General features: G+C 41.1%; 1 protein-coding gene and 1 long non-coding RNA gene across 3 annotated transcripts; both read left to right on the forward strand.

The window, feature by feature from the left end:
- The first annotated feature begins 20,620 nt into the window (after window positions 1-20,620).
- LOC143527680 (galactose-specific lectin nattectin-like) lies at window positions 20,621-22,569 on the forward strand. The gene is made up of 8 exons (XM_077022974.1): window positions 20,621-20,691; window positions 20,851-20,915; window positions 21,255-21,275; window positions 21,377-21,397; window positions 21,665-21,753; window positions 21,867-22,001; window positions 22,110-22,221; window positions 22,393-22,569. The coding sequence occupies exons 2-8, from the start codon at window positions 20,867-20,869 to the stop codon at window positions 22,470-22,472; spliced, it is 507 nt and encodes a 168-aa protein (XP_076879089.1). The 5' UTR covers window positions 20,621-20,691; window positions 20,851-20,866; the 3' UTR covers window positions 22,473-22,569.
- Window positions 22,570-33,791: 11,222 nt separating this feature from the next.
- LOC143527681 (uncharacterized) lies at window positions 33,792-38,760 on the forward strand. 2 transcript variants are annotated; one of them, XR_013134223.1, is made up of 4 exons: window positions 33,792-34,235; window positions 36,189-36,288; window positions 37,480-37,558; window positions 38,134-38,760. It is a non-coding gene; the product is annotated as an uncharacterized LOC143527681 (long non-coding RNA). The 2 variants fall into 2 exon arrangements; XR_013134224.1 differs by having other exon boundaries at window positions 38,181-38,760.
- The last annotated feature ends 33,329 nt before the right edge of the window (window positions 38,761-72,089 follow it).

Below are 72,089 nucleotides of genomic sequence, written 5' to 3' on the forward strand. Positions count from 1 at the left end.
TCAAGAAAAAGGCCCAACATAGGCACACTTTTTTTAACCCAGCAAAAAATGTCAATGTTTCTATAACTTGGCATGTGCCCTTGAACATCATTTACAGCTTGACAACAACTTCTCATGCTGTTCACAAGTTGACTTTTTGTCTGCTAAGGCATGGCACCCCACTCTTCTTGAACCTCAGGTCATTGAAGTTCTGGGGTACAGAATAAATTCTGCTCCATGTGTTCAGATGATGTCTTGTCCTGATGATAAAGGAGGTGTCTCAGGCCTCAGGAGATACTGACACAGGTACAAGACGCATGTTTCTCAACTTCATTTTGTACAAACAGATTTATAGAGATAAGCATAAGTACATAATCTTGCTTCAGGCATAATCTTGCTTAAGTCATGCATAGTCAAGCTTTGAGGGGTCAAGGGTATGAGCTGATGCTATCAAAGTATAAGATTTCACAAGCAGAAAACTCTTATGCCTCTATTCAGCCCTCCCAAGTCTAACAATCATCCATCCATCCATCCAACCATTTTCATCCGCTTTATCCAGGTTCGGGTTGCGGGGGCAGTTGCCTAAGCAAAGAGGCCTAGGTTTCCCTCTTTGCTTAGGAGAAATAATCTCTCCAGCATGTCCAGGGTCTTCCCCAGGGTCTCCTCCCAGTTGGACATGCCTGGGGTGCCTCCCTAGGGAGGCGCCCAGGTGGCATCTGGACCAGATGCCTGAACCACCTCAACTGGCTCCTCTCTACATGGAGGAGCAGCAACTCTACTCCGAGCCTCTCCTGGATGACCGTGCTCCATACCTTATCTCTAAGGGAGAGCCCGGACACCCTGCGGAGAAAACTCATTTCGGCCGCTTGTATTCGCAATCTCATTCTTTTGGTCATTACCCAGACAATAGGTAAGAGTCGGAATGTAGATTGACCAATAAATCGAGAGCTTTGCCTTTTGGCTCAGCTCTCTCTTCACCAGAACGGTCCAGTACAGCATCCCCAATACGGTAGCTGCAGCTCCGATCCACTTGTCAATCTCTTGTTCCATCCTTCCCTCACTTGTGAGCAAGAACCCGAGATACTTGAACTCCTCCACTTGAGGCAAGGATTCATACCCAACCCAGAGAGGGCACACCATCCTTGTCTCTGTTTTAGAGGTGCTGATTATCATCCCGGCTGTCTCGCACTCGGCTGCAAACTGATCCAGTGAGACCTGTAGGTCCTGGCCTGATCAATCAATCAATCATTCAAATTTTATTTATATAGCACTTTTTACAACAGTTGTTGTCACAAAGCAGCTTTACAAGTGCCGAGTCCTAGCCCCCAGTGAGCAAGCCAAAGGCGACAGTGGCAAGGAAAAACTCCCTAGTTTTTTGCATGAGGAAGAAACCTTGAGAGGAACCAAGACTCAGGGGGGGGAAAATCACAATTGACAAATATGGCATGTTTCTTTTTTTTTTTAAGTTGGTCTGTGGTTTTCATTAAGGCACTAGGAAAGACGTTGAACAGTTATGAGTGTGTCTCTTGTAGTTACTAACTCCTTCATGCTCATCATAATGATTCTGCAACTGTGTGTGTGTGTGTGTGTGTTGCCTGGCCTCTTTTGTTGTTGACAGAGTAGAGTTTGTAATAGGTCATGTTCTGTTGGAAAAGCATAAATGTGATACTATTTAAGAATTCCTTCATATTGAAATGTGTTTTCCTATGAACAGGTGTGCATCACTATCATTTTAGCTAGAAAATAAGTTCATCCTCACAATCACTATGTATTTACCAATGTTACTAAGAAAGGAAGCTTGGCATCACATCCTGTTTTTATAGTGTATAAGACAACCAGGCATGAATGTTTACAGAGCTACCCAACCACATCGATCTCTCCAGCTAAGACGGTTGAGAAAACACAGCTGCCAACAGGTAGCATCATAATTTCATCTTAAAACATAATAAAACATGGTTGTATGCAAATTAAACATACTCACAGTGGGAAAGGGGCGAAGAAAAGGAGGACAATTATCTTTATATATTAGATTAGTCTATTTATTAGTATTTGCTTTTTCATTTCAGCCTTTGGTCCACAGTAATGGCGATCTGGAAGCTGTGCCTGCTCCTCTGTCTTGTATTTACGGGTAAGATGAATACAAAATAAAATACATTTTTAGTTTTCCTAGTAGATTTATTAGTCTAATGTAATAAACTCCTGTATAAAGAACTTTGAAAAGATTATTGATTATTAGTATTATATATAAATATAATATATTTATTAATGTTATTGTTTAACTAGTAGGATAGCAGTGTTCTTTTGTCTCCTTTTGGCTTAATAATACTTGTAGTGTACTTTGCCTTATCTCTCCATTTGGCGTAACAAGCCAAATAAATAAATGAAAATGTACATTTAAATGTATTTGCATATTTGCAGGAGGAACAAAAATATAGTAAATACATTTGGATGGTGACAATATAGTTAAATATAGTTCAGTATATATAAAATTATAATTATTATTTATTTTGCATAATAAGGTCTATAGATCTATTTTTAAATTGAGAGCTCAGAATGTAATAAACTCATGTATAAAGAACGTTGAAAAGAATATTGATTATTATTATTAAAAGATACAGTATTTATTATTGTTATTAGTAGGATAGGAGCGTTCTTTTGTCACATACCATTTTAAAAAGCATAATCAAAAGCTCTCTCATTTTCAGAGAGTCGTTCTTGTCCCTTACACTGGAGTTCATATGGAGAGAAATGTTACAGATTTTTTAGTTACTCACGAACATGGGATGATGCTGAGGTACAGTGCAAGTGACTCAGCTAGTTTGTCATGAAAACCCATTAACATTTTATTTTCAAAAATGTTTAACATGCAATTAATTTCACACTGTATCTTGTATTTCTTGTTTTGTCTGTCTGTGTCTTCCCCACTCCAGAGTACCTGTTTGACATATGGCAGCAATCTGGCTTCAGTGCACAGTGTTTCAGAGTACAGGTTTTTGCAATCTCTTATCAGTGCAAGGTCCGGCTCTTACGCTTTAACCTGGTTAGGTGGCGTTGATGCTGTGAAAGTAAGCCTTTTCAGATTATCATGTATTAATTTAATAACCAGATTATCACTTACTAATTTAAGTTCCCCAATTAGGGCCCCGGAATTTGAATGTTCTTCCTCTGTGCAGGAGGGACGATGGTTCTGGAGTGATGGATCAGAAGTGAACTTCTACTATTGGGCTTCTCATCAGCCTGATAACTATTGGAGTAATGAACACTGTATGGAAATGAACTATGGAGGTACTCGTGTTTCATTCGTTTTGGCTTATGACAATAGCTGTAATTTTTTTCCCAACAGAAAGTCCCACAAAAATCCACACAGGCTTAAATACCTTCAATAATTTTAGCATTTGTATTGTGCTGGATAATTGAAGTCTGCATTTCCTGACACCTAAATGTAATGAAATGCAGGAAAATTGTATTTAAGGCATTGAATGTTTTAGTGTATTGTTGATGCCAGGATGTCGTGGCACTATAGGTTATTCTTGGTGGTCTAGATAATCCTGAAAACATGTACTTGTGTGCATTTCAACCCTTGTTAATTCAGGACCAGGACTATCTATAGTACACACACTAAAGTTTGATTTCTTACTGCTCCCCATGAACTGTGAAGTGGATGAATTCAGAATGGTGCTAGGATTCAGTCAATTAAATCAAATCACCAAAACCTAAAACTTATTATAAAATAACTAATCTACCCATTTTAATGAAATAATTTCTTATATGTCTTAAGCATGTTCTATTTTTTTTTTTAGATGTAACAAGATTAATAGATGTGATATAGGTTTTAATTGGCTGAGAAGTTAGAGGTTAGGAAATACTAAACTAAACTCCATGCATTGACCCTGTGGGTCACACCAGTTCCCTGAACTGTATATGAATGAGGTTGCTCAGGAAATGCAGATTGATCTAATGCATTATTAATGATAATGATGATTTACAGTGATCTAATACTGATTTTTACATTTATTTCTTACCGCAGATGAACTGAGAATGAATGATAATGTTTGTTCCAGAGTAAGGTCATTTGTGTGTAAGAAGTGATGGGAATCAAGGGTCTAACCATCCCAATGATTGACGCCATCTAACTGCTGGGTTTCTTACATAAAACACATTGACTTATAAAACTGCAGAAATGCAACTGTTCTATGCAAAAGATATAATAAACAAGAACAAGCTGCTGGTGTCTTCTACTCATTTTGAACTTTGAGTCATATTAAAAACACTGTATTAAAAACAACAAACCGATGTGTGGCCAGGACCTCTAGGGGTGACGTCTACCTCCGGCCGCTCCAGGCTGCACATTCTGTGACGGGGGTATAGAGGCGGATGGAGGCACTGGTTGCATGTCAGGGTTTTTTTTACTGGACTGCACGACCTGTGGGAATAAGAAGGGGTGCACACTGATAACACACAGGTGTTAGTAATCAGGTGATGAGGACCTGGGTAGTGGTCTAGTGCTAGGGGGTGTGTGCAAGGTGCATGAGCGAGTGGGTGCACGCGCCCTCTAGTGGCCTCATGGCTGACACAAACCGATGTGTGGCCCAATGTACCCTCACATTCCTTCATATAGCTTAGAGTGCTACAATAACATGACGGGCACAGCCGCATGCCCACATGAAACAACCTATAAGCTTACCTACCTGTCACCACGTCTTGAAGGAGCGTTGCTCATACAAACAGAATTGCTATGAATAACATCAGAAGGGCTTGGGTTGTGGTCTGGAGGCTTCATGGACTGTGCTTCTATGCTGTGAGATCAAAAATTCACGAAAAACGCCCAACATAGGCACATGCACTAATGCTCTAGGTGTAAATTTGATGTTTTTTTTAATTGCTGTTTTTATACACTACTCATTAGGGATATTTGGCTTTCAGGTGAAATTTATGGAAAACATAAAAGTACATACTACAGTGATATTATATCACAAAACTAGGGAATTTAAGTAGAAGCATGCAACAGTGATTTTCTCATCTAAATTTGTTGAAACAAATGCCAACAATAGTGGTGGGTTTTACCCCAGCAAAATATGTCAATGTTTCCATAACTTGTAATGTGCCCTTGAGCATCATTTACAGCTTGACAACAAGGTCTCATGCTGTTCACAAGTTGACTTATTGTCTTCTGAGGCATGGCACCCCACACTTCTTGAACCTCAGGTCATTGAGGTTCTGGGGTACAGAGTAAATTCTGCCCCATGTGTTCAGATGATTTCTTGTCCTGATGATTAAGGAGGTGTCTGAGGCCTCAGGAGAAACTGACACAGACATAAGCCACAAGACACAGACAACAGATGTGGAGGGCATGTTTCTCAACTTCATTTTGTACAAACAGATTTAAAGAGATAAGCATAAGTATATAATCTTGCTTTAGGCAGAACTGTAAGTCATGCATAGTCAAGCTTTGAGGGGTCAAGGGTATAAGCTGATGCTATCAAAGTATAAGATTGCACAAGCAAAAAACTCTTCTGCCTCTACTCAGTCTTCCCTAGTCTAACAATCCTCAATCAATCAGAATTTATTTATATAACGCTTTTTACATCAGTTGTCACAAAGCAGCTTTACAAATGTTCAAGTCCAAGCCCCCAGTGAGCAAGCCAAGGGTGATGGGGGAAGGAAAAACTCCCAAAGAGCATGAGGAAGAAACCTTGAGAGGAACCAAGACTCAGGGGGCAGAGGGGAACCCAACCTCCTCAGGCCGACGCCAGTTACCATGAAAACAATAATTCGAGAGATACACAAACAAAGAAGTGATGGGAATGATAAATAGTTCTAATCTTTGTGTATATATATATATATATATATATATATATATATATGTTTTCTACATGTAATTCTTATTCTTAAGAGTCCTAGACTTCTTGATGGTCAGTATTAGTAGTTCAGGGCCATGGAGATACAGCAAAAGCAGGGGGAATTCGAGTTGTTGAGAGGGGCCAGGACAGTGGGTTGATCCTTCTTCCATACCTAGTTAGGCAGGAGGTGGCTGGCCCAGGGTGGATACTAGGAAAGGCTCGTCTCTCCACGTCTCAGTTTTTCTCGGGTAGGAGGGCAGCAATTTGGAAATGAAAGAGGGACAATTACCTCTGTATATATGTGGAACAGAGGAAATGTAAACATTTCTGTAGAGTGGCAGCAACTCTGGCAATAAATTATTACAGCCTAGCTGAAAGGGCAGAACCAGAAGATAACACAGACTTGGGAGCATCCTGAGACATTGGCATCCATCCACTACACTGTCAACCAACTTGAGTGATCACGTGCAGTGACAGGATGACAGCACCAGCGCCCCAGTTTACCATAAAACCCTTAACCCATGAACCCCTGGATCTGTAACCTTTATCTAAGGTTAATAGATAATTTAATAATATTAATTATTAAATAAGACTAATATTAATTACCAAATGCTAAACTAAATAATTAAGTTTTCAACCTACACTTAAAGATTGAGACTGTGTCAGAGTCCCAGACATAGAAGACAACATCCTGTGATCTCAATTCAGCATTTATTTTAACATTAATGATGGTACAATAAAAAAAGACAAGCACAGCTTGTATGGAAGGGTTGTGAGGAAAAGGCTTGCGCTTTCTACAAAGAATGTGGCAGCCAAGCTTATGTTTGCCAAACTGCGTCTGAACAAGTCACAGGACCACATTCACAGTGCCATGGTTGCCCAAAACCAAACCCAGCCAACCAGCACAAACTCCTTATACCAACTGTCAAACACGGTGGTGGAACAATGACTTTGATCCCTGGATCAAAGTCATTCCAGCGTCAAATGGGAGGCCGTCTATCCAGTAGCCTAAGCTTGGTTCAAAATGTGGTCAAGCAACAGGACGAGCACGCCCAAACACACCAGAAAATATACAACGGAATGACTGAAAACAATGATCAGTTGACCCAATCAGAATACTGGGTCAGGACCGTGAGGGCGCACACAAATGAACAAACCTGAATGAACTGAAGCTGTGTTGTAAAGAGTAGGCTGAATCTCCTCCAGAATGATAGGAGTGATTCAGAGGCCATCGTACAGAAAGTAATTACTTCAGGTTATTGCTGCTAATGGCAGTTCTACAAGCAGCTGATTCATGGGGTGCACTTGGTTTTTCCACCATATCTTCTCCATTTTGGCTTCATCACAATGACACAGTAGAAGCTGTTGTGTGTTGCTCATCTGAAGCTGAATCTGCTTAATTAGGGCCTGCTAAGGCCCAGATGATTTTTAATGATATGATAATATAAAGTCTGATTCTACACAGTATGAATTTATATATAATATATATATGTATATATATATATATATAATAATAATAATTCATTTTATTTCAAGGCGCCTTTCTAGACACTCAAGGACACCGTACACACAATAAAATACAAGTAAAATGTAGCACACACAAGAGAAAACAATACAATAACACTTTTTTTTTTTATCAGGTAATATAAGCTAATCTAAAAAAGTGCGTCTTAAGTCTGCTTTTAAAACGTGTGAGAGAATGAATGTTACGGATGTCGGGTGGGAGCGTGTTCCAGAGTTGAGGAGCAGAGCGACTGAAGGCCCTGCTCCCCATGGTACTAAGACGAGCAGTAGGAACAGTGAGATGAATGGAAGAGGAGGATCTAAGTGTACGGGAGTGTGAGGTAATGTGGAGAAGATCTGAGAGATAAGGGGGAGCCAAATTATGGATAGATTTAAAAGTGAGAAGCAAGATTTTAAACTGGATGCGGAAATGTATGGGAAACCAGTGGAGCTGCTGTAGGACCGGGGTGATGTGTCGTATTGAGGGAGTTTTGGTGATAACATGAGCAGCAGCATTTTGTACGAGTTGAAGTCTACGGATAGATTTTGAGGGAAGACCATACAGGAGGGAGTTACAATAATCTAGACGTGAAGTAACCAGACTATTGACAAGGATAGAAGCTGTGTGAGGGGTGAGGGAGGGACGAAGACGGTTAATGTTCCTGAGGTGAAAGTATGCAGTGCGTGTGATGTTATTGATGTGAGATTGAAATGACAGCGTGCCATCAAGGATAACACCCAAACTTTTTACCTTTACAGAGGGAGCAATAGCAGCATTGTCAATATTGATATTAAAGCTGTCAGTCTTGTTGAGTACATCTAGGATGCAGTCAGAGAGAGAGGGAGGGGGGAGAGTAGTGGATGGTTTAGATGAGATGTAAAGTTGGGTGTCGTCAGCGTAGCAGTGAAACTGAATGTTAAATTTCCTGAAAATATAACCCAGTGGAAGAAGATAGATGATAAATAAAAGGGGACCTAGTACTGAACCCTGAGGGACACCAGAGGTGATAGAGGAAAGTCTGGAAGAAAAGGAACCAAGTTTGACATATTGAAGACGATTAGAAAGATAGGAGACAAACCAGTGAAGGGGTGTGTGAGAAATGCCAATTGCAATTAATCTATTGATGAGGGTTGTGTGAGAGATAGTGTCAAAAGCCGCACTTAGGTCCAAAAGAATAAGAATGGATAAAAAATCATTGTCAGCTGCAAGTAAAAGATCATTCGTGATTTTGACTAGTGCTGTCTCTGTGCTGTGAAGGGGTCTAAATCCAGATTGAAATTGTTCGTATAGTTTATTATCAGAAAGATGTGAGTGCAGGTGGGAAGCAACAATTTTTTCAAGAATTTTCGAGATAAATGGAAGGTTGGATATAGGGCGAAGGTTATTGAAGTCAGTTGGATCTAAACCAGTTTTTTTGATGATATATATATATATATATATATATGTAACCCGTCCAAGCTGGACGGACTACTTTAACCCCGACTACGCCACCTAGGAGGAAGAGAGCCCTAGGAACTCTTAATAAAATAGTTGTATTTCACCCACAGGTTCCAGATCAGGTGGTGAGCAATCAAAACACTAAAGGATATATTCCACAAATTTATTACAATATAGCATAAAACACAATTGGATCTGCCCTCACAGAAGATGCCGCCAGACAACCTACCAAAAATAAAATCCACCAAAGTAAAACCCACACAGCAAACTAAAATAACCAAAAAGTACACAAACACGTTGCCACTAAAATATAATCCACCACAAATCACACACGGAGTCTACCGGCAACCACCGGAGGGGACGGTCCGCACAACACTATACGGCAGGGGTGCTCATTACGTCGATCGCGATCGACCGGTATCAAGACAGTTGACTACTTTCTTCGACTGGAAACATCTTCGACATTTCGACATCTTAACCGAAGCTAAGTATTTCATCATGTCTGAGTCCCTTGTTGCTTGTGTTGAGTGTGGCATGTATAGCTACTCTTCTTCCGTCAGTAGTGATAATAATAGTTATATTTGTGTGAAGTGTAGGTTAGTTATTAGTATGACGGAGAAGATTTCGCTTTTAGAGGAACGCATCCGGGCTTTAGAAAGTCCTAGAAAGTTTGTAGCAGCTAGCGCAGCTAGCGTAGCGGCTAGCGCAGCTAGCGTAGCAGGCCCGGGTTGCACAGCTGTAGCTAGCGAGCCCTCAGCTCCGGCATTAGAGCCCTCGCAGCGGGGCGAATGGGTGACGTCTCGGCGGCATAACCATAGGGCTGAGCACCATCTTTTTCAGGTTCCCGTGTCAAACAGGTTTGCCCCACTCAGTAATACACCGACTGAGTGACCTGTTAAAGGAGCTCTGGTGATAGGAGATTCACAGCTCAGACACGTGAACGTAGCGACTAGTTTAGAGACACCAGCGGCCATAGTCAAGTGTATTCCGGGGGCTAGAGCGCCTGACATCAGGGCTAATCTTAAGGTGCTGGCTAAACGTAAATATTCTAAGATAGTTATACACGTCGGCACCAATGATGTGGGATTGAGACAGTCTGAGATCACCAAGGATAATGTTAAAGAGGTGTGCGAGTTAGCGGGGACGATGTCAGATGCCGTAATATGCTCTGGTCCCATTCCAGTTCGGCGTGGCGCTGAAACCTACAGCAGGTTATGGGCGTTACACCGCTGGATGTCTAAATGGTGCTCAGATAACAAAGTGGGTTATATAGATAATTGGACACGTTTTGAGGGCAGGCCTGGCCTTTTGAAGCGAGACGGCATTCACCCCTCTTGGGAGGGTGCTGCTCTCATTTCTCGTAGCATATCTGCTAGGCTTAATAGTGGTAGTGTAGGTGTAGTTAATGGGGATTGACAAACCAGAGCCGAGGCCAGGCAGCAGACAAACAGGCTAAACCGACTGTCTGCGAGCTGCAAAGAGACGTCACCTAGGTCACACCAGATTGAAACTGTGTCTGTTCCTCGAGTACCAAAAAATAATTCTCGTAAAGTTAGTAGACAAAATTTAATCAATGTTAAATTCAACTATGCTCCCTCAGAGAGCAGTTTAAATCTGAAACTAGGACTACTAAATATTAGATCCCTGTCATCTAAAGCATTGCTTGTTAATGAAATGATTACCGATCATGATCTATGCATGCTTTGCTTGACGGAAACCTGGACCCGACCAGACAACTATATGGCCCTAAATGAAGCTTCTCCCTCTGGCTATAGATATGTCCATAACCCCCGTCCAAATGGTCAAGGAGGTGGAGTCGCCACAATATATGACTCTGATATAGGCATTTCTCAAAAATTTGGCTTCAAGTTTAATTCTTTTGAACACCTCATCCTCACTGTATCAAATGTTTCAAATTTAACAAGCAACAAAGTGTCACAGTCGTTTATGTTAATTACTATTTACCGCCCCCCTGGTTCATACTCTGAGTTCTTGCAGGAGTTTTCAGACTTCCTGTCTCATGTAGTGCTATCAGCCGATAAGGTGATTATAGTGGGTGATTTTAATATCCATTTTGAAAATCGGTGTGACTCTTTTAGCATTCATTTTCAAGCAATTCTTGATTCAATGGGTATCACTCAGAATGTGGTGGGTCCTACGCATAACTGTAGTCATACTTTAGACTTGGTCTTGTCATTTGGTATTGACATATCCAGTTTAGCAATTCTTCCTCAGAGTGAGGCTGTTTCTGACCACAGCCTCATAACATACGAGTTGTGTTTAACTGACTGTGTTCATCGGCCACCCCGCTATCAAATTAAACGAGCTATAACACCCAGCACCATAGCCGCGCTCACTGATATTTTACCGGGTCTGACAAACACTGATCCACTTGTAGCTCCGGAAGGACTAGAGCGTTTCACCGAGCACGTCGAGACTTCCCTTCGTACAGCTTTAGACAAAGTTGCACCACTACGATATAAGAGAGCCACGGAGAGAAGAATAGCGCCATGGTACAATGAGCACACGCGTAGCCTCAAACGAGCCGCGCAGATCCTGGAACGTAAATGGCGAAATTAGAAGTGTTAGTGTATAGAAGTTAGAAGTGTATAGACTATCATGGAAAAGCAGCCTTATTGAATATAAGCATGCCCTCCATATGGCAAAGTCCTTATACTTATCGGCCTTAATAGAAAAACATAAAAACAATTCAGGACTCCTTTTTAAAACTGTTTCCAGCCTTACGAGGAGTCAAGAACAAAACAATTCTCTTATTCCACTAGAGTGTAGCAGTAACAATTTTATGAAATTCTTTAATGATAAGATTGATAAAATTAGGGAAAACATTAGTAGTGCTATCTCAGAGCCTGTCAACATGCCAATGCACCTTGACAGCTGTCTGGTCAGCTCTGATGCCCTGTTAGAGTCCTTCCCCCCAATTGGTCGTGAGGAGCTTATTTCACTGGTGAAATCTGCTAAACCCTCCACATGCATACTAGATGCTGTACCAACCCATCTACTTAAAGAATTACTGCACAGCAATGTAGAACCGTTGCTTACTATAATAAATTATTCTCTGAGCCTGGGCTACGTTCCCAGTTCATTTAAACTTGCAGTAATCAAGCCGCTAATTAAAAAACCTGGTCTTAACCCCCAAGAACTGTCCAACTATAGGCCAATTTCTAATCTGTCATTCATATCCAAAATTTTAGAGAAAGTAGTTTCTTCACAACTCTCTTCCTTCTTACAGACAGAACATGTCTTAGAGTTATTTCAGTCTGGATTTAGAGCTCATCACAGCACTGAAACAGCACTAACTAAAGTACTGAATGATCTCTTAATATCCTCTGATAAAGGACACATTTCGTTTCTCATACTGCTAGACCTCAGTGCTGCTTTTGACACCATTGATCATAATATTCTACTTAATAGACTGGAGACACTCATTGGCATAAGAGGTCAAGCACTCTCCTGGTTCAGGTCCTACCTGACAGATCGTTACCAATTTGTGCTAGTAAATAACGAATGCTCTGAGCATTCTAAAGTAAAGTATGGTGTCCCACAAGGATCTGTACTGGGCCCCATATTATTCTCATTATATATGCTACCACTGGGCACTATCATTCGTAGGCATGGTATTAGCTTCCATTGCTACGCAGATGATACTCAGTTGTATATATCTTCTAATCCAGATGATACCACCACAACTCTCAAGATTGAGAACTGCGTCCAGGATATTAAAAACTGGATGGCGTCTAATTTTCTTAAACTAAATTCTGACAAGACTGAGGTACTGATTCTTGGGCCTAAAGCTGTTAGAAGCAATTGGGCTGATATTCCTCTTACCCTAGATGGTTTTTCAGTAACACCAAAATCTACTGCAAAAAGTTTAGGTGTCACTATTGATTCTGATCTTTCATTTGACACACATGTATGCAATGTCACTAAGGCTGCCTTTTTCCATTTACGTAATATTGCTGATGCAGAGAAGCTAGTTCATGCTTTTGTCTCGTCGAGATTGGACTACTGTAATAGTCTTCTAATTGGATGCTCTAAACAGTCCATAAAGAAGCTACAACTTGTACAAAATGCCGCAGCTAGAGTCCTAACCAAGGCTAGGAAATTCGATCATATTAGTCCCACTCTCGCCGCACTACACTGGCTGCCGATTAAATATCGCATTGAATTTAAAGTTCTCCTGTTAACCTATAAGGCGTTAAATGGTCTTGCCCCACAATATCTGAGTGAACTCATTGATTACTACAACCCATCTCGCCCTTTGCGCTCCCAAAATGCTGGATTTCTCGTAGTTCCAAAAATTAGTAAAACTACAGCCGGAGGCAGAGCTTTCTCTTTTAAAGCCCCTCAATTATGGAATAGCCTTCCAGCTCCAATCCGAGACTCTGACACAGTTCCAATCTTTAAATCTAGACTTAAGACTCACCTGTTTAGTCAAGCCTTCAGCTAAAATTCCCCTTGTAAGGTGTAGGGGCTGGGGGGCCCCCAGACGTTGAGATTTCTGGTGATCTGAGATGTTGATGCTGTCATCCAGCTGTGTCTTGGCATCACTATTTGTGACTATGACTTGACTGGAAAGCAATGTCTCAGTGAGCCCTCATGCCTGTGGTCACCTCTGAACCTCTCCCTTTAGTTATGCTGCTATAGATTAGTCTGCCGGAGCCACATGCTGATCACTGGCACGTGAGCTACGTACATTTAAATCAACGGTGGTTTAAATTCATGTCCACTCAGTCTGTATTATCTATCTTCTTGCATGGCTCTACCCAAGACGATTGGATACAGGCACCTGCAGGCACCTGGGGGATGGTCTGGCTGCCGGTGAATGTGCTGATACCGGGGTTCACCTGGGGAGTAACACTGCAGTCGGAGCCTACAATACCAGCATCACTGCTCTGACACGGAATGAAAGCCTGGCATTCATCAACAGACATTTACAGTGACAATATCAAAACCCAGAACTTTCAATTGTACCTTTTACCTAGTCTGATTGTGGAATTATGTGTGACTTGTGTATTTGTGTGTTAATGGGCCGCCCAATGGAGGATGAGTTCCCTTTTGAGTCTTGGTTCTCCCGAGGTTTCTTCCTATTCCCCACCATCATAGGGAGTTTTTCCTCGCCACTGTCGCCTTTGGCTTGCTCATTAGGGTTCTGGACCCATAGTATTGTTAACCTTGTAAACCCTGTAAAGCTGCTTTGCGACAACTTGAGTTGTTAAAAGCGCTATACAAATAAACTTTGATTGATTGATTGCAGGTGCACCTTCTGGGCTCGACACGCATGGCTTCAAAGCATTCCGATGTAAAACTTTTTCTTTCCCACCCTGCTCTGATCATGGTAGACCACCCCTGTCTCCCCCACTAAGCCTATAACCACATAGACTTCTGGATTCCAAACCCCCCCCCATCTTGCCTCTACCTTGTCTTCCCCGATCTCGAATCCACACCCTCTCTCCAGGCAGTAGTGGGGCAGCATCAGCTCTACGATCATACTGACGCTTACCCTGGGCAGCAGCCACACTGGCTCTCCGTCTGGCTAGCTGGAAAGCATATGACATTTTTCCATTATGCACCCGTACCCACTCTCCGTGGGTTAGCCTATCTACAGGGGAATCTATACCCAGTGTAATGTGGACAGGCAGACGACAGTGTCGTCCAAACATCAAGAAGGCAGGGGAGAAATTAGTAGCACCATGCACAGTATTATTATAGGCTAAAAGCAACTCTGGGAGGTATTCAGGCCAATGGTTCTGTTTTTCTTCCTCCAAGGTCCGCAACATGTTTAACAGAGTCTGATTCAACCTCTCTGTTCTACCATTTCCACTGGGATGATATGGGGTAGTCCGACTTTTGACTGTCCCATACAAAGTACACAGCTCCTTCATCAAGGCAGACTCGAAATTTGGACCTTGATCAGAATGGAACCGCATGGGGCACCCAAAAGTACTAATCACATGGGACCAAAGCACTTTCACAGTGGTGAGGGCTGTTTGATCTCGTGTTGGGATGGCCCATGCATAACGTGTGAACATATCTGTGATCACCAGAATGTTCTGATAAACATCGCTAGGTCTACTTAAAGAAAGGAAATCCAATGCTATAACCTCCATGGGAAAAGATACCTCTATTGGGTTCAAAGGGGCCTGAACCTCGGCTCTGTCTTTCTGCAGACTGCAGGTTGCACACCTCGGCTGAAAGCCACGCACCTCCTCTTCCATCCTTGGCCAGAAATAGTGCCTGCGAATATTTGGCAAAGTACACTCAAGCCCTGCATGCCCTGCAGCTTCATGATGTTTCCTCCATACCTCTTGGCACTTGGAGGCAGGGCAGACGACCTGCAAAAACAGCTCATGAGTATTAGGATCTATAGCCTTTCTCCACAGCACATGGTCTTGAATCAGTAACTTCCTCCTCTGCTGCAGAAGGCGGTTAGCACGAAGGGGCAATGCTCTACGCTCATCTCTACTGAGTACGTGCCCAGCCTTGATATAACCCTTAACCTTCTCAATATCAGGGTCACCCTCTTGATACGTTTGCCACTCCTTATATCCCACAGCCTCTTCCGAGTTGGTCTAGAGATGCCTCTACCACTTGCACATCAGCCTTATCTACAGAAACTGTGGGTCGGAATAATCTGGAAAGCGCATCTGCGCCGACATTTTCCTTACCAGGGCGGTACTTCACCTCAAAATCAAATGATGACAGTTGGGCCACCCACCGCTGCTCGGTTGCTCCCAGCCGGGCAGTCTGCAAATGGGCCACAGGGTTGTTATCTGTGAACACAGTAAACTTCGTACCCATTAAGTAATCTTTAAACTTCTCCGTAACCGCCCACTTCAGTGCCAACAGCTCCAACTTGAAGGAACTATAATTAGAGTCATTGCGTTCGGTAGGGTGAAGAGTTCGACTGGCATAAGCGATTACTCGCTCTCTACCATCCTGAACCTGAGCCAAGATGGCACCCAACCCTTGATTGCTTGCATCAGTATACACCATGAAGGGTAGGGAAAAATCTGCATAGGCTAAAATAGGGGCCTGCGTCAGCGCCACCTTCAACTGATCAAATGCATCTTGACATGCTGCCGTCCACTCAACCTTCTGTGGTCGCGAGCTAGCAGCCGAAGTACCAGAGAGGAGCCGTGTCAATGGCAAGGCCATCCGGGCAAACCCTGGAATGAAACGCCGATAATATCCAGCAAGGCCCAAAAAGGCTCGTACCTGCCTCACAGTAACTGGGGCAATACAATCCTGAACTGCTGTAACCTTCTCAGGATCGGGCCTCACCCCTCGGCTGTCCACCACATGTCCCAAGAACTTGACTTCCCTCTGTAACAGCTTACATTTATCAGGCCGCAACTTCAGCCCATGTTCCCACAACCGCATGAAAACCGCATCTAGGTGCTGCAAATGAGTTGAAAAATCAGAGGAATACACAATAATGTCATCCAAATAAACCAATGATGATTCAGTAAGCAACCCACTCAGACACTGCTGCATCAATCGCTGGAAGGTAGCCGGCGCATTGCACAATCCGAATGGCATCCGCTCAAATTCATATAGGCCTAGCGGAGTAACAAACGCTGTCTTTTCCCGATGTCGGGAGTCCATACCCACCTGCCAATATCCACTAGCCAAATCCAAGGTAGAAAACCACCTGGATTGAGTCAATGTTGTCAAAGTTTCCTCAATCCTAGGCAAAGGGAAAGCATCCTTATGTGTAACAACATTAAGCTTCCGATAGTCCACACAAAATCGCCAACTCCCATCTTTCTTCCTAACCATCACAATCGGTGCGGCCCACGGACTAACGCTCTCACGAATAATACCTTTATTCAGCATCTCAGCCAGCAAAACCTTCATCTCCTTATACATCTTAGGAGGTAAAGGGCGGTGCCTCTCTCGAATTGGCGCAGCGTCACCAGTCAAAATCTGATGCTGGACCACTTCAGTTCTTCCAAAATCCTCATCGCCGGTAGCAAACACCTTGTGCCATTTCTGCAAAAAAATCTGGAACTCACATTGTTGCTGTGAAGTTAGATCGGCATCCCCAACTAGGAGATCCATCATCTGACTTCTATCCTCAGGGACAGTGGTAGCAGCCTCGACAATCTGAACCTGTACAGCCCCATCAGGTTCAGAGATCAAATGAAGATCTCGTTCCCCACATACTTCAGCCTCATCTACTCTGAATAACCGGCCCAACTTCTGATATCGCCCAACCTACACAACGTAAGGATTGACATTACGTATTCGTACTGAAACTTGACCATGCCTTACTGTGGTGATTGTTCGAGCTACCTCAATTGGAAGGGGTCCTGGCATTGCCTCCACCAACCCACAATACTCTGCTCCATGAGGTCCAGTCCGCACACAGCCCAACACCACAACTTCACTCCTGGCAGGTATTTTAATCCCATGCCGACTGGCAGGCCACACATACCCCACAAACCCATCTTTTGATGCCGAACTGGACTGGCACAGGGCAAAAGCCTGAGTCCAACCCTGTTGAGAGCAGCCAGTTAAAGAAGCAGTCGGCTGCTTCTGAAAAAGGGCTTCCCAGCAGTCAGCAACAACGATCATACCAATAATAAAAGGGTCTAGACAAATACTCATCATGTACGATCACTACTCCACATGAGGGAATTTTCACTCCTTCTACCTCAAAATCCATTACTGCATATCCTGTGTATGGGATCTTAAGTCCATTAGCTGCTCTAAGGGTTAACACTGTCGGAACTTCCTGAAGGCCCATGCCTCCAAATGTTTCATCATACACACCTTGTCGCATTAGTGTCACTTGCGAACCTGTGTCCACAAGCCCAGTGAGTTGAACACCCCCTACATAAACTTGCACCCATGGACACTCCCCAATTATCCTATCAGTGGTCCCGATGTGCCCCCCTGATTTTATCTCTCTAAGTAACTCACGTGTCAATTCTTTCATCTGTCCATTCACTTCTCCCAGAATCTCACGCTTCAGTGTTTGTCTCCAATCCTCTTCCTGTGGATAAGACTTAACACTTGAACATGCCCCCCTAATATAATCCCCTGTACCTGGGAGCTCAGGTCCATGGTGTTCCCCATCCAATAATTCAGCCTCCCGGCACACTGCCGAAAAGGACTCCTCAGGGTTCCGCCGTACATATGTCTTAAGGGCTTGTCGCAGGCTTCCATTATGGAGACCCAATAATAATTGATCACGTAATTGAGAGTCGAAGGGGGCCTCAGCCTCATCACGTCCCCGTAGTCTAACAAACAACTCCCTTAAACGTAAAATAAAAGCTCTCAGTGGTTCACCATCTTTCTGCATACAACCAAAAAATCTGGAACGCAAAACTGCAAGGCTCATTTGATCCCCATATAGCCCATCTAAAAACTGCAAAATTTTGCCAGTTCTATCCCGCTCCCCTGGTTCTAAAACATTTACTTCCCGTTTAGCATCGCCAGTTAATGCGCCAATAATTAAACTAACTTGTTGAGCCTCCGTATATTGTGTAACAGCCAATACCCCTTGGATCTGCTCTTTCCATTCTGAATAATTAAGTTCCCCTTTTCCCCCATTGAATTTTGGAAGCCAAGGTGCACCTGCAAATATAGGCATCATCATTTTAAAAGAAAATGTATTAAATAATAAAAAAAATAAACCTACTAAGGTTGCTCACAATACCTGATCCTGCCGACTGCGCCAGAAAATGTAACCTGTCCAAGCTGGACGGACTACTTTAACCCCGACTACGCCACCTAGGAGGAAGAGAGCCCTAGGAACTCTTAATAAAATAGTTGTATTTCACCCACAGGTTCCAGATCAGGTGGTGAGCAATCAAAACACTAAAGGATATATTCCACAAATTTATTACAATATAGCATAAAACACAATTGGATCTGCCCTCACAGAAGATGCCGCCAGACAACCTACCAAAAATAAAACCCACCAAAGTAAAACCCACACAGCAAACTAAAATAACCAAAAAGTACACAAACACGTTGCCACTAAAATATAATCCACCACAAATCACACACGGAGTCTACCGGCAACCACCGGAGGGGACGGTCCACACAACACTATACGGAATTAAAATAATAGGATGATAAAAGTCCAGGGGAGGAGTCGACGAGGAGTCCACCACCAATCCAATTGGTCCCGCGTCACCGTTTCGGCCACGTTGCGCTGAAACACAGGAGAACTGGAGCAGTACTCGATCGCAAAAACCACAGCCCACAAGAGCTGTGGAAGCAGTAAATCTCTAATCGCGGCTTTAATTCGCAGCAACTATACTCACGCTTCGCCCGGGAGCAAGCAACGCCTACTTCCAGTGAAGCGGTACACAGCGCAGGTAGAACTCACTCCGGCAGTCTCAACCAGCGGCATCACCCACGGACTCCTCGCTCAGGCGATGTCACTATGGCGTAACCTGATGCCCGCTGTCTGCCGTTCCACAGTCAAACCGACGTGTGTTAGTAATCACTCTTGTCGCGGTTTTTCCAGTTAAAACAACCCCGGACGAAACTGCTCCATGTCCTTTAAAAAGCGCGCTCTTCTCCATTTATCTTCTGTCCCCATTTATAGGGACAACGTCCAGACTCCTCCCCTCCTAACAGTCCACACCAGGTAACAATCCAATCAATTACAACCAGAATTGCACTGATTAAAACATTGTCACTCCTCACATATATATATAATACTGGTCACCTCCGTCTAGCGGCAGTTGTGGTGTCATTGTGGTTGTTGTGTACGCGCCTCAGGTTGTGGCGGAGCCCGCGATCCGTCTCACCTGAGGATCGTTTGTTCGTCTATATATGTCTTGTCTTTGTACCAGTTGACCGCTGGTTATTATACCCTTAATTCGGATCAGTTCACGGGTTTTGGTTTGCGCACTTTACATATTAAAACATCCTTTTCCCCTGAGACTCGGCGTGATTGCTTCCATTTATTTTTGCTCACCCCGCCCGTCACACCTTCACCTGGTGTGATCTGTGGCACCACCTTACCATCTTTCTTTTATACTTGGTGCTAATGTGTTGTCATGTGTTACCAAGTGATTGTCTCTGGGAGGGCTGTAGTTTTGTTCATCTGTTCTTTTCAGTGATCTTACACTAAACAGAATAGCATGAATAAAGAGACCTACTGTAAATCAAACAAATGTTAATCTGAGATGATTAACAGACATGATATAAATTTGCTAAAATTCAAACAAACATTTTCATTTTGTCATTATGGTTTTATTGGGTGCAGAAGTTTGAGCGGAAAAATTAATTGAATCCATTTTGGAATAATGTGTAATGTATGTGTTTGTTAATATCACTAAAAAACTTTAGTTTCATGTGAAATTCAGGACCTAGTTCCATATTCCAGTGTTTTGCTTGACACAAACATTCTGTTTGTTTGATGAGTTTTAGAAATGTTTTCCGAATAGCTTTTAAACAATGAGATGACATTTTATCACAAATTTGTAGGCTACAGTTGCCCCTAAGAACACTATCTGCAAAACTGTAGCATCCTGATAGCTCCTTCATGCTCATCATAATGACTCTGCAACCATGTTTTTTTTGTGTGTGTGTGTGTGTTGATGTTGTCTGCCCTCTTTTGATGTTGACAGAGTAGAGTTTGTAATAGGTCATGTTCTGTTTATTATTTTGGGTGGAAAAGCATAAATGTGATACTATTTAAGAATTCCTTCATATTGAAATGTGTTTTCCTATGAACAGGTGTGCATCACTATCATTTTAGCTAGAAAATAAGTTCATGCACACAATCACTGTCATTACCAATGTTATTAATTACTAAGAAAGGAAGCTTGGCATCACATCCTGTTTTTATAGTGTATAAAACAAGCAGGCATGAATGTTTACAGAGCTACCCAACCACATCGATCTCTCCAGCTAAGACGGTTGAGAAAACACAGCTGCCAACAGGTAGCATCATAATTTCATCTTAAAACGTAATAAAACATGGTTGTATGCAAATTAAACATACTCACATTGGGAAAAGGACAAAGAAAAGAAGAAGAATTTTATCTTTTAAAATATTATATTAGTTTAGTTTATTTATTAGTATTTGCTTTTTCATTTCAGCCTTTGGTCCAGAGTAATGGCGATCTGGAAGGTGTGCCTGCTCCTTTCTCTTGTATTTAATACGGGTAAGATAAATACAAAATAAAATACATTTTTATTTTTCCTAGTAGTGTGACACCATCACATTGTTACAGTAGGTTTATCTAACTAGTCTGATAAATGGAAATGATAAAGCATGCTTTAGTATAGTGGTAGTGCATACATCTATTTACCATCTAAATATGCTAGTCAGTAAGTCAGTAGTCTATATTGGATTATGGTTTGATAGCAATTTCTCAAGCCTGCATGTTGTCAGACTGACACATTTGTAGTTTACACGACCACAGTTTCGTATAAAGGTAACTTTATTAATGCAAAGGTAACTTTAATAATGCATTTGTATGTATGTATTTGCATATTTGCAGGAGGAACAGAAGTTTTCCAAGGTAAAATTTATATCGTTCATAGTTCAGTGTGTGTGTGTGTGTGTGTATAATTGTATTATTTATATAATACAATTGTATTAAATGTATTTGCATATTTGCAGGAGGAACAAAAATATCCCAAGGTAAAATTTATACCATTCATAGTGTAGTGTGTGTGTATGTGTGTGTATATATGTGTATAATTGTATTAATATATATAATTGCATTATTATTATTTATTATTTATTTTCCATAACAAGGTCTATAGATCTAATTTTTAGTTATGAGATCTCCGGATGTAATAATCTCTTGTATACAGAACTTTGAAAAGATAATTAATTATTGTTATGAGGAGTGTAATTTTGTCACATACCTTTTTAAAAAACATAATCAAAAGTTCTCGTTTTCAGAGACTCATTCTTGTCCCTATCACTGGACTCTGTATGGACAGAGATGTTACAGGTTTTTTAGTTCCTATGTCACATGGGCTGAAGCTGAGGTACAGTGCAAGTGACACAGCTAGCCCATTAGCACTTTATTTTCAACATGCAATTAATCCAACGCTGTATCTTATATTTCTTGTATTGTATGTCTGTGTTTTCTCCACTCCAGAATGCCTGTTTGAGATATGGCGGCAATCTGGCCTCAGTGCACACTGTTTCAGAGTACAGGTTTTTACAAAATCTTATCAAAGAAATGTCTGGCTCTTTCCCTTTAACCTGGATAGGTGGCCATGATGGTGTGAAAGTAAGCCTTCTCAGATTTTCATGTATCAATTTAATAATCAGATTATCAATTATAAATTAAATTTCCCCTATCAAGGCCCCTGAATTTGAACGTCCTTCCTCTGTGCAGGAAGGACAATGGCTTTGGAGCGATGGAACCGAAGTGAACTTCTACTATTGGAGAACTAATCAGCCTGATAACTACTTGAATAATGAAGACTGCATGCAAATGAATGCTGGAGGTACTTGTGTTTGATACATTATGGCTTATGACAATAGCTGTAACGTTTTCTCTACAGAAAGTTCTTGAATGAGGTTTCTCAGGAAATGCTGACTGATCTAATGCATTATTAATGAGGATTAAGATTTACAGTGATTTAATAATGCTTTTTACATTTATTTCTTTACCTCAGATGAGCTGAAAATGAACGACAATATTTGTTACACAAGAAATCCATTTGTGTGTAAGAAGCGACGGTACACAAGGATCTAACCTAACTGCTGGGTTTCTTAAATAAAACATGTTGAACTATAGAACTGCAGAAATGCAACTGTTCTGTGCTAAAGATGCAATAAACAAGAGCAAACTACTGGTGTCTTCTACTCATTTTGAACTTTGAGTCATATTAAAAACATCAATAAAGCTGCATATTTCAACCTCAGGAACATTGCTAGGTCACAACCTGATCTTTATTATTCACAATTTATTACAGCATAAAGTCTCCTGCTCCAGTGCTATTTAAATGGTTCAAGTCCTGCTTTGCTCTGGGGCTGGTCAGTTAGTTTTCACAGATTGTAACAAATGGAACACGCGAGGAGAGATCCTGATGCGGAAGTGAGTGCTTTTTATTAAGATAATTATGTACAGCAGGCCACGTAGAGCACACAACGGTGTTATGCTGGTGTAGGGCTGTAGTGGAGTAGCGGTGGTCAGAACGGTCCGTGGTCGAGAAGCGAGAGCAGAGTCCGAGAGGTATCCAGGGGTCAGACGGGAGACGTGGTCTAGGGGGCAAGCAGAGTTCGGTACACAGGCAGACAGACCGGAAAAAAGGCTTGGTATGCGACAACATGGAGGCAATACTTCGCAACCAGGAAGTGTAGTTCTGGTGCTTAAGTATGCATGGAATGTGGGCGTGGTGGTGAAGCAGGTGAACTTTATTATGTCATCGGCTATTCCTGACACAGATCCACAGATTCCCAAGGTCCATAAATTCCATAGATCCATAGATTTTATGAAGCATCCATGCTTTATGGTAAATTGACTGTCAGGGCTGGCCCAGATGCCACGCCTTCTACTTCCACAAGAGGCACCCGAGTCAGTCCTAGAATCGCTGGGCGCAATCAGCAGTGATCCGTTTCAGCCGTTTCTAGGGCTTCTTAAGGAAGCTTGGTGAAACAGATCACTGCTGATTCGTTTTGGTCTCTTGCCGTTACATTCTCAGCCCTTTCTCTGGTCCCTCAGTCTATACGTTGCGTTCCCGTTGCCAAGGTGTCTCGCCACCTTGCCTTCTCTCTTTCTTCTCTGCCCTTTCACTCTTACTTATTCTAGGGTCTATCTCCTGCACTGCTTACTGGTCTCCCTCAAGTTTTCCTCCAGCTTTTTACTTCCTATCTGTTTATCTTTTATTTTGGGAAGGGTTTTGTTGTGTCGTGGCGTTTGCCTACTGTCAGTTACTTCCCCTGGCGTCCTTAGTTTCGTTTTTCCGCGTTCTTTTTGTTGCCTTTGTTATTTTCTTCCCCTGCCTAGATGGTTGAGTTTTGTTTTTCATGTGTTGAGTATTCCACGTTGTTCTCTGTTGGATTTTTCCCCGTGTGTTATGGTTGTGTTTTCTTTTTATGCGTTGAGTTTTCCGCGTCCTTTTAAGTTTCGTTTTGCTTCTGTGAGTGTGTGTTTTACGTGCATGCAGATTGGTTTCTCTGTTGCAGTTTATGCTTTCTCGTGTGTTATGCTCACACTGCGTTAGTGATGAGCATATTTTACCCTATTGTTTTCATACGGCATTTGGGTTCACTTCTCCCTTCATTCTGCACACCCTGTGTTACATTGACAGTACATGGGAGATCTGAATTCATACACTTCTGATTTACCCATCACAAAGAGGAACATTTGTGGAAATAGTGCATTATAATGTTATATCTGATGCTTTAATTAGGACTATGCACTTGGAATTTATGCAACAAAAGAGGATTTGAAGGATAACAAGTGATCACTTGTAGCTTCCACTCATTTGGTAGTTATCAAGAAAAATTAACATATTCATCATCACCTTTTGTATAAGATCTTCTTCTTCTTGTTTTAATGGCCGTCTAGTCATTGCATCTTATTTCACGCAGGGCTCTACTTATTTCATATCAACAGTACAACCCTGGCATGTTTGGAAACCTTTGAAGTTCAGGTGGAAAACTCTCTGTGATTCTCTCCTGAAAAAAATGTCAGGTGCAAGAAATCACCCTATGGACTCCAGGGTTAAGTACTGTACATCTCACCACACTCAGTGGTATTGTTGTCATGATAAAAGTTCCAAACCAGAGTGTTTCTGGGGAGACCTTCTGGTTTATTTAGCATATGAGATACAAAGCAGGAAGGACTGCTACAGCTCTTGCTGTGGAACCAGTAGATGAACGGCGGCGCGTTTCTGATGCTGCGGCCGCTCTGGGCCCGGGCCCAGAGGAATGTAATCTCGTTGTGTAATGTGTAATGACAATAAAGCATACCATACCATATGTAGTCAGATGAGAGGGGTTTTGATAGTGAGTGATCAACAACCATCACAGACAAAGGAGACTGTCTAGATACGACGACAGCGGAACGCCATTTTCACTGAGCCATTGTAGTAAGAACCATGGTGGCATTTTTGTACTGATTAAACATTTTTTCATTAAGGTCAGAGAGAGTTCCTTTTTCAGCCATTGGCTGCATTGTTTTGAGAGATCATTGAAATGTGTCATGGTAGAAGACCCAGTGTGAGACATCAGGCATTATTTTAATAACAAGTGTCAGTAGAGAGGTCAGCTCCAATAACAAACATGGTGCCAACACCATGAAGAGTGAGCACTGCTTATGCAAGTTGAGGGTGACAGACAGCAAATGTAAAGGCTGGAAACCTGATGGAATTTATTAAGAAGCTCCATACAATACAGAGCACTAGTGCCCCTTAGTGGCACAGCTGGAAAACAGCATGGGGTTGGAGTATTAGTCTAAGCCCTGAATGACCTCTGAGAGTGATTTATTTTGAAGGGTTCATGGACACTGCTACAGACATTAAATTGAATTGAGGCAGTTTTATTGACAAAGGGTTAATTGTTTATTGATAAACAATTTTACGTGATAATCTGATATACTGGCGCTGTTGCAATATGTTCATGACAATTTATTTTGTACTGAGTACCACCAGCAGGGGGCAATCGTCCAACTTCCACTCAAAAGTAGAACGGAAAGCAGAAGTCTGCTGTGTGGTGGTGTGACTGTCTACTACTAATAAATATGCCTGTTGTTTTGCCTGAAAAACAAAACGTGTTTACACATGGAAATGCAGAACACTATAGATTAGGAATAATTACATTAATGCTCATCATCTTTAATGTCATCATAAACAACAAACTTTACAAGCCAGCAAGTTAGAACATTAACATTTCTAGCAAACATTTCTCTCTCTCTGTGTCTCTCTCTATATATAGTATTTTTATGTTGCTGCTATAAAAGTCGTGACTCTTCTGTTAAGGCCTTTCAGAGGATTTGTAAAGTCAGGCCCTGATGTTGGACACGAGCTGGCACACAACCAATATTCTATTCCGAAGGAGTTTAGCTGGTTTGAGGTCAGGACACTGTGCAGGACGCTGGTGTTTCCATACTGGGGAACCCCACTGGGACATTAACCTTTGACCAGGGTAGATCTAGCAGGTCATTTCACAAACTGTTATAAGTGGCACACTCATTGAACGTTTCAACTAGATTTTAATGAACTCAACCATTAGGAGGGGTGTCCACATACTTTTGGGTATGTAGTGTACCTAGCTAAACCACTGCACTGATAGGCTCCTACACCATTTGGTAACTCATATCAGCTGAAGGGATTAGTTCATTGATTAGCAAAAATGCTGGCTAATGTTACAGATCCATGCATGCTACCAAATGGGCCTGTTATGATTAACCAATATCTGTGGTATTCCTAACTAACATTAACTAGACTGACATGTAACCAGGAAACATCCCAGCAGGCTATGCCCAAAACGGATTTTTACTCCAGTAGGTAATAAGAATGGTAGGTATAATGGTCAAAAAAATATGACCAAAACATGGACACAAACCAATGTGTAGCCCAAAATACCCTCACATCCCTTCATATAGCTTAAAGTGCTACAATAATACAACGGGCACAGCCGCAGGCCCACATGAAATGACCTATAAGCTGACCTGCCTATCTCTGCAGCTATCTATAAACAAGGTGTATGTAGGGTTCTTACCAACGAAGCAGATACATTAGGGTTGCCAGTTATGTTCAAAAGAAAACCTGGATAGACCACTGATGCTGAATGAATGAATGTTCAATTTATATAGCACCTTTCAGGATACCCAAGACGCTTTACAATTGTTAACACAGGTACAAGTCTCAGACAACCAATCACACACCGGCGAGAAGCGGCAGCCAACTGCGCACAGCGTACTCTCTACCGGGATCCACAGCCCCCTGGGGGACTGAATGGGGTGCAGGAAGGGGAGAAAGGACAGACCCTAGTGACAGAGCACCATCCACCACTGGACATACAAACACACACACATTCATGCACAGACACTCAGACAACTGCTTTTATTGAACATGAAGAGACACAGACACACTCAGGATGAGAATTTATCAGGGAATGCCAATTCACCTAACCTCCATGTTTTTAGACTGTGGGAGGAAACCGGAGACCCCGGAGGAAACCCACGCAGACACTGGGAGAACATGGAAACTCCACTCAGATAGGGACTTGAACCCAAGACCCCAGTGCTGAGAGGCAAACGTACTAACCACCAAGCCACTGTGTTGCCCTGAGCAAAAACAGGTCCTTTAGACTGATGCAGCATTATTAGAAAAGGCTTTGCACTTTCTGAAGCTCTGAATATGTTCAACACCTTCATGCAGCCCCGTCGACAGGGGGGGACTGTTGTCCCGGGCCCCAGGGGCCCATCAAAGAGCCCAGCAATTTATTTTTTATTTAAAGTCTATAATTTTAAATAATCTTGAAATCTTTCATTACTATAAAATTCTGTACTCAAAATAAGCTCAATGGCTAAAATATATCTGTCTTTTACATATCTGCATATTTTCCATTAAGTGCATACATCCCTGCCTCCCACTGAAAAATGGTTTGATCCAGCCATGTTTGATCCGACCGTAGCCGGCTGGTTCCCGCCCAACAGCGGGAAATACAGTGGTGGATAGTTAAAGTAAATACAGAAATCTGGAGCGCAGAAAAGAAAGGAAAAACATTTACCTAACGAATTTTAATGTTGCATTGTGTTCCAGGTTTGAATAGTGCTGGAATTTAGGCTAAAGTACTTGAAAATGGTTGAAATTGTAACTACTTCGTTTCACAACAAATATCTGTCTGACTGAACAGTTCTCTTGTATTACGTTACTCTTGTAATTCCAGGACGAAACATGAGAGAACGAAGACGTTAAGATTGGGCGTTTTGAAAATAAACAACCATTAAATAATTTGACAAAAAGCGAATTATTTCGAATAATTTCGAGTATATGTATAAATATTTAACTTAATTAAATTTAACGTGCTGGGAAATATTGAAATGGACCTTTTAAAGTGACGTACAAGTGCTTTAATTCCACCTTATAAAGGTGTATGGACCCGGCAAACATGACTTTGTTCATTGCACTGAAGCACAGCGCACGCGAAGTTACAAAATTCGAGAGGTGCACAACCTCGCGATTCGACAGCGCGTGAGGCCCTTGCGCACAGGCGGTGCCACTGCGATTATGTCATTTTCGCCGCGCGGACCCTCGCACCGCTCGCGACGCGTCAAGTATAAACCAGTCAGCTGTCAGAAACAGCTTTGATGTGTAGCTATATTATATACTATATGACCTAACACAAGGATTGTCTGCTACAGAGAAAATGCAAATTCCGTAAGCAGGGGGGGCACATGAAACTTTCTTGTCACGGGCCCCAGCAAGACTGTCAACGGGCCTGCCTTCATGGGAATAAACATCTTATCGGATATTGGTGTGTACTTTACACTTGCTTAGGTAGGGGGTCATTACTGTGACATTAGAGTTGCATTTACCGCACTTTGACCTATAGCCATTCATATCAATCCAAAGTCATTTTATTTACTTGGTATGACTCAATCTGGCTCTGAAATGATCCCCATCATTTAGACCTCATCTATCATAATTTCCAATTTAAATATTTGACTTTTTTTAGTCAGTGATGAACTTGGTGCAAGACAATCTAAACCTAAAAATGTCCAAAATGAGACTGCTGGCTCTGCGTAGACACTGCTGACTAGTACAGAAAAAAGAAGAGCAGTTGCTTTCAACAGTTCAGTGATTTCAGTCAACTTGCAGAAAAACAGTCCCCTTTCTGTATGGGGTAAGGTCTTTTAGAAGGGTGTCACATATGGCGCATTTCCACTAGGGCCTGCTTGGCGCGGTACGGTTCGATACGGATCGATTCGCAACGGAACGGTACGGTCGCGTTTAGGCCTGTGTTGAAAAAATCGATTTTCCGATTCAGAATCGATTCGCATATGATGATCTGATTATCGATTCGTACGTCCAAAGATCGATTTTTTAGTGAACATTTACCCCCGCCTCGTCACTGAATTCACGCAGGCGTGCTCGGTCTAACTAACTGTAAAACGACTTGGCGTCGGACAGTGCCGGTAACGACGATAGTCAAATTGGAAATCTAAAAACAGAAGGACAGTTTATCCAGTGTCAGTGACTATTTACAATCCGTGTCACTGACCGTTTACCCAGTGTTTTTACAGTTTAAAAAAAGTTTAAAATGTTCTTGTAACGTTGGGCGCAAGGCGATGGACGAGACAGAATCCTTTGCACTTTCCAAATCGTTACGTTTATTACGTTTACCGAAGCGCAGACAGCGCACATAAAACACGTTTACATAGAACATGTGTGACTCAAACAACGACGAGCACAGGACGCTGCGCGAGCGCAAATTAAATAGACAAACCACATCAACCCCACATGATTACGAGACGAGCCACAGGTGAGGACTATCACAAGACGCACCCGCACCCACGGAGATACACCGACGTAGACGATTAGACGCAGACGACATTAACACGCCCAAAACGTAGGGGTCAGGGACCGTAACGTGAGAGTTCTGTTCTTATATTCTCACTTTAAAGAAAAATACACGTTTACATTTTATACTTTCAGTTTATTAAGTGTGAGCACTTTTAAAATAAAAATGCATTTGGTAGCAACAGCTTTTGGGTGAATTCTTAATTATTTCAATCATAATAATAATGCACCGGTTAGTGTCCCAGTAGGAGCCCACTGTTGCAGATATAGACACCTCAAAGATGTCCTCTGTTTATTGTCCTGGATTACCTTTCTTGAAGGTAGATTTATGATGACCCTTTTCACCAGTCTTCCAGCCATCAGTAACTACCAACTACCAGTAACTATTTGCTGATTAATATTAATATAATACTAGTTTTAACATGTTGCTTCTGTACACAGTCAGGAAACAGCTCAAATACATTTTTAATAACACTAAACCCCGAATTGGATCGAATCGATTAAATCGGATTAAATCGAAAAAAATCGATTCTTAATCTTCAGAATCGGAATCGGATCAATTCTTGGAATTTGAATCAATACCCAGCCCTAGTCGCGTTGTGTTTCCATTACAATGGTGGACCAACACAATGTGGGTGGAGTCGTTGTTGGCGCGCGGGTTGTAGTGTCGTGACATCATTTGTATGCGACCACAACACTGGTCGATGTCCCTTAACACATACCATTATAGTATCTTATTTATCTTTATCTTTATTATTGTATGTGGTTGCTCTAATTATTGATAATAATTTGGTATTACTCAAACAGGCTGAACACACCCTGCATAAAAAGCATCAGTCATACAATCAAATGAAATCAAACTTTATTATGAAATATAGATATTTAAAGTACAACATATGTAAAGAATATAGTTATAGTTAAAAAAGTGCAAAAAGCAAATTACCTAAAAATAACGTATAGCTTTATATGAAATAAATATTTATAGTACTACAAACAACATTTTGTGTGCTTTTACTGGCGTCTGTCTCGCATGGTGTTCACAAGTTCGCCAAGCACCCCGAGGAAAGCCCGGTTGAAGGAAACACTTTCCGCCAACTCCGCTCGCCTCGTCAGTGGAAGGGGAATCTTGAACGTAAAAAATAACAAATATTAAACACAAGTATTCCCGTGAAAGCAACAACGATATAGCGTAACTGCACAAACTGTGTAGCACGTCATCGCTGCGCATGCTTTGTTTATGGCTACAGCTAACTAGCAACTAGCAAGGCTAAGAGCTAGCTATTGTACAGTAGTGACTGTGGTGGTAACATTAACTACAAACACAGCTCTAAATTCCTGCGTTTACAATAGATGAGTTCATATTACATCTTTTACGAGTCTAGTAAAACTGAAATCACAATACACTCACCATTCTCCGTGGCCTCCAGCACCAACATTGCCGTGTCTGTCCAGCACGTTTTCTCTTCCGTTACTGGCTGGCCGGTGACCGTATATGACATCCATTAGCTGGAACCATTTCCAGTCCTTGCGGTTTGCTCCGCTGCGTCCGTTATGGTCCTTCACCGCCCGGTAATCGCGTTAAGCTTTTTAAGCTTGGACCGACCGGCACTGCTGAACGGACCGCTGGTAGCTATGAGTGGCCATTAGCGCGGAAACCTCGCTAAAAACCTTTACATTTCTAGTGGCCCCGTCCAGTTCGCCCTGGATTTTTTGATCGCTGATTATTAACAGAAAGGTTTGTACCTCGGCGTTTGACCAGGGAACAGACTTCGCTCCTTGGGTTTTAAAAATAGCTGAGGAGCCCATAGCATAGCGGAGGAGTCGCTCTCCTGACGCAACCTGTGACGACACTCCCTGGCCAATCAGTGTCATGCTGTTCCTCCACGTCACAGAACTGTACCGCTTCGGAACGGTTAGAACCTCGAGCGAGTTGGTACTAAAATAGTCTCCGAAGGGGCCGGCTAACTGGGGCCTGGTACTAATGGAAACACTCACAAACCATCGCGAATCGAACCGTACCGCGCCAAGCAGGCCCTAGTGGAAATGCGCCAATATTTCACTCAGAAGGTCTACATCACCACACACCTTGTCTTCAATAATGTCCAGGCCTGTTTTTTCTTAATGGCTCAGACAATGACAAGTGCAATAATCTGGTCCTTGAAGCCCATCGGAGTCTATGTGCATTAACTGGTTCATCACTGAATAAACAGCAATGATAGCATAATTGTCACTCCCCATCTTCACAACAGAAACATTTCATTAATAAAACATTTCATTAATACATTTAGGGGGTGACTCTTTGCAGAGAACAGACCAATCAGAACCCTCTCTATTTTCTCTCTCTCCTTCCCACTCGCAATTAGAGAAAAAAAAAGTATGTCGCCTGTGTGCGCGTTTGTGTGGGGCACTCGATCTGAACTCCGGGAGATTATATGTGACTTGCGGGTATCAGGGAGCCACTACCAAAATGCGGGAGACTCCCGCAGCTTCCGGGAGACTTGGAATGTCTGTAATACCTTAATCTTGCATAGGAACATTAGAAACACTCTAAGTCAACTTAACAAACTAGGAATACTGTGAACATAATGCTCTATAATGAGATTAAACATAACATACCCATGATGCCACATTTAGAGCGAAGATGAATGCAGATGTGACTGGATTAACTGAGCACACTGATAACACTCAAACCCTCATTCTCAACCTAGCTTCCTGGTTAGTCACATGAAGTAGTCTGGCTGTATCTCTTAAAGGTACAGTCACCATATTCAAATAAATTCACTAAACAACACACACATTGTGCATGTACTCCAGGATGTGTTCAGAAAGAGTTGGGTCTTCATTTTCTGTGTCAGTAGTACCACATGCAAACACATTTACCAAATGTATTTATTACACTTGCTTACAGGACCAATAACAATTGCCTACAGCATCAACAGGGCCAGATAATCTTATTCCTCTCCTTTCAGCTGTTCTTTAATAATAAAATGAATGTTACATTCACATGCAGACTTTCCTGAAGATCAGTTTTCAATGCTTAAACACCATTTTAATTGATGTGCACTTCACATGTGGGAATCGAGTGTAATACAGATTTCTACACAAAGTCTGGCTAGTCTAAAACTTTCTTTAATTGGATTGTAGGTGGTGTAATGTGATCATAAGGAGAGTGATTTACAGGGGTGGTTTGTTCATTAGGGCGATTGGGCGACGCACCACGGAAGGATGAAAAGGAAGTTTTTTTTCTCTCACATTCTATCACGGCATTTAACTAGCTATGCCTGTTCTGGACAGTGTCTCTTGCCTCTGAATGCCATTGTCCAATTAGCGTTGAGGTGCATTCCCTGTAGTATCTCCTCTTTTGGGGCGATTTGAGTCTAACTGAAAATCGCCCCGACTGCTCTCGTAGACTCTCATGTAAATTTTTTTTTTCTCAAAGTGTAGGCGCTGCAATGCAGTGTCTATGGGTTCCGAGAGGGCTTGCCCTTACATGCTTGTGTCAGACATAACGTAGGGGAAAATTGCGGCAGCTCGCTATCTGCTCAACATGGACAGCGTTCCTTCAACACAGAAAAACTCGATTGTGTCATTAAAAGAAGTACCGTTCTGTCGTCGTAACAATCACGACAAATTGGCAACTAAGGAATTAGGGCCACCGAGGCCAAAATTAAGCATAAAGCAAGTGTCTACAAAGGGAGGACAAACACAAAGGGATTTTCCCTTAACTAGTTTGAACGGAAAACATGGCTAGCAGGCTGTGAAGTAGCGAGCGCCCTGTTCTGCTTTCCCTGCATTCTGTTTCATCCAAATGGTGGTACTGGAACAGACATCACATGGACAACTACAGGTGTCACTGACATGCATCATCTCTGAAAAAAAAGAAGGACGAGGGCCACAGGACAGCTGTCCATAAGCACAATGACGAGGTGAGCACGAACCGCCACATCCTGGCCCGTCTTATTAACTGCGTTAAGTTTTGAGGAGTGTTCGAATTAGCACTGTGAGGCAAAGATGAAACGGAGGGCTCCAGCAACCCTGGGATTTTTTGTGGCCTGGTGGATTTAGTGGCTTTGCTAGATGAGGTGTTTGAGGAGCACTTGAAATCTGCCACAGTCTTTAAGGGCACGTCAAAGACTGTGCAAAATGAGCTGTTGAATTGCATGCTATCAGTCATCAGGGAACGCATCGTGGAGGAGGTAAAGTCAGCTCGATTCGTTGCAATCCAAGCAGATGAGAACAGACATTTCCACCCATACTCAATTGGTGCTTGTGTTTCGATACGTTGACGGAAACCATGCTGTGCAAGAATGTTTCTTTGAATTCATCCCCGTCTCGGATACAATATCCGATTCAATAGCCAGTGTGATTTTAGAAAGACTAGGCAGTATTTTTTTCTGAAAATGACAAAGGAAAACTTACTGCGCAAGCATACGATGGGGCCAGTGTGATGAGAGGAGAGCGGGGAGGTGTGCAGAAAAAAGTGTGGGAAGATTACACAAATGCCCACTATGTGCATTGTTATGCACACCAGTTGAATTTGATTATGCAGCAAGCCACATCTCACATCACTGGAGTGAACGTTTTCTTTTCTGATTTGGATGGCATTACCAGTTTTTTTAGCCGGTCATCCAAACGCACTTGACCAGATTGTTGCACAAAGGCTGCCAAGAGCATCTTCCCCAAGATGGAACTTCAACAGCAGAATTGTGAACACTGTCTATGAGAACCTGGATGACCTTATACAGTGTTTTGAATCAATCAGGACAACCAGCTCATTTGATAGCACTACAGTGAGGGAGGAGTCTGGCTTTTTGAGGATGCTGCAGGATGATGACTTCCAGTTTTTCCTTAATCTATTTAATCAAATAAAGACTCATGTTGACGTCTTGTACCAGCAGCTGCAGAAGAAGGACGCATGCAGTGTTTGATGCAGTGTTCATCAAACAAGCCCTCCAGATATTCACTAGTAGTTTACAGGCCATAAGGTAAGATCAAATACTATTATTCATACCTTCTTAATAAAAAACCTGGTCATAACCTGACATACTTTGTGTAAGTCTGTATCAATGAAAAACATTTTTTCTTTTAATTCTGAAATATGCTAGCCACTTATGGTATGGTAAAAAGCATTACTGACCTTCCTACTTTTGTGTGTAATTAACCTTTGTATAATGTTTTTCTTGCTTAGTTGGAACAGTTAATGCATATCATATACATACACTACCGTTCAAAAGTTTGGAGTCACCTAGACAATTTTGTGTTTTCCCTGAAATCTCATACTTTTATTTATCAAATGAGTTGCAAAATGAATAGAAATATAGTCTGGACAAGGTATAAATAATGTTTTTTTTTTTTTTTGAAATAATTTTCTACTTTAAACTTTGCTTTCGTCAAAGAATGCTCCCTTAGCAATTATAGCATCCAGACCTTTGGCATTCTAGCTGTTAATTTGCTGAGGTAATCTGGAGAAATTTCACCTCATGCTTCCAGAAGCCGCTCCCACAAGTTTGAGTGGGTTGATGGGCACTTTTTTTGTACCATACGGTCAAGCTGCTCCCACAACAGCTCAATGGGGTTGAGATCTGGTGACTGCGCTGGCCACTCCATTACCGATAAAACACCAGCTGCCTGCTTCTTCTCTAAATAGTTTGTGCATAATTTGGAGGTGTGCTTTGGGTCATTGTCCTGTTGCAGGATGAAATTGGCTCCAATCAAGCGCTGTCCACAGGGTATGGCATGGTGTTGCAAAATGGAGTGATAGCCTTCCTTATTCAAAATCCCTTTTACCTTGTACAAATCTCCCACTTTACCAGCACCAAAGCAACCCCAGACCATCACATTACCTCCACCATGTTTGACAGATGGTGTCAGGCACTCATCCAGCATCTTTTCAGTTGTTCTGCATCTCACAAATGTTCGTCTGTGTGATCCAAACACCTCAAACTTTGATTTGTCTGTCCATAACACTTTTTTCCAATCTTCCTCTGTCCAATGTCTGTGTTCTTTTGCCCATATTAATCTTTTTCTTTTATTAGCCAGATATGGCTTTTTCTTTGCCACTCTGCCCTGAAGGCCAGCATCCCCGAGTCGCCTCTTCACTGTAGATGTTGACACTGGCGTTTTGCGGGTACTATTTAATGAAGCTGCTAGTTGAGGACCTGTGAGGTGTCGATTTCTCAAACTTGAGACTCTTAATGTACTTGTCTTCTTGCTCAGTTGTGCAGCAGGGCCTTCCACTTCTCCTTCTACTCTGGTTAGAACCTGTCTGTGCTCTCCTCTGAAGGGAGTAGTACACACCATTGTAGGAAATCTTCAGTTCTTGGCAATGTCTTGCATGGAATAGCCTTCAGAACAAGAATAGACTATCGAGTTTCAATTGAAAGTTGTCTTTTTCTGGCCATTTTGTGAGTTTAATCGAACCAACAATTGTAATGCTCCAGATTCTCAACTAGCTTAAAGGAAGGTCAGTTTTATAGCTTCTCTAATCAGCAAAACTGTTTTCAGCTGTGCTAACCTACTTGCACAAGGGTTTTCTAAATATCCAATAGCCTCTTTACACAGTTAGCAAACACAATGTACCATTAGAACACTGGAGTGATGGTTGTTGGAAATGGGTCTCCATACATCTATGTAGATATTGCATTAAAAACCAGACGTTTACAGCTAGAATAGTCATTTACCACATTAACAATGTATAGAGTGTATTTTGGATGCATTTATTGTTAGCTAAATTGAAAAAAAAAAAACTGCTTTGTGACCCCAAACTTTTGAACGGTAGTGTATATTTTTTTAATTTTTCACTTATGATTATACATTTCTATATTTAGATCTCACACCTTACAGCACACACACTTGCACTACAAATGTACACAGAAAATACAGATAGAAATTGTAGCTATAGTCATTGACATTGATACTGTTGGTCTGTCACCCTTCAGAGACCAAGACCCATCCACTGAGAAGCAGCAAGTTGCAAAAGGTATCACAAGACCAAGGAGATCCTTGGGAGAAGAAGATAAACTGAGGCTGTCTAAAGAGGTATGGGCATGTATTACTGACCATTTATGAAAGGCCTAATCATCACCCTGTAAACCTGTGTAACCTATTTTAGCAGTTTAAAAGTGAATTACAGTACAAGATAGTTTAACGGGTAATAAACCACGGCCAGAATCAGAAGATTACCAAATTCGTAAGGAGCCAATAGGTTGAGCAACAATAATGACTCAGACAAAGAAATAAATGTAATATGAAAAAACTGTAATTGAATATAACACAACAAAGCATTTAAAATCTGTACAATATTATAACGCAATTCTCAAGTAAACAAAATGTGTGCGCAATGTAAACTGTTTGTTGGGATCCTTCAAAAATAAAAGTTGTTGCAGTAGCAGGTGCACCTGATCTTATATGTTCATGAATGTGGGTGCGTGAAAAGAGGTACGGTATATCTTCTTATCTGGGTCTCTCCTTCAAAGATCCTGGCTCGCCATCTACAGAAATTGGGATCACCTGGTCCTCAAATGATCCTATTCTCGAATGATCCTGTCCTCTCAAAAAAACCTGACATATAGACAAGGTCATATATATATACTTTATATTCAGTATCATAGATGCATCATTAAATGTTTAAGATGTTAACATGCTACAGTTGCATCAAACGTCAAACACAATCTTTCAATCTTATCAATTATCAGTTTTCTCACTTTAGTTATACAACACTTAAGAGATACCAAAATTCAGTTATGAGAGCTAAACATTAAAGAACTGTTACTGTTTATGTGAACAGTGTTCAATTAACAATCAGAATATATCATGTCATATATCTACCTATTCATATGTATACAATACATCAATTGAATGATATATATATGTAATCAAATAACACAGATGATATATCACTTATACATACTGTAGGATCTTCAAAGATATCAGAGAAATGTGCTCCGTTAGCTATATGCTACAAGCCTACTGGTGTGATAGAACAGCACCAAAAATTACCTGTCTATTTAATCTAGATTCACAAAATAAATCTCCTTCTTATATATCTATATATATTTGTCTTCATATATCCATATAAATATTCACATCAGCACAGAATAATAAAATTATTAATATCATTAATTATATATTATATTAATTATTCACCAGGTTCACTTCATTAACAACTTTTGTTAGCGCACAGCATTCAGAAAGTGTTTTCTTCCTCTTAACGTTGTTCTACATTTCTAGACCAAGCACGCTGACATCAGGGCTGCAGCGACTCACAAAATGGACGGCAGTGATTAACCTATGATTAGCATAGATAACGGTAAATATTGATTAGCATCCTTTTATATAATAATAATCAACACGTCTTACCGACGTAACTCGTGTCTTTCACTCAGTCATTTGACTCCTGACTCTCAATAAGTAAATAAGTGCAAGGTTTCCTCTTCCTTCTAGTTCAGGGTAATATAGATTTTTCTTATCTTTACCAACGTAATAGAAACGCAGCTTCTCCCACAACTGCACTAAAACCGGAAAAGGTTGAGAAAACGAACGGAAACAGCTCACCTGCGCCACACCTCTAAGCTGATTGGCTAACCACACCTTGTGATGAGATTGCTGTATAATTATAAATAAACTCTGCTGACATAAATAAATGAAATAAAATTATTTATATAAATTATTATATATAAATTCTTCTTATATAATATATATAAATCTCTTTTTCTTATTGATCTGTTTAATTATTTATGTCTCTTTTCCCACCTGGGTTACACCTGTTTTCCACTTCATCTATCTCTATACTCTCTTAATAATAGAGGAATATTTGTGCCCAATTAAATAACAAACTGTGTGTGTGTGTGTGCGTGTGCGTGTGTGTGTGTTGTGGGGGCGCAGGGCTGTGACACAATACTGGTTCATGCTAACGAAAGGTTCTCCTTCAGTGACCACCTTGTCGGTGCCACACTGCTACAAGGAGACATGTTTGAACAGCATTGTCATACGTTTCCTGCTGAGGCTCTGAACACCACCATCATGGCATACCCCATGCTGAGTAAGGCAAAGCTCAAGACGGAGCTGTCACTTATCTATGAGAGTCCTGAATTCAAAAGCTGCTGTGGTGCACTGGCATTATATCAGGTTCTACTGCGGTACAACCTCCAGGAGACTTTTTCAGAGACCGTGACTCTGTTAAACATCCTCATACCCACTCCCATGACCACGGCTGAAGCGGAAAGGTGTTTCTCAACCTTAAAGAGAATAAAGACATTCCTGCAAAATGCAATGGGACAGGAACGTCTCAATGCACTGGCCATGCTTTCGATGGAGAGAGAACTGGTCAGGAACATGCCTGACTTTAATTAGAGGGTAATTGATCACTTTGCTGGTTTTAAAGAAAGACGAGCAAAATTTCAGTACAAGTGAGTAATGTAATTAGTGATTGAACGGATTGTTTAATATTTAGTGCTTAACTGCACATCAGCCTTAATGCTTTTGCCCATTTATATTTTAAAATGCAACACCCAAAATAAAATGCTGTCTGAGGAATACAGAAATTGAGTGGGAAAGATTCAGTTTATTTAATTAATGGTAAATCTTTTTTTTTACCATTTTACAAAAAAAATAAATAAAAAATAAATAAATAAAAATTAATGGTAAATCTGGCCTCTCCATGTTTAAAATTGTTGGTGAGGGCAAATTGAGAGATGACAATTTTTGTTGACCACAGTTAATTGTTCAGTCATTGTAGAGCTTTAACCAAGATGATATTTACAAGATATATCGGTGCAAAAATATTGTACAGTCTATAATGTAAAGATAAATATATATTTATGATTATATTTTCATTGGTTAAGTCAGTTTTTTATTTACCAACTGAAATGGTCACCTTGGATGTCATCACAACAATTGCCTCCCCTGAGATATTTGTCAGAGGCCGCCACTGGTGATTTATGTCAATGTATGTAAACATCATGTCACCATTTGTTTATTTCAATATCAACATGAAAGGAAATCAAGACCGGGACATATTTTTAGGACCAGAAACGTGGACATGTCCAGGACAAAGGGGCCCAGCATCCACATCACACTCTGTAGAACTGAAGACGTCACCAGATGTTTCACAATGTGATACTTGGCAATGGCCCTTCAAAATGTGTGTGAACTTTGTATTTCTGATTAACCTTAACTTCCACACCATTGGCAATTATCTGATTGAAGCAATGTCCATTCTTCAGTTCTGCATTTTCTGCAACTCTGCTGCTAGCAAATGGTGCCACTTTTAGTTTATTTCATTTAGTTTATTACAATTTTAAGAGCATATATGGAGCAGACAGCAGAAGGGGCTTGTGTGGGGTTGACAGGTAGAATTTTCATTTTTCATCCAGTCATTTTGACAATAACATCTCATGCTGTTCACAAGTTGACTTATTGTCTTCTGAGGCATGGCACCCCACTCTTCTTGAACCTCAGGTCATTGAGGTTCTAGGGTACAGAGTAAATTCTGCCCCATGTGTTCAGATGATTTCTTGTCCTGATGATTAAGGAGGTGTCTGAGGCCTCAGGAGAAACTGACACAGACATAAGCCACAAGACACAGACACAGATGTGGAGGGCATGTTTCTCAACTTCATTTTGTACAAACAGATTTAAAGAGATAAGCATAAGTAAGCTATATAATCTTGCTTTAGGCAGAATTCTAAGTCATGCATAGTCAAGCTTTGAGGGGTCAAGGGTATAAGCTGATGCTATCAAAGTATAAGATTGCACAAGCAAAAAACTCTTCTGCCTCTATTCAGTCCTCCCTAGTCTAACAATGCTCAATCAATCAGATTTTATTTATATAACGCTTTTTACATCAGTTGTCACAAAGCAGCTTTACAAATGTCCGAGTCCAAGCCCCCAGTGAGCAAGCCAAGGGTGATGGGGGAAGGAAAAACTCCCAAAGAGCATGAGGAAGAAACCTTGAGAGGAACCAAGACTCATGGGGCAGAGGGGAACCCAACCTCCTCAGGCCGACACCAGTTACCATGAAAACAATAATTTGAGAGATACATAAACAAAGAAGTGATGGGAATGATAAATAGTTCTAATCTTTGTGTGTATTTATATATATGTGTTCTCTATGTAATTCTTATTCTTAAGAGTCCTAGACTTCTTGATGGTCAGTAATTGTAGTCTAGGGCCATGGAGATACAGCAAAAGCAGGGGGGGAATTTGGGGTGTTGAGAGGGGCCAGGGCAGTGGGTTGATCCTTCATCCATACGTGGTTAGGCAGGTCTTGGCTGGCTCAGGGTGGATACCAGGAAAGGCTCGTCTCTCCACTTCTTGGGTAGGAGGGCAGCCATTTGGAAAAGAAATCAATCAATCAATCAAATTTTATTTATATAGCGCTTTTTACAACAGTTGTTGTCACAAAGCAGCTTTACAAGTGCCGAGTCCTAGCCCCCAGTGAGCAAGCCAAGGGCGACAGTGGCAAGGAAAAACTCCCTAGTTTTTGCATGAGGAAGAAACCTTGAGAGGAACCAAGACTCAGGGGGGGAGCCCATCCTCCTCTGGCCGACACCGGTCACCATGACAACAACAACAATATAGACAGAATGTAGACAGAATGTAAAAGATGCAATAATGTCCATTTAGACCGAAAAAGATGTAATAATGTCCATCATGGTGTAGGCATCCGGTTAGGCAGGAGGTGGCCGGCCAGGATGGATCGCTTGTCTCTCCTCATCTCATTATACCTCAAGCAGGCGGGCAGCCATGTGGAGAAATGAAACAGGGAAAATTAGCTCTGTATGAGGACATATACAGGACAGGTAAAATTATAAACATTTCTGGAGTGTGGCAGCAACTCCGGCACTAAGTTAAATTATTACAGCCTAGCTAAAAAAAAAAGGCAGAACCAGAAGGTAACATAGAAAGAGGGACTATATGTGGAACAGAGGAAATGTAAACATTTCTGGAGTGTGGCAGCAACTCTGGCATTAAATTATTACAGCCTAGCTAAAAGGGCAGAACCAGAAGGTAACACAGACTTGGAAGCATCCTGAGGCATTGGCTGATGAGTGATCACGTGCAGTGACGGGATGTCACTACCAGCGCCCCAGTTTACCATAAAACCCTTTGCCCATGAACCCCTAGATCTGTAACCTTTATCTAAGGTTAATAGATAAAAGTTTAATAATATTAATTATTAAATAATACTAATATTAATTACCAAATGCTAAACTAAATAAGTAAGTTTTCAACCTAGACTTAAAGATTGAGACTGTGTCAGGAGTCCCATACACAGAAGCCAACTGTCACGTATGGCCGCGCCCCCCTTCTTTAGCTGTCACTCCGGGGTCCCTCGTGTCTGTGCTCCTTGCCCGTTTATCCCGCCCTGCTCGTTTGTCTCCGTGATTCCCTATTGTCTACCACGCCCCTGTGTCATTGCCATCACCTGTTCCTCGTTTAAAGTTCTGTGTATATATAGTCCCTGAGTGTCCCTTGTCCTTCGTCGGTTATTTTGGTTGCTTTGGTTGTCTTGGTTGTTCATGGTTGCTCGTTGTACTTCCTAGATTGTTTGCTTATCGCCTGTTTATTTCTTGTTCTCTGTGTTTCCCTGCCTGGTTGTGTTTCCTTGTGTTCATCATGCCTGTTTATGCCTGTTTCTCGGACTGCCCTCCTATTATGACCCCGGATTGTTTCAGCGACTCTGATGATTGTATGCCCTTTAATAAATCTCTCTCTTCTCAGCATTTGTGTCCGTCCCCTCACTCCGCGGCTAGTACATCAATGAGTACTAGCCACCTCATTGCTTGGAAATATCGGTGGCTATTGTGGGAGGAGGATATCTGAGACTACGTACTCGCATGCGAGGTGTGCGCTCGGTCGCGTACTCCACGCAACTTACCCACCGGTAAGCTCCTTTTGTTACCTGTCCCACGTTGGCCATGGTCTCACATAGTGGTCGACTTCGTCACCGATCTACCTGTCTCAGGAGGCAATACCATTATTTTTGTTGTAGTGGATAGGTTTTCAAAGATGTGTCATCTTATCCCTCGCCCTAAGTTACACACAGCCATGGAAACAGCCTCTGACATCTTCCACTACGTCTTTCAGATCTATGGGCTCCCAGAAGACATCATATCCGATCGAGGAGTCCAGTTCACCTCGCGCGTCTGGAGCCAGTTCTGCAAACTGCTTGGAGTGACAACCGGCCTAACTTTGGGATATCATCCCCAGTCCAACGGTGAGGTGGAGCGGTACAATCAGGAATTAGTTCGGTTTTTACGCCAGTACTGCACATCTCAAAGAGACTGGCATAAATATCTCCCCTGGGCAGAGTACGCACGTAACTCCATAATTCACTCCTCAACCAAACTCACTCCTTTCCAATGTGTCTACGGCTGTCAACCCCCGTTTTTCCCATGGGATGAGACGCCCCCTGATATCCCTGCTCTGGACGAGTGGCTGATACGTAGTGCTCGTAACTGGGAACTAGCCCACGTTCAGTTAAGATGTGCCCTCCATACCCGCCGCGTGAACGCTGATCACACTTGTCTCCCGCCCCTGAGTTATCACCCTGGTCAACGAGTGTGGCTCTCCACTAAGAACCTCAACCTGCGTTCACCCTGCCATAAACTAAGTCCTCGTTATATCGGATCAAAGTGCTTAAGAGAGTCAACGCCGTTACTTACAAGCTCCTGTTGCCTCCTCAGTATTGCATTAACCCCACCTTTCATATTTCTCTCCTCAAGCCTGTCCATTACAGCCCCATGTCCATCTCATCTGTTCCTGCCCATCCCCCGGAGCCCCTGGAGCGGACATCGATGGTCGACCGGCGTATATTGTCAGGGAGCTACTGGAGTCCCGACGTCGAAGTGGTGGTCTCCAATACCTTCTCGATTGGGAGGGCTTTGGTCCGGAGGAAAGCGCCTCGGTGCTCGCGCGGGATATACTCTGTCCCTCGCCTATTACAAACTTTCACGCTGCCCATCCGCATTTTCCTGCCCCCCGGGGCCGTGGCCATCCGCCTTCACGTCATGGAGCATCTCTTGAACGTAATTTGTTGACCGGTGGGGGGGGCGGTACAAATTCATTAAAGGGCACCGAATCTAGCCCTGGTTAACGCTGTTCCGCAGACATTTTAAACATCCGGGGCTTATGCAAAACAAAAAGGCATTAAAACAATTTATACTTGACGCGTTGCGAGCGGCACGAGGGTCCGCAATGAACAAAGTCATGTTTGCTGGGCTCATACACCTTTACAAGGTGGAATTAAAACACTTGTACGTCACTTTCAATGTCCAATATTTCCCAGCACGTTAAACTTAATTAAGGTAAATATTTATACATATACTCGAAATGATTCGAAATAATTCGCTTTTAATCTCATTATTTAATGGTGGTTTATTTTCAAAACGCCCAATCTTAACGTCTTCACGTTCTCTCATGTTTCGTCCTGGAATTACAAGAGGCTCGTATTTGTTAACGTAATACAAGAGAACTGTTCAGTCAGATGGTTATTTGTTGTGAAACGAAGTAGTTACAATTTCAAGCATTTTAACACACGCCCAAAAGGGAGGGTTCGGGGTCCTCAACGTGACAGTAAATCAATGCTAATAGCAATTCCCTCTAAAGTATCCCATCTGCTGCGCATGTTTATGATAAACCCCTGACAAAGCAGGCTATTGTTTATAGCAAGGTACTTTATAAAGTTGGTTAGGTATATTCTATAACCTGCACTGATCTATTTGAGAAGAGAGTTATTTTAGATTCTTACTAACTATAATTTGGAGTCAGATATTTAAGTTTTATGCACGTCAATCCTGCACGTAGTTTTTGGTCACTGCACGTATTTGACTTTTTTTTGGATAATTAGGCTCTTTTAGCTCTCATGGGCCACATCAAATGACACTGTGGGCCATATCTGACCCACGTGACTTGAGTTTGACACCTGTGTTTTACAGCTTCAAAAACATGCAATTTTTGAATAGGCAATTACATCTATTAGCAACTTCTAGCGACTTTTAGAACAGCCAATAGCTACCTTCCTTACAGAAGAGTTTCCTTACTGAGAACTTCCTGTTCGATACGTTCATGCTGTTCTTTCTATAAATACATTCGTGCTGTTTGTCTGTCTCATCTTTCATCCATCACTCATCAACAAATAATGATATAGCTAGAAATAGATAGCATAAAGGATCGTAATTACAAAGAGGGGCTAGTTCTGGAGCAGGAGACTGCTCTTGCAGAGAGACTTAGGCTGAATCCGAAATGCCGTACTTAAGCAGTAGGCACTAAATTTCAATGCGGTACGTTCTTCTCAACAGCTAAAGCTCTACATTCTTTCAGTAGGGGACTGGGCACTTTTCATAACCTTGGACATACTACCTGTTACCTCGTACTGCTTTGGCGTACTGAATAGGAGGGAAGTACGGCATTTCGGATTCAGCCCTATTGTAGGTAATACAGGATAACTCCTGGCTTGAACGTGTTTTTTAGGGTTCACACACGTAGTGTGGGAAACCTATTGTAATTGCTGAGATTTTTCTTATTAGGGTTCACACACGTAGTGTGGGAAACCTATTGTAATTGTCGGGTTTTTTCTTTCTTATTAGGGTTCACACACACAGTGTGGGAAACCTATTGTTATTGTCGGGTTTTTTCTTTCTTTCTTATTATTATTTTTCTACTTATAAAACGCATACTGCAGCCTAGACCGTAAGGCCCAGGAAGACCAAACTTGGCAGGATGGTGTAGTCTCTTTGCGAGACCGTGCTAAAGCACAGAGACCCACATTGGCCTGATGGTGGCGCTATAGCGCACCATTTTGCGTTTTGGTCCATATCTTCCAAACCGTAGGGCCTAGAAACAAAATTCCACTTCTGATGGATTCCTTGGCTCAAGCCAAACAAAAAAGCCTCAAGAACCATTAAGCTCCGCCTACTTAGATTTTTGGCTAATTTGCATAATATGCAAAACCTAGTTTTTTATACTTGTCCCTGGTTTTTTATCGGATCACCACAAACTTGGTGTCAAAATATTCAGGAGAATCTCATTATCAAAGTTGCTTAAAAACATTTTGAGATTTGCATATAGTCTGGCTGTCACATGTCAATCAATAGCTCCGAGGCGTGGCCAAATTTACTTAAACAGCCATATCTCAGCAACGCTTTGACCGATCTTCATAAAATTTTAACAGTTGTTAGGGCACATGACTCCGAGGTCACAGGTCAAAGCTGGCCACGATTGTCCAATAGGGGGCGCTATAACATGGGAAAAACTGTTTCTCAGAAACCATTAGTCACATCAAGCCAAAACTTTACAGGCATCATCAGGGGCCCAAGTGATATCAAGACACACAATGATGACATCATCACTCAAAAAACATGGCCGCCATGAGCCAATAATTTTTTTTTTAAATTAATTGGCCATTTGACAGACTTACCATTGGCCAAACAACATGAAACCTCACCAGTGTGCATATCTCAGGACTATGTGTCTTGCTGTGCAGTTTTGAAACATTTGGCCACTAGGTGGCGCTATTTGTGAAAATCATGCATAACTCCTCCAAATTTTCACTTAGGAACATGCAACTTGTTTATTTTTATTCCTTGCAGTAGACCTGACAACTTTGCAATTACAAGTCCTATTAAAAAATGCATACTTTTGTCACATTCATCAATTGTTTGAAAATAGCTATTTACAAACTAGTCATAGGAATTTGATCCAATTATGGAAAAATTGCTATAAGCATAATCAGTAGACTCTGTAGGTAAAAAGTGATTAAAAGAATTTTGGATTTTTATTTTTCTGATTGGTACATTTACCCATTATATCATTGTGGCCATGCCATTTATGACCTATATTGCTATAACTCATAAACCATGTATGCAATCAACTCCCAATTTGAATGGCTTTTATATCCTGAAGTCCTTGTGAGGTATGCCAAGTTTGGTTCAAATTGGCCTGTCGGGGGCGCTACAGTACCCAAAAACCTAAGAAAACATAAAAACTCATGCTGCAATCTTGTTATGCAGAATACAGACAATTAATTGGTCTTGTATGATCCAGATCAATAAGTTCTATAACATTGCAATTACATCTTATAACAAAAAGTGCACTGCCTGACCGGAAATGAACCTTTTAATTTTTTCTTCTTATTATTATTATTTTTCTCCGCATAAAACGCATACTGCAGCCTAAACCGTAAGGCCCAGGGAGACCAAACTTGGCAGACTGGTGTAGTCTGTTTGCGGGACCGTGCTAAAGTACAGAGACCCACATTGGCCTGATGGTGGCGCTATAGCGCAGCATTTTGCGTTTTGGTCCATATCTCCCACCCCGTAGGTCGTAGAAACAAAATTCCACTTCAGGTGCATTCCTTGGCTCCAGACAAACAAAAAAGCCTCAAGAACCATTAAGCTCCGCCTACTTAGATTTTTTGCTAATTTGCATAATATGCAAAACCTACTTTTTTATACTAGTCCCTGGTTTTTCATCTGATCACCACAATCTTGGTGTCAAAATATTCACAAGAATCTCATTATCAAGGAATATCAACAAAACTGTGACATTGGTATACAGTCTGGTTGTCACATGTCAATCAATAGCTCTGAGGCGTGGCCAAATTGACTTCAGCAGCTATATCTCAGCAATGCTTTGACCTATCTTTATGAAAATTTATCAGTTGTTAGGGCACATGACTCAGAGGCCACAGGTCAAAGCTGGCCACGATTGTCCAATAGGGGGCGCTATAACATGGGGAAATTTGTTTCTCAGAAACCATTAGTCACATCAAGCCCAAACTTTACAGGCATCATCAGGGGCCCAAGTGGTATCAAGGCACACAATGATGACCTCATCACTCAAAAAACATGGCCGCCATGAGCCAATTAATTTTTATTTGAATTAATTGGCCATTTGACAGACTTACCATTGGCCAATCAACATGAAACCTCATCACTGTGCATATCCCAGGACTATGTGTCATACTGTGCAGTGTTGAAACATTTGGCCACTAGGTGGCGCTATTTGTGAAAATCATGCATAACTCCTCCAAATTTTCACTTAGGAACATTTAACTTGTTTCTTTTTATACCTTGCAGTAGACCTGACAACTTTGCAATTACAAGTCCTATTAAAAAACGCATACTTTTGTCACATTCATCAATTGTTTGAAAATAGCTCTTTAAGAACTAGTCCTAGGAATTTGATCCAATGATGGCAAAAATGGCATAGGCATAATCTGTAGACACTGTAGTTAACTAAATATGGAAAAAATGTTGCATTTTTATTTGTCTGATTGGTCAATTTTTCCATTATATCCTTCTGGCCATGCCATAAATGACCTTTATTGCTATAACTCATAAACCATGTAAGTGATCAACTCCCAATTTGAAAGGCTTTTATAGACTGAGGTCCTTGTGAGGTAGGCCAAGTTTGCTTCAAATTGGCCTGTCGGGGGCGCTACAGCACCCAAAAACCTAAGAAATCATAAAAACTCATGCAGCGATGCTGTTATGGAGAATACAGACAAGTAATGGGGCTTGTATGATTCAGATCAATGAGGTCTATAACATTGCAATTGCATCTCATAACAAAAAGTGCACTGCCTGACCAGAAATGAACCTTTTATTTCACCAAAATATCCTATTTCATTTCTGAGATTAATGAGATATCAGTATGGTAGTACTTGGGCTCCATCTAGTGGCCAAACACCAGAACTGACTGAAAACTATTGCTCACATGAAACACCACACAAACACACACAAAGCTGATCTCAGCATGTGATTTAGTTCTGTGATCTGAATCATTTTGCCAATACACATTATTTTGATCCTTTTGGGCCTTTAGTGCCTCAGTTGAATTGAATGTTTTGTCACATTGATTTACTTATGCATTTTTTCCACTCAAACAGCTTCTATTCACTTTTGGGTCTAAAGGACCTATTGGGCTTCTTTTTGCCTATTGAGGCCAAGAGGCCAATTTGTTGGTCTAAAAGACCCTTTGGGCTTTTTTGCCTTTTTTTGTGTGAACCCGCCAATCGCCGCTTGCGGCTATATTTAGGGTTCACACACATAGTGTGGGAAACCTATTGTAATTGCTCGGATTTTTCTTTCTTTTTTCTTCTTATTATTATTTTTCTCCGCATAAAACGCATACTGCAGCCTAGACCGTAAGGCCCAGAGACACCAAACTTGGCAGAATGGTGTAGTCTCTTTGCGAGACCGTGCTAAAGCACAGAGACCCACATTGGCCTGATGGTGGCGCTATAGCGCACCATTTTGCGTTTTGGTCCATATCTCCCAAACCGTAGGGCCTAGAAACAAAATTCCACTTCTGATGGATTCCTTGGCTCAAGCCAAACAAAAAAGCCTCAAGAACCATTAAGCTCCGCCTACTTAGATTTTTTGCTAATTTGCATAATATGCAAAACCTACTTTTTTGTACTAGTCCCTGGTTTTTCATCGGATCACCACAAGCTTGGTGTCAAAATATTCAGGAGAGTCTCATTATCAAAGTTGCTTAAAAACATTTTGAGATTTGCATACAGTTTGGTTGTCACATGTCAATCAATAGCTCCAAGGCGTGGCCAAATTTACTTAAACAGCCATATCTCAGCAACGCTTTGACCGATCTTCATAAAATTTTAACCGTTGTTAGGGCACATGACTACGAGGTCATACGTCAAAGCTGGCCACGATTGTCCAATAGGGGGCGCTATAACATGGGAAAAACTGTATCTCAGAAACCATAAGTCACATCAAGCCAAAACTTTACAGGCATCATCCGGGGCCCAAGTGATATCAAGACACACAATGATGACATCATCACTCAAAAAACATGGCCGCCATGAGCCAATTAATTTTTATTTGAATTAATTGGCCATTTGACAGACTTACCATTGGCCAAACAACATGAAACCTCACCACTGTGCATATCCCAGGACTATGTGTCATGCTGTGCAGTTTTAAAACATTTGGCCACTAGGTGGCGCTATTTGTGAAAATCATGCATAACTCCTCCAAATTTTCACTTAGGAACATGCAACTTGTTTCTTTTTATTCCTTGCAGTAGACCTGACAACTTTGCAATTACAAGTCCTATTAAAAAATGCATACTTTTGTCACATTCATCTATTGTTTGAAAATAGCTATTTACAAACTAGTCATAGGAATTTGATCCAATTATGGCAAAATTGCTATGAGCATAATCAGTAGACTCTGTAGGTAAAAAGTGATTAAAAAAATGTTGGATTTTTATTTTTCTGATTGGTCCATTTTCCCATTATATCATTGTGGCCATGCCATATATGACCTATATTGCTATAACTCATAAACCATGTATGCAATCAATTCCCAATTTGAAAGGCTTTTATATCCTGAAGTCCTTGTGAGGTATGCCAAGTTTGGTTCAAATTGGCCTGTCGGGGGCGCTACAGTACCCAAAAACCTAAGAAAACATAAAAACTCATGCTGCAATCTTGTTATGCAGAATACAGACAAGTAATTGGTCTTGTATGATCCAGATCAATAAGTTCTATAACATTGCAATTGCATCTTATAACAAAAAGTGCACTGCCTGACCAGAAATGAACCTTTTAATTCACCAAAATGTCATATTGCATTACTGAGATTAATGAGATATCAGTATGGTAGTACTTGGGCTCCATCTAGTGGCCAAACATCGGAACGGACTGAAAACTATTTCTCACATGAAATACCACACAAACACACACACAAAGCTGATCTCAGCATGTGATTTAGTTCTGTGATTTGAATCATTTTGCCAATACACATTATTTTGATCCTTTTTGGGCCTTTAGTGCCCCAATTGAACATTTTTTTGCACATTGATTTATTTGTGCATTTTTTCCACTCAAACAGCTTCTTTTGGGTCTAAAGGACCTATTGGGTCTATTGCCTATTGAAGCCAAGTGGCCTATTCGTGTGTGAACCCGCCAATTGCCGCTTGCGGCTATTTAGGGTTCACACACATAGTGTGGGAACCCTATTGTAATTGTTAGGATTTTTCTTTTTCTTATTATTATTTTTCTCCGGATAAAACGCATACTGCAGCCTAGACCGTAAGGCCCAGGGAGACCAAACTTGGCAGACTGGTGTAGTCTGTTTGCGGGACCGTGCTAAAGTACAGACACCCAAATTGGCCTGATGGTGGCGCTATAGCGCAGCATTTTGCGTTTGGGTTCATATCTCCCACCCCGAAGGTCCTAGAAACAAAATTCCACTTCAGGTGCATTCCTTGGCTCCAGACAAACAAAAAAGCCTCAAGAACCATTAAGCTCCGCCTACTTAGATTTTTTGCTAATTTGCATAATATGCAAAACCTACTTTTTTATACTAGTCCCTGGTTTTTCATCTGATCACCACAATCTTGGTGTCAAAATATTCACAAGAATCTCATTATCAAGGAATATCAACAAAACTGTGACATGGGTATACAGTCTGGTTGTCACATGTCAATCAATAGCTCTGAGGCGTGGCCAAATTGACTTCAGCAGCTATATCTCAGCAATGCTTTGACCAGTCTTCATGGAAATTTATCAGTTGTTAGAGCACATGATTCAAAGGTCACAGGTCAAAGCTGGCCATGATTGTCCAATAGGGGGCGCTATAACATGGGAAAAACTGTATCTCAGAAACCATTAGTCACATCAAGCCAAAACTTTACTCGCATCATCAGGGGCCCAAGTGGTATCAAGGCACACATGGATGACGTCATCACTCAAAAAACATGGCCGCCATGAGCTAATTAATTTTTATTTGAATTAATTGGCCATTTGACAGACTTACCATAGGTTCATACACATGAAACTGACATGGTATGTTCATGTACACACCCTCTAAGACATACTCATGTTAGAAGGGAATTGCACCACTAGGTGGCGCTATACTAGAAAATCCAGAATTTCTCCTACATATTTTCACTTATCAAGAAATGCTTGCACTCATATGATTGTATGCAGAATTCCTAGCAACTTTCTAATTACATGTGTTTTGCAAAAATGTACCACTTTTTCACTATTATCAAATATATATAACTTGTCATTTTCATACTAGTCCTAGCATTTTAACTCCATTACCTTTAAATCACACCTTGTAATACTCAGCAGACTCTGAAATGCTAAGATTAGCAAGAAAATCCTAAGGTTTTCACAAATTAATATTTTTCATATGCATCACAATGCTACCATCGTAACACATCAAATTCACAGTTCAATAACTATGCCATAGTATGTCTGATTGTTATGAAAATTGACAACCACATTCACATGACCATTGTGGTGCTGTGTGCCAAGTTTGAGCCAAATCCGTCCACAAACAGCTCTACAGTGAATATTTTCATTTTCTATACTGACCAGTGCAGGGAAGCATAGACAGCTGCTAAGACACGCACGTTCTCACACACGCTGCCCCCCTCCTCCACTCCCCCATGCTTCTAACACTTTACAACCCTTGGGCTCTCCCTCCCCCTCTCTCTCCTTCACATGCACTCACAAAAACAAAGGCCTCTCTGGCCTATAGGTTTCACATACACACTAATTCTAGCCATTACTACCAATTACCCAGTGATTAATATAATATACAGATATTTAGCCTCTTTTTTCCACACATCCTCACATAGGACTTCCTATATGCTTCATATATACATTTCTCTAGCCATTTCCAACACACTAACTGATATTTAGCTTCATTTTTCCATCCACACTCTCAACACATGCCCTCTATACATCCTGAAATGACACAAGAGAGGACAGAGACATGTAATTCACATTTCACACACAACCTCTAAATAACTGCATGCTTTACTTATCATCAAAGTCTTGTTAGATACACATTCCTAGTGGCCTCCCTACTATGGGCACAACAGTGAGAACATGTCAGAGTAGGGATGAGAACATCATGAACAGGCAAAGATAAGAATATTTGTGTTATTTTATTGTATAGTAAGCCATCACTCTTTGGTTTGTTTGAGATTCACATGTGACAGATTTAGTCAGCTAAATGAAAAGGGTTAAAGAGTGGTGTTTACATGTGGGGCATTAACAAGAGCTCTCCTGCTGCAATGTTCACAACTTCTGACAAATTCAGCCAAAGGTATATTTATTTGACTAGGCCCCTGGGTCAGTGTGTCAGTGCTTTTAACCTAATCTCAGCATTTGATTTAGTTGTATGGTCTGAATCATTTTGTTTAATATCTTCCACACTGTATGGCCTAGAAACAAAATTCTACTTCAGCTGTATTCCTTTGCTCAAGCCAACCAAAAAAGCCTCAAGAAGCCCTTACTGCATACATGAAAAAACACACAAACACACACATACCAAGCTAATCACAGCATTTGATTAACTTCTATGATCTGAATCATTTTGCCATGACATTTTGTTTTGATCTTTTGGGCCTTTATTGCTCCAGTTGAATAATTTTTTGCAAATTACTTTATCTGTCCATTTTTTGGACTGAAGTAGCTTCATATCACTTGTTGGTCTAAAAGACCCTTTGGGCTTTTGTGCCTTTTTTTGTGTGAACCCGCCAATCGCCGCTTGCGGCTATATTTAGGGTTCACACACACAGTGTGGGAAACCTATTGTTATTGTCGGGTTTTTTCTTTCTTTCTTTCTTATTAGGGTTCACACACGTAGTGTGGGAAACCTATTGTAATTGTCGGGTTTTTTCTTTCTTATTATTATTATTATTATTATTTTTCTCCGCATAAAACGCATACTGCAGCCTAGACCGTAAGGCCCAGAGACACCAAACTTGGCAGAATGGTGTAGTCTCTTTGCGAGACCGTGCCAAAGCACAGAGACCCACATTGGCCTGATGGTGGCGCTATAGCGCACCATTTTGCGTTTAGGTCCATATCTCCCAAACCGTAGGGCCTAGAAACAAAATTCCACTTCTGATGGATTCCTTGGCTCAAGCCAAACAAAAAAGCCTCAAGAACCATTAAGCTCCGCCTACTTAGATTTTTTGCTAATTTGCATAATATGCAAAACCTACTTTTTTGTACTAGTCCCTGGTTTTTCATCCGATCACCACAACCTTGGTGTCAAAATATTCAGGAGAATCTCATTATCAAAGTTGCTTAAAAACATTTTGAGATTTGCATACAGTCTGGTTGTCACATGTCAATCAATAGCTCCGAGGCGTGGCCAAATTTACTTAAACAGCCATATCTCAGCAACGCTTTGACCGATCTTCATAAAATTTTAACAGTTGTTAGGGCACATGACTCCGAGGTCATAGGTCAAAGCTGGCCACGATTGTCCAATAGGGGGCGCTATAACATGGGAAAAACTGTATCTCAGAAACCGTTAGTCACATCAAGCCAAAACTTTACAGGCATCATCAGGGGCCCAAGTGATATCAAGACACACAATGATGCCATCATCACTCAAAAAACATGGCCGCCATGAGCCAATTAATTTTTATTTGAATTAATTGGCCATTTGACAGACTTACCATTGGCCAAACAACATGAAACCTTACCACTGTGCATATCTCAGGACTATGTGTCATGCTGTGCAGTTTTAAAACATTTGGCCACAAGGTGGCGCTATTTGTGAAAATCATGCATAACTCCTCCAAATTTTCACTTAGGAACATGCAACTTGTTTCTTTTTATTCCTTGCAGTAGACCTGACAACTTTGCAATTACAAGTCCTATTAAAAAATGCATACTTTTGTCACATTCATCTATTGTTTGAAAATAGCTATTTACAAACTAGTCATAGGAATTTGATCCAATTATGGAAAAATTGCTATGAGCATAATCAGTAGACTCTGTAGGTAAAAACTGATTAAAAAAATAATGGATTTCTATTTATCTGATTGGTCCATTTTCCCATTATATCATTGTGGCCATGCCATATATGACCTATATTGCTATAACTCATAAACCATGTATGCAATCAACTCCCAATTTGAAAGGCTTTTATATCGGGAAGTCCTTGTGAGGTATGCCAAGTTTGGTTCAAATTGGCCTGTCGGGGGCGCTACAGTACCCAAAAACCTAAGAAAACATAAAAACTCATGCTGCAATCTTGTTATGCAGAATACAGACAAGTAATTGGTCTTGTATGATCCAGATCAATAAGTTCTATAACATTGCAATTGCATCTTATAACAAAAAGTGCACTGCCTGACCAGAAATGAACCTTTTAATTCACCAAAATGTCATTGCATTACTGATAAAAATGAGATATCAGTATGATGGTACTTGGGCTCCATCTAGTGGCCAAACACCGAAACTGACTGAAAACTATTGCTCACATGAAACACCACACAAACACACACAAAGCTGATCTCAGCATGTGATTTAGTTCTGTGATCTGAATCATTTTGCCAATACACATTATTTTGATCCTTTTCGGCCTTTAGTGCCCCAATTGAACATTTTTTTGCACATTGATTTATTTGTGCATTTTTTCCACTCAAACAGCTTCTTTTGGGTCTAAAGGACCTATTGGGTCTATTGCCTATTGAAGCCAAGTGGCCTATTCGTGTGTGAACCCGCCAATTGCCGCTTGCGGCTATATTGGCAATTATAATTGCTTAGATAATAATCTAAAACTGTAACTACAGCCTACGGCATACATCCTACAACCATGAAACTTGGCAGAAAGGTGTAGTCTCTTTGCAAGACCGAGCACAAGTACAGAGACCCATATTGGCCTGATGGTGGCGCTATAGCGCACCATTTTGCGTTTTGGTCCATATCTCCCACACCGTAGGTCCTAGAAACAAAATTCCACTTCAGGTGCATTCCTTGGCTCCAGACAAACAAAAAAGCCTCAAGAACCATTAAGCTCCGCCTACTTAGATTTTTTGCTAATTTGCATAATATGCAAAACCTACTTTTTTATACTAGTCCCTGGTTTTTCATCGGATCACCACAACCTTGGTGTCAAAATATTCAGGAGAATCTCATTATCAAAGTTGCTTAAAAACATTTTGAGATTTGCATACAGTCTGGTTGTCACATGTCAATCAATAGCTCCGAGGCGTGGCCAAATTTACTTAAACAGCCATATCTCAGCAACGCTTTGACCGATCTTCATAAAATTTTAACAGTTGTTAGGGCACATGACTCCGAGGTCATAGGTCAAAGCTGGCCACAATTGTCCAATAGGGGGCGCTATAACATGGGAAAAACTGTTTCTCAGAAACCATTAGGCACATCAAGCCAAAACTTTACAGGCATCATCAGGGGCCCAAGTGATATCAAGACACACAATGATGACATCATCACTCAAAAAACATGGCCGCCATGAGCCAATTAATTTTTATTTGAATTATTTGGCCATTTGACAGACTTACCATTGGCCAAACAACATGAAACCTCACCACTGTGCATATCTCAGGACTATGTGTCATGCTGTGCAGTTTTAAAACATATGGCCACTAGGTGGCGCTATTTGTGAAAATCATGCATAACTTCTCCAAATTTTCACTTAGGAACATGCAACTTGTTTCTTTTTATTCCTTGCAGTAGACCTGACAACTTTGCAATTACAAGTCCTATTAAAAAATGCATACTTTTGTCACATTCATCTATTGTTTGAAAATAGCTATTTACAAACTAGTCATAGGAATTTGATCCAATTATGGAAAAATTGCTATGAGCATAATCAGTAGACTCTGTAGGTAAAAACTGAGTAAAAAAATGTTGGATTTTTATTTTTCTGATTGGTCCATTTTCCCATTATATCATTGTGGCCATGCCATATATGACCTATATTGCTATAACTCATAAACCATGTATGCAATCAATTCCCAATTTGAAAGGCTTTTATATCCTGAAGTCCTTGTGAGGTATGCCAAGTTTGGTTCAAATTGGCCTGTCGGGGGCGCTACAGTACCCAAAAACCTAAGAAAACATAAAAACTCATGCTGCAATCTTGTTATGCAGAATACAGACAAGTAATTGGTCTTGTATGATCCAGATCAATAAGTTCTATAACATTGCAATTGCATCTTATAACAAAAAGTGCACTGCCTGACCAGAAATGAACCTTTTAATTCACCAAAATGTCATATTGCATTACTGAGATTAATGAGATATCAGTATGGTAGTACTTGGGCTCCATCTAGTGGCCAAACATCGGAACGGACTGAAAACTATTTCTCACATGAAATACCACACAAACACACACACAAAGCTGATCTCAGCATGTGATTTAGTTCTGTGATTTGAATCATTTTGCCAATACACATTATTTTGATCCTTTTGGGCCTTTAGTGCCCCAATTGAACATTTTTTTGCACATTGATTTATTTGTGCATTTTTTCCACTCAAACAGCTTCTTTTGGGTCTAAAGGACCTATTGGGTCTATTGCCTATTGAAGCCAAGTGGCCTATTTGTGTGTGAACCCGCCAATTGCCGCTTGCGGCTATATTTATTATTATTTTTCTACTGATAAAACGCATACTGCAGCCTAGACCGTAAGGCCCAGGGAGACCAAACTTGGCAGGATGGTGTAGTCTCTTTGCGAGACCGTGCTAAAGCACAGAGACCCACATTGGCCTGATGGTGGCGCTATAGCGCACCATTTTGCGTTTTGGTCGATATCTCCCAAACCGTAGGGCCTAGAAACAAAATTCCACTTCTGATGGATTCCTTGGCTCAAGCCAAACAAAAAAGCCTCAAGAACCATTAAGCTCCGCCTACTTAGATTTTTTGCTAATTTGCATAATATGCAAAACCTACTTTTTTATACTAGTCCCTGGTTTTTCATCGGATCACCACAACCTTGGTGTCAAAATATTCAGGAGAATCTCATTATCAACGTTGCTTAAAAACATTTTGAGATTTGCATACAGTCTGGTTGTCACATGTCAATCAATAGCTCCAAGGCGTGGCCAAATTTACTTAAACAGCCATATCTCAGCAACGCTTTGACGGATCTTCATAAAATTTTAACAGTTGTTAGGGCACATGACTCCGAGGTCATAGGTCAAAGCTGGCCACGATTGTCCAATAGGGGGCGCTATAACATGGGAAAAACTGTATTTCAGAAACCATTAGTCACATCAAGCCAAAACTTTACAGGCATCATCAGGGGCCCAAGTGATATCAAGACACACAATGATGACATCATCACTCAAAAAACATGGCCGCCATGAGCCAATTAATTTTTATTTTAAATAATTGGCCATTTGACAGACTTACCATTGGCCAAACAACATGAAACCTCACCACTGTGCATATCTCAGGACTTTGTGTCATGCTGTGCAGTTTTGAAACATTTGGCCACTAGGTGGCGCTATTTGTGAAAATCATGCATAACTCCTCCAAATTTTCACTTAGGAACATGCAACTTGTTTCTTTTTATTCCTTGCAGTAGACCTGACAACTTTGCAATTACAAGTCCTATTAAAAAATGCATACTTTTGTCACATTCATCAATTGTTTGAAAATAGCTATTTACAAACTAGTCATAGGAATTTGATCCAATTATGGGAAAATTGCTATGAGCATAATCAGTAGACTCTGTAAGTAAAGAGTAATTAAAAAAATGTTGGATTTTTATTTTTCTGATTGGTCCATTTTTGCATTATATCATTGTGGCCATGCCATATATGACCTATATTGCTATAACTCATAAACCATGTATGCAATCAACTCCCAATTTGAAAGGCTTTTATATCCTGAAGTCCTTGTGAGGTATGCCAAGTTTGGTTCAAATTGGCCTGTCGGGGGCGCTACAGTACCCAAAAACCTAAGAAAACATAAAAACTCATGCTGCAATCTTGTTATGCAGAATACAGACAAGTAATTGGTCTTGTATGATCCAGATCAATAAGTTCTATAACATTGCAATTGCAACTTATAACAAAAAGTGCACTGCCTGACCAGAAATGAACCTTTTAATTCACCAAAATGTCATATTGCATTACTGAGATTAATGAGATATCAGTATGGTAGTACTTGGGCTCCATCTAGTGGCCAAACATCGGAACGGACTGAAAACTATTTCTCACATGAAATACCACACAAACACACACACAAAGCTGATCTCAGCATGTGATTTAGTTCTGTGATTTGAATCATTTTGCCAATACACATTATTTTGATCCTTTTTGGGCCTTTAGTGCCCCAATTGAACATTTTTTTGCACATTGATTTATTTGTGCATTTTTTCCACTCAAACAGCTTCTTTTGGGTCTAAAGGACCTATTGGGTCTATTGCCTATTGAAGCCAAGTGGCCTATTTGTGTGTGAACCCGCCAATTGCCGCTTGCGGCTATATTTTTATTATTATTTTTCTCCGCATAAAACGCATACTGCAGCCTAGACCGTAAGGCCCAGAGACACCAAACTTGGCAGAATGGTGTAGTCTCTTTGCGAGACCGTGCCAAAGCACAGAGACCCACATTGGCCTGATGGTGGCGCTATAGCGCACCATTTTGCGTTTTGGTCCATATCTCCCAAACCGTAGGGCCTAGAAACAAAATTCCACTTCTGATGGATTCCTTGGCTCAAGCCAAACAAAAAAGCCTCAAGAACCATTAAGCTCCGCCTACTTAGATTTTTTGCTAATTTGCATAATATGCAAAACCTACTTTTTTGTACTAGTCCCTGGTTTTTCATCCGATCACCACAACCTTGGTGTCAAAATATTCAGGAGAGTCTCATTATCAAAGTTGCTTAAAAACATTTTGAGATTTGCATACAGTCTGGTTGTCACATGTCAATCAATAGCTCCAAGGCGTGGCCAAATTTACTTAAACAGCCATATCTCAGCAACGCTTTGACCGATCTTCATAAAATTTTAACCGTTGTTAGGGCACATGACTACGAGGTCATACGTCAAAGCTGGCCACGATTGTCCAATAGGGGGCGCTATAACATGGGAAAAACTGTATCTCAGAAACCATTAGTCACATCAAGCCAAAACTTTACAGGCATCATCAGGGGCCCAAGTGATATCAAGACACGCAATGATGACATCATCACTCAAAAAACATGGCCGCCATGAGCCAATTAATTTTTATTTGAATTAATTGGCCATTTGACAGACTTACCATTGGCCAAACAACATGAAACCTCACCACTGTGCATATCCCAGGACTATGTGTCATGCTGTGCAGTTTTAAAACATTTGGCCACTAGGTGGCGCTATTTGTGAAAATCATGCATAACTCCTCCAAATTTTCACTTAGGAACATGCAACTTGTTTCTTTTTATTCCTTGCAGTAGACCTGACAACTTTGCAATTACAAGTCCTATTAAAAAATGCATACTTTTGTCACATTCATCTATTGTTTGAAAATAGCTATTTACAAACTAGTCATAGGAATTTGATCCAATTATGGAAAAATTGCTATGAGCATAATCAGTAGACTCTGTAGGTAAAAACTGATTAAAAAAATGTTGGATTTTTATTTATCTGATTGGTCCATTTTCCCATTATATCATTGTGGCCATGCCATATATGACCTATATTGCTATAACTCATAAACCATGTATGCAATCAACTCCCAATTTGAAAGGCTTTTATATCCTGAAGTCCTTGTGAGGTATGCCAAGTTTGGTTCAAATTGGCCTGTCGGGGGCGCTACAGTACCCAAAAACCTAAGAAAACATAAAAACTCATGCTGCAATCTTGTTATGCAGAATACAGACAAGTAATTGGTCTTGTATGATCCAGATCAATAAGTTCTATAACATTGCAATTGCATCTTATAACAAAAAGTGCACTGCCTGACCAGAAATGAACCTTTTAATTCACCAAAATGTCATATTGCATTACTGAGATTAATGAGATATCAGTATGGTGGTACTTGGGCTCCATCTAGTGGCCAAACATCAGAACGGACTGAAAACTATTGCTCACATGAAACACCACACAAACACACACACAAAGCTGATCTCAGCATGTGATTTAGTTCTGTGATTTGAATCATTTTGCCAATACACATTATTTTGATCCTTTTGGGCCTTTAGTGCCCCAATTGAAAATTTTTTTGCACATTGATTTATTTTATTAGGGTTCACACACATAGTGTGGGAACCCTATTGTAATTGCTCGAGTTTTTCTTCTTATTATTATTATTTTTCAGGCTGTAAAACGCATACTGCAGCCTAGACCGTAAGGCCCAGAAACACCAAACTTGGCAGACAGGTGCACCAGAGGTGCAATGAGGGAAACCCAGACAATGACCCACATTGGCCTGATGGTGGCGCTATAGCGCAGCATTTTGCGTTTTGGTCCATATCTCCTACACCGTAGATCATAGAAACGAAATTCCACTTCTGATGGATTCCTTGGCTCAAACCAAACAAAAAAGCCTCTAGGACCCTTTAGCTCCGCCCACTTAGATTTCGAGTTAATTTGCATAATGTGCAAAATCGCACACATCTTTGAGCGCGAACTAGTCCCTGGATTTTTCACATACATGCACATATGTGGTATCAAAACGTTCAGAAGAGTCTGAACTTTAAAATGTATCCAACAAAAATGCTAATTTCTTCACTACCTAGTCAGTATAAGCCAATCAAATGAGGGGGCGTAAATTCAATAGTAAATTTTGCGCATATGGAGCTCTAACTTAAGAAAACTTGCATGTAATGAGATGGCACTTCACAGACAGCTTCCGTGTGAGGGTCTGGGGCAGCTCGCAGAGGTTGCCATACCTCACCTGCTAGGGGGCGCTATAACATGCAAAAATTTGCCCCATGCACTCAGATTGGCCGATCCACATGAAACTTGGCAGACATCATCTATGGGCCTCTGGGAACCAGGTCCTAAAGCAGACATGCCATACTTCCAAAATGGCTGACGTAATCGGCCAATCAGTGATCGGCACGCGTTTGACAGGCTTACCATTGGTCGATCTGCACGAAACCTCTTGGGTGTGGACAAGTGCACGCCCCCTATGACATAATCCAGCCGGGTGTCGATTGGCCACTGGGGGGCGCTATTGCAAAAAAAGCAAGTGTATCCCCTACATAATTCCACTTGGGAACATGCAATTGGACTCTTTTGATTCCTTGCAGTAGTGCGAACAACTTTCCCATTACATGTCCTATTAAAAAATGCACAATTTATTTACAGTTAATAATAGTTTGAAATCATCACTTTTCATACTCCTCCTAGGATTTTCATACTATCATGTCAAGCAAAGTCTTATAATACTCTACAGAGTGTGAAATCAAAAAACAATCCAAAGATTTTGGATTTGAGGACACTTATACCTGCTAAATATTTTTTTAATGGACAGCATCGATACATATAATATTCATATTCTTAAAGCTCTTTCATATTTTACCCAATTCTGACCAAAATGCACAAGCCCATTCAGAATCCCATCCTGAACAAATTTGTCAAGTTTCATCTAAATCGGTTATCGTATGGCTCTACAGTGCAGTATTATATACAATGCATAAAAATGCATGTAAAGTCCCTCTGTCACCTTCTCCTTCTCACACGCACGCAAGCTGAAACTCACACTCTCAGTCTCTCTCACACTCTCACCCACATTCCCCCTCCCATCTCTGTGCCCTAAGTAAACATTGCTCTGGCTACCTAGATCTCTCTGTGTCTATTAACCAGGCACACACACATACAGGCGCAAGCAGGCCTTCCTATAGCATTCACAATGACACTTCCCTAGCCATACCCACCCATATCTCAGTGACTAACACATGCTCATACAAACTGATATTTGGCTTCTTTTTTGTCTCTCTCTCACACAAACACACAGACACACACACCTTTATACCTATATGTATGTATAGTTTCTATGTATACTTATGTATGTATGTATTAGTATATGTTGTCATAGTTTGAGTACATACACTACCACACACACACACACACACACACTTCTACCTAAATGTATGTATAGTTTGTATGCATATCTGTCCAGTCATAACAGTCATGTCAGTCCAGTCATGTCAGTCATTTCAGTCCAGTCATATCAGTCATGTCAGTCCAGTCATGTCAGACATAAGTCATGTCAGTCATATCAGTCATGTCATTACAGTCATGCCAGTCATGTCACTCATTCCAGTTATGTCAGTCATATCAGTCATATTACTTTTGTTCATCATGCCAGTGATGTCATTTCAGTCATGCCAGTCATATCAGTTATGTCAGTCATGCCAGTCATGCCAGTCATGTCAGTCATGTAATGCCAGGCTTTGCAGACTACATTCATACTTTGAATACACGGGCAGTCATGTTAGGCGTGCAAGGAGTGAATTAGCAAAGCTCTCTCTCTGTCTGTAATATACAGGCCCAATCATGTATAGACACATGCAGGCCTTCCTATATTGTTCACATAGATGCAGCCCTAGCCAGATGTGCTATTTCTGTGTCTCCCTTTCTGACACACGCAGATGTCATCACACACTATCTGTAGAGCACACACTGGCCAAACCCAAACAGCTTCTTTTCACTTTTAGGTCTAAAGGACCTTTTGGGCTTCCTTTTGCCTATTGAGGCCAAAATATGCCTATTTGTGTGTGAACCCGCCAATCGCCGCTTGCGGCTATATTTAGGGTTCACACACATAGTGTGGGAACCCTATTGTAATTGCTCGAGTTTTTAGGGTTCACACACACATAGTGTGGGAACCCTATTGTAATTGTTAGAATTTTTCTTTCTTATTATTCTTTGTCCCATTTTTTGACCTAAAACGTATTGTGCAGCCTAGACCGTAATGCCTAGAAACCCCAAACTTGGCAAAAAGGTTCAGTTACCTCCAAGGACCAGATTCCCATACAGGGACCCAAATTGGCCTGATGGTGGCGCTATAGCGGACCATATTGACTTTTTGTCCATATCTTCTACACCGTAGGTCCTAGAACCAAAATTCCAGTTCCTATACATTCCTTGACTAAATTCAATAGGACAATTAATATACAACCATTAAGCTCCGCCCACTTAGATTTCGAGTTAATTTGCATAATGTGCAAAATCACACACATCTTTGAGCGCGAACTAGTCCCTGGATTTTTCACATACATGCACATATGTGGTATCAAAACGTTCAGAAGAGTCTGAACTTTAAAATGTATCCAACAAAAATGCTAATTTCTTCACTACCTAGTCAGTATAAGCCAATCAAATGAGGGGGCGTAAATTCAATAGTAAATTTTGCGCATATGGAGCTCTAACTTAAGAAAACTTGCATGTAATGAGATGGCACTTCACAGACAGCTTCCCTGTGAGGGTCTGGGGCAGCTCGCAGAGGTTGCCATACCTCACCTGCTAGGGGGCGCTATAACATGCAAAAATTTGCCCCATGCACTCAGATTGGCCGATCCACATGAAACTTGACAGACATCATCTATGGGCCTCTGGAAACCAGGTCCTAAAGCAGACATGCCATACTTCCAAAATGGCTGACGTAATCGGCCAATCAGTGATCGGCACGCGTTTGACACGCTTACAATTGGTCGATCTGCACGAAACCTCTTGGGTGTGGACAAGTGCACGCCCCCTATGACATAATCCAGCCGGGTGTCGATTGGCCACTGGGGGGCGCTATTGCAAAAAAAGCAAGTGTATCCCCTACATAATTCCACTTGGGAACATGCAATTGGACTCTTTTGATTCCTTGCAGTAGTGCGAACAACTTTCCCATTACATGTCCTATTAAAAAATGCACAGTTTATTTACAGTTAATAATAGTTTGAAATCATCACTTTTCATACTCCTCCTAGGATTTTCATACTATCATGTCAAGCAAAGTCTTATAATACTCTACAGAGTGTGAAATCAAAAAACAATCCAAAGATTTTGGATTTGAGGACACTTATACCTGCTAAATATTTTTTTAATGGACAGCATCGATACATATAATATTCATATTCTTAAAGCTCTTTCATATTTTACCCAATTCTGACCAAAATGCACAAGCCCATTCAGAATCCCATCCTGAACAAATTTGTCAAGTTTCATCTAAATCGGTTATCGTATGGCTCTACAGTGCAGTATTATATACAATGCATAAGAATGCATGTAAAGTCCCTCTGTCACCTTCTCCTTCTCACACGCACGCAAGCTGAAACTCACACTCTCAGTCTCTCTCACACTCTCACCCACATTCCCCCTCCCATCTCTGTGCCCTAAGTAAACATTGCTCTGGCTACCTAGATCTCTCTGTGTCTATTAACCAGGCACACACACATACAGGCGCAAGCAGGCCTTCCTATAGTATTCACAATGACACTTCCCTAGCCATACCCACCCATATCTCAGTGACTAACACATGCTTATACAAACTGATATTTGGCTTCTTTTTGTCTCTCACACAAACACACAGACACACACACCTTTATACCTATATGTATGTATAGTTTCTATGTATACTTATGTATGTATGTATTAGTATATGTTGTCATAGTTTGAATACATATACTACCACACACACACACACACACACACTTCTACCTAAATGTATGTATAGTTTGTATGCATATCTATAGTATATGTATAGTATATGTCAGTCATACCAGTGATGTCAGTCATATCAGACATGCCAGTCCAGTCATGTCAGTTATATCAGTCATGTCAGTGATGCCAGTCATGCCAGTCATGTTCTGCCAGTCATGTAAGTCATGTCATGCCAATCATTTCAGTCCAGTCATATCAGTCCTATCAGTCATGTCAGTCCAGTCATGTCAGTCAAATCTTCAAATCATTACAGTCATGCCAGTTATGTCAGTCATATCAGTCATGTTAATTTTGTTCGTCATGCCAGTGATGTCATTCCAGTCATGCCAGTCATATCAGTTATGTCAGTAATGCCAGTCATGTCAGGCTTTGCAGACTACATTCATACTTTGAATACACAGGCAGTCATGTTAGGCGTGCTACGTGTACAAGGAGTGAAATAACAAAGCATAGTCTCTGGCTCCCTCAATCTCTCTCTGTCAGTAATATAGAGGCCCAATCATGTATAGACAAGTGCAGGCCTTCCTATACTGTTCACATAGATGCAGCTCTAGCCAGATGTGCTATTTTTGTGTCTCCCTTTCTGACACACGCAGATGTCATCACACTCTACATCTGTAGAGCACACACTGGCCAAACCCAAACAGCTTTTTTTCACTTTTAGGTCTAAAGGACCTTTTGGGCTTCCTTTTGCCTACTGAGGCCAAAATGCCTATTGGTGTGTGAACCCGCCAATCGCCGCTTGCGGCTATTTAGGGTTCACACACACAGTGTGGGAACCCTATTGTAATTGCTGGTATTTTTAGGGTTCACACACACATAGTGTGGGAACCCTATTGTAATTGTTAGGATTTTTCTTTCTTATTCTTTGTCCCATTTTTTGACCTAAAACGTATTGTGCAGCCTAGACCGTAATGCCTAGAAACCCCAAACTTGGCAAAAAGGTTCAGTTAACTCCAAGGACCAGATTCCCATACAGGGACCCAAATTGGCCTGATGGTGGCGCTATAGCAGACCATATTGACTTTTTGTCCATATCTCCTACACCGTAAGTCCTAGAACCAAAATTCCAGTTCCTATACATTCCTTGACTAAATTCAATAGGACAATTAATATACAACCATTAAGCTCCGCCCACTTAGATTTCGAGTTAATTTGCATAATGTGCAAAATCACACACATCTTTGAGCGCGAACTAGTCCCTGGATTTTTCACATACATGCACATATGTGGTATCAAAACGTTCAGAAGAGTCTGAACTTTAAAATGTATCCAACAAAAATGCTAATTTCTTCACTACCTAGTCAGTATAAGCCAATCAAATGAGGGGGCGTAAATTCAATAGTAAATTTTGCGCATATGGAGCTCTAACTTAAGAAAACTTGCATGTAATGAGATGGCACTTCACAGACAGCTTCCCTGTGAGGGTCTGGGGCAGCTCGCAGAGGTTGCCATACCTCACCTGCTAGGGGGCGCTATAACATGCAAAAATTTGCCCCATGCACTCAGATTGGCCGATCCACATGAAACTTGGCAGACATCATCTATGGGCCTCTGGGAACCAGGTCCTAAAGCAGACACTCCATACTTCCAAAATGGCTGACGTAATCGGCCAATCAGTGATCGGCACGCGTTTGACAGGCTTACCATTGGTCGATCTGCACGAAACCTCTTGGGTGTGGACAAGTACACGCCCCCTATGACATAATCCAGCCGGGTGTCGATTGGCCACTGGGGGGCGCTATTGCAAAAAAAGCAAGTGTATCCCCTACATAATTCCACTTGGGAACATGCAATTGGACTCTTTTGATTCCTTGCAGTAGTGCGAACAACTTTCCCATTACATGTCCTATTAAAAAATGCACAGTTTATTTACAGTTAATAACAGTTTGAAATCATCACTTTTCATACTGCTCCTAGGATTTTCATACTATCATGTCAAGCAAAGTCTTATAATACTCTACAGAGTGTGAAATCAAAAAACAATCCAAAGATTTTGGATTTGAGGACACTTATACCTGCTAAATATTTTTTTAATGGACAGCATCGATACATATAATATTCATATTCTTAAAGCTCTTTCATATTTTATCCAATTCTGACCAAAATGCACAAGCCCATTCAGAATCCCATCCTGAACAAATTTGTCAAGTTTCATCTAAATCGGTTATCGTATGGCTCTGCAGTGCAGTATTATATACAATGCATAAAAATGCATGTAAAGTCCCTCTGTCACCTTCTCCTTCTCACACGCACGCAAGCTGAAACTCACACACTCAGTCTCTATCACACTCTCACCCACATTCCCCCTCCCATCTCTGTGCCCTAAGTAAACATTGCTCTGGCTACCTAGATCTCTCTGTGTCTATTAACCAGGCACACACACATACAGGCGCAAGCAGGCCTTCCTATAGCATTCACAATGACACTTCCCTAGCCATACCCACCCATATCTCAGTGACTAACACATGCTCATACAAACTGATATTTGGCTTCTTTTTTGTCTCTCTCTCACACAAACACACAGACACACACACCTTTATACCTATATGTATGTATAGTTCCTATGTATACTTATGTATGTATGTATTAGTATATGTTGTCATAGTTTGAGTACATACACTACCACACACACACACACACTTCTACCTAAATGTATGTATAGTTTGTATGCATATCTGTCCAGTCATAACAGTCATGTCAGTCCAGTCATATCAGTCATGTCAGTCCAGTCATGTCAGACATAAGTCATGTCAGTCATATCAGTCATGTCATTACAGTCATGCCAGTCATGTCACTCATTCCAGTTATGTCAGTCATATCAGTCATGTTACTTTTGTTCATCATGCCAGTGATGTCATTTCAGTCATATCAGTTATGTCAGTCATGCCAGTCATGTCAGTCATGTTATGGCAGGCTTTGCAGACTACATTCATACTTTGAATACACGGGCAGTCATGTTAGGCGTGCAAGGTGTCCAAGGAGTGAATTAACAAAGCATAGTCTCTGGCACCCTCAATCTCTCTCTGTCTGTAATATACAGGCCCAATCATGTATAGACACATGCAGGCCTTCCTATATTGTTCACATAGATGCAGCCTTAGCCAGATGTGCTATTTCTGTGTCTCCCTTTCTGACACACGCAGATGTCATCACACACTATCTGTAGAGCACACACTGGCCAAACCCAAACAGCTTCTTTTCACTTTTAGGTCTAAAGGACCTTTTGGGCTTCCTTTTGCCTATTGAGGCCAAAATATGCCTATTTGTGTGTGAACCCGCCAATCGCCGCTTGCGGCTATATTTAGGGTTCACACACGTAGTGTGGGAAACCTATTGTAATTGTCGGGTTTTTTCTTTCTTATTAGGGTTCACACACGTAGTGTGGGAAACCTATTGTAATTGCTGAGATTTTTCTTATTATTATTATTATTTTTCCCCCTGTAAAACGCATACTGCAGCCTAGACCGTAAGGCCCAGAAAGACCAAACTTGCCAGCAAGGTGCAGCAGGTGTGCAATGAGAGAAATAGAGACAGGGACCCACATTGGCCTGATGGTGGCGCTATAGCGCACCATTTTGCGTTTTGGTCCATATCTCCCAAACCGTAGGGCCTAGAAACAAAATTCCACTTCTGATGGATTCCTTGGCTCAAGCCAAACAAAAAAGCCTCAAGAACCATTAAGCTCCGCCTACTTAGATTTTTTGCTAATTTGCATAATATGCAAAACCTACTTTTTTGTACTAGTCCCTGGTTTTTCATCCGATCACCACAACCTTGGTGTCAAAATATTCAGGAGAGTCTCATTATCAAAGTTGCTTAAAAACATTTTGAGATTTGCATACAGTCTGGTTGTCACATGTCAATCAATAGCTCCAAGGCGTGGCTAAATTTACTTAAACAGCCATATCTCAGCAACGCTTTGACCGATCTTCATAAAATTTTAACCGTTGTTAGGGCACATGACTACGAGGTCATACGTCAAAGCTGGCCACGATTGTCCAATAGGGGGCGCTATAACATGGGAAAAACTGTATCTCAGAAACCATTAGTCATATCAAGCCAAAACTTTACAGGCATCATCAGGGGCCCAAGTGATATCAAGACACACAATGATGACATCATCACTCAAAAAACATGGCCGCCATGAGCCAATTAATTTTTATTTGAATTAATTGGCCATTTGACAGACTTACCATTGGCCAAACAACATGAAACCTCACCACTGTGCATATCCCAGGACTATGTGTCATGCTGTGCAGTTTTAAAACATTTGGCCACTAGGTGGCGCTATTTGTGAAAATCATGCATAACTCCTCCAAATTTTCACTTAGGAACATGCAACTTGTTTCTTTTTATTCCTTGCAGTAGACCTGATAACTTTGCAATTACAAGTCCTATTAAAAAATGCATACTTTTGTCACATTCATCAATTGTTTGAAAATAGCTCTTTAAGAACTAGTCATAGGAATTTGATCCAATTATGGCAAAATTGCTATGAGCATAATCAGTAGACTCTGTAGGTAAAAAGTGATTAAAAAAATTTTGGATTTTTATTTTTCTGATTGGTCCATTTTCCCATTATATCATTGTGGCCATGCCATATATGACCTATATTGCTATAACTCATAAACCATGTATGCAATCAACTCCCAATTTGAAAGGCTTTTATATCCTGAAGTCCTTGTGAGGCATGCCAAGTTTGGTTCAAATTGGCCTGTCGGGGGCGCTACAGTACCCAAAAAACTAAGAAAACATAAAAACTCATGCTGCAATCTTGTTATGCAGAATACAGACAAGTAATTGGTCTTGTATGATCCAGATCAATAAGTTATATAACATTGCAATTGCATCTTATAACAAAAAGTGCACTGCCTGACCAGAAATGAACCTTTTAATTCACCAAAATGTCATATTGCATTACTGAGATTAATGAGATATCAGTATGGTAGTACTTGGGCTCCATCTAGTGGCCATACATTGAAACGAACTGAAAACTATTGCTCACATGAAACACCACACAAAAACACACACAAAGCTGATCTCAGCATGTGATTTAGTTCTGTGATTTGAATCATTTTGCCAATACACATTATTTTGATCCTTTTGGGCCTTTAGTGCCCCAATTGAACATTTTTTTGCACATTGATTTATTTGTGCATTTTTTCCACTCAAACAGCTTCTTTTGGGTCTAAAGGACCTATTGGGTCTATTGCCTATTGAAGCCAAGTGGCCTATTCGTGTGTGAACCCGCCAATTGCCGCTTGCGGCTATATTTCTTATTATTATTATTTTTCAGGCTGTAAAACGCATACTGCAGCCTAGACCGTAAGGCCCAGAAACATCAAACTTGGCAGACAGTTGCACCAGAGGTGCAATGAGGGAAACCCAGACAATCACCCACATTGGCCTGATGGTGGCGCTATAGCGCAGCATTTTGTGTTTTGGTCCATATCTCCTACACCGTAGGTCATAGAAACGAAATTCCACTTCTGATGGATTCCTTGGCTCAAACCAAACAAAAAAGCCTCAAGGACCCTTTAGCTCCGCCCACTTAGATTTCGAGTTAATTTGCATAATGTGCAAAATTGCACACATCTTTGAGCCCAAACTTGTCCCTGGATTTTTCACATACATGCACATATGTGGTATCAAAACGTTCAGAAGAGTCTGAACTTTAAAATCTATCCAGCAAAAATGCTAATTTCATCACTACCTAGTCAGTATAAGCCAATCAAATGAGAGGGTGTAAACTCAATAGTAAATTTTGCGCATATGAAGCTCTAACTGCAGAAAACTTGCATGCAATGAGATGACACTTCACAGACAGCTTCCCTCTGAGGGTCTGGGGCAGCTCGCAGAGGTTGCCATACCTCACCTGCTAGGGGGCGCTATAACATGCAAAAATTTGCCCCATGCACTCAGATTGTCCGATCCACATGAAACTTGGCAGACATCATCTATGGGCCTCTGGGAACCAGGTCCTAAAGCAGACATGCCATACTTCCAAAATGGCTGACGTAATCGGCCAATCAGTGATCGGCACGCGTTTGACAGGCTTACCATTGGTCGATCTGCACGAAACCTCTTGGGTGTGGACAAGTGCACACCCCCTATGACATAATCCAGCCGGGTGTCGATTGGCCACTGGGGGGCGCTATTGCAAATAAAGCAAGTATATCCCCTACATAATTCCACTTGGGAACATGCAATTAGACTCTTTTGATTCCTTGCAGTAGTGCGAACAACTTTCCCATTACATGTCCTATTAAAAAATGCACAGTTTATTTACAGTTATTATTAGTTTGAAATCATCACTTTTCATACTCCTCCTAGGATTTTCATACTATCATGTCAAACAAAGTCTTATAATACTCTACAGAGTGTGAAATCAAAAACCAATCCAAAGATTTTGGATTTTAGGATACTTATACCTGCTAAATATTTTTTTAACGGACAGCATAGATACATATAATATTCATATTCTTGAAGCTCTTTCATATTTTATCCAATTCTGACCAAAATGCACAAGCCCATTCAGAATCCCATCCTGAACAAATTTGTCAAGTTTCATCTAAATCGGTTATCGTATGGCTCTACAGTGCAGTATTATATACAATGCATAAAAATGCATGTAAAGTCCCTCTGTCACCTTCTCCTTCTCACACGCACGCAGGCTGAAACTCACACACTCAGTCTCTCTCACACTCTCACCCACATTCCCCCTCCCATCTCTGTGCCCTAAGTAAACATTGCTCTGGCTACCTAGATCTCTCTGTGTCTATTAACCAGGCACACACACATACAGGCGCAAGCAGGCCTTCCTATAGCATTCACAATGACACTTCCCTAGCCATACCCACCCATATCTCAGTGACTAACACATGCTCATACAAACTGATATTTGGCTTCTTTTTTGTCTCTCTCTCACACAAACACACAGACACACACACCTTTATACCTACATGTATGTATAGTTTCTATGTATGCTTATGTATGTATGTATTAGTATGTTGTCATAGTCAGAGTACATACACTACCACACACACACACTTCTACCTAAATGTATGTATAGTTTGTATCCATGTCTATAGTACATGTATAGTATATGTCAGTCATGTTAGTCCAGTCATGTCAGTTATATCAGTCATGCCAGTCATGTTAGTCTTATTTTGCCAGTCATGTAAGTCATGTCATGCCAATCATTTCAGTCCAGTCATATCAGTCATGTCAGTCCAGTCATGTTAGTCATATAAGTCATGTCAGTCAAATAATTCCTGTCATGCCAGTTATGTCAGTCATATCAGTCATGTTACTTTTGTTCGTCATGGCAGTGATGTCATTCCAGTCATGCCAGTCATATCAGTTATGTCAGTCATGCCAGTCATGTAATGCCAGGCTTTGCAGACTACATTCATACTTTGAATACACGG

The sequence above is a fragment of the Brachyhypopomus gauderio genome, chromosome 11 (genome assembly GCF_052324685.1).
Source record: "Brachyhypopomus gauderio isolate BG-103 chromosome 11, BGAUD_0.2, whole genome shotgun sequence".
Classification (NCBI taxonomy): domain Eukaryota; kingdom Metazoa; phylum Chordata; class Actinopteri; order Gymnotiformes; family Hypopomidae; genus Brachyhypopomus; species Brachyhypopomus gauderio.

Excerpts from the sequence above, each read along its gene's own strand:
- LOC143527680 (XM_077022974.1), top strand. The coding sequence starts at position 20,867 with ATGGCGATCTGGAAGGTGTGCCTGCTCCTTTCTCTTGTATTTAATACG. Across the intron at positions 21,276-21,376 it reads AGGAACAGAAGTTTTCCAAG|GAGGAACAAAAATATCCCAA; the intron begins GTAAAATTTATA and ends GCATATTTGCAG. Across the intron at positions 21,398-21,664 it reads AGGAACAAAAATATCCCAAG|AGACTCATTCTTGTCCCTAT; the intron begins GTAAAATTTATA and ends TCTCGTTTTCAG.